This window comes from Hemibagrus wyckioides, linkage group LG11, assembly GCF_019097595.1.
Source record: "Hemibagrus wyckioides isolate EC202008001 linkage group LG11, SWU_Hwy_1.0, whole genome shotgun sequence".
NCBI classification, from domain to species: Eukaryota; Metazoa; Chordata; class Actinopteri; order Siluriformes; family Bagridae; genus Hemibagrus; species Hemibagrus wyckioides.
The window spans coordinates 13,318,721-13,377,697 of NC_080720.1; the positions used below are offsets into that span (position 1 = coordinate 13,318,721).

Here is a 58,977-nt window from a genome sequence, read left to right on the forward strand (position 1 = left end):
CATAGGGTTCAATATGACGTCGGTCCACCCTTTGCAGCTATAACAGCTTCAACTCTTCTGGGAAGGCTGTCCACAAGGTTTAGGAGTGTGTTTATGGGAATTTTTGACCATTCTTCCAGAAGCGCATTTGTGAGGTCACACACTGATGTTGGACGAGAAGGCCTGGCTCTCAGTCTCCGCTCTAATTCATCCCAAAGGTGTTCTATCGGGTTGAGGTCAGGACTCTGTGCAGGCCAGTCAAGTTCATCCACACCAGACTCTGTCATCCATGTCTTTATGGACCTTGCTTTGTGCACTGGTGCACAGTCATGTTGGAAGAGGAAGGGGCCAGCTCCAAACTGTTCCCACAAAGTTGGGAGCATGGAATTGTCCAAAATGTCTTGGTATGCTGAAGCATTCAGAGTTCCTTTCACTGGAACTAAGGGGCCAAGCCCAGCTCCTGAAAAACAACCCCACACCATAATCCCCCCTCCACCAAACTTTACACTTGGCACAATGCAGTCAGACAAGTACCGTTCTCCTGGCAACCGCCAAACCCAGACTCATCCATCAGATTGCCAGATGGAGAAGCGCGATTCGTCACTCCAGAGAACGCGTCTCCACTGCTCTAGAGTCCAGTGGCGGCGTGCTTTACACCACTGCATCCGACGCTTTGCATTGCACTTGGTGATGTGTGGCTTGGTATGCAGCTGCTCGGCCATGGAAACCCATTCCATGAAGCTGTTCTTGATCTAATCTGAAGGCCACATGAAGTTTGGAGGTCTGTAGCGATTGACTCTGCAGAAAGTTGGCGACCTCTTCGCACTATGCGCCTCAGCATCTGCTGACCCCGCTCCGTCAGTTTACGTGGCCTACCACTTCGTGGCTGAGTTGCTGTCATTCCCAAACACTTCCACGTTCTTATAATACAGCTGACAGTTGACTGTGGAATATTTAGGAGCGAGGAAATTTCACGACTGGATTTGTTGCACAGGTGGCATCCTATCACAGTTCCACGCTGGAATTCACTGAGCTCCTGAGAGCGACCCATTCTTTCACAAATGTTTGTAAAAACAGTCTGCATGCCTAGGTGCTTGATTTTATACACCTGTGGCCAAGGAAGTGATTGGAACACCTGATTCTGATTATTTGGATGGGTGAGAGAATACTTTTGGCAATATAGTGTGTGTGTATGTATGTGTAATATATATATATATATATATATATATATATATATATATATATATATATATATATATATATATATACATACACATACATATATATACATATATTTGCATATACATATATATATATATATATATATATATATATATATATATATATATATATATACATACATATACACACACACACACACACATAACCAGTCAAAAGTTTGGACACACCTTTTAATTCAATGTTTTTTGCTTAGAGATTTATTGTCTACATTCTAGAACAATACTGGAGATTTCAAAACTATGAAATAACACACATGGACTTAAGTAATCCATATGTAATGACAACAAAAAACAGTTAGTTGTTATTTTAAGACACGAAGGTCAGGTGTTCTGGAATAGTTCTTGCAAGAACAGTATTGTCAAGTGCATTTGCAAAACCCTTCAAGCACCATGAAGAAACTGTCTCACATGAAGACCATCCCAGTAAAGCAAGACCAAAACTTACCTCTGCTGCAGAGGAGAAGTTCATTTAGAGTTACCAGCCTCAGAAATCTCCAATGAACAGCACCTCAGATTAGAGCCGTTATGAAGGCTTTACAGAGCATAAGTAGCAGACATATCTCAATATCAACTGTTCAAAGGACATTATTGGAAGATGTGTCCAAACTTTTGACTGGTAGTGTGTGTATGTATGTATATGTATATGTATATATATAATATATATATATATATATATATATATATATATATATATATATATATATATATATATATATATATATATATATATATATATATATAAGACCGGTGCTTTTCAAAATAATAGCAAACAAACTGGTAGGCTACTCGTAAATTTATTAAAACAAAAGATTTTACAAAGAACAACAACATAGTTTCAACAGAAAGTGTGTACAATGTGAAAAGCTGAGATTTGTTTGTAAAGCAAATGGTTAATGAATATACCAATATGAACTCTTTCTTCAGTTATCCTATACCCCAGGTCATAAACAGAACCATGTGTTTCCGCCCAAAACTCTGATGAGGAGTTCTGATGAAGGGTCACGCTGGCCTGCTGTATTGTTTATCATCCTATTCGCATCAAACCATGACTTCAATGTTAAATACTTTAAATTACAAAACATGATCCTCAGCGAGGCTGCTCTTTATTAGTGGCATCAGCGTCTGTTCAGAAATACATTTTTTCCGAAGCCTACCATTAGATACAGTTTTACATTATATACAAATTTCACTCTCACACAGACCGCTCCTCTTATCACTGACTTCTGCTTTAAGGCTGCGAGCACAGACCATGAGGAATGACTCACATATGAGTTAATTATATTTACGAGATCTGTTATTTGAGCGACATACATGGGCACTGAAGACACTGAAGAGTGCATGTGTTAAATGTTGCATGATGGCATCCATCATCTGTGCATCGGGTTTGTGCTCCTCTACGTCCCACAACAGTTTCAAATATAAATACGGCATCGATTCGGGCGCTCTTAACTTGCATGGATAAATACTGCTCGGATAAATATGCACAGGAGTCGTAAGTGTACTGCAGTGACTAAATGAACGAGTGAATGAGGAGAATATCCATAAATTAAACAAGACAAATGAAACACTGAGCGTTTCAAGGCTTGAGTCCTTCATCTCACCGCAGGCTCTGCCTTCGAGTCGCTCTCATAAAAAAAAAACAAAAAAAAAACAGCGGATTAGCAACAGGATTAAGGCTTGACAGACATCCAGACTGAGGCGACAAGTCCGACTTTACACCTAAAGGGTTAGATTTTCTTGACAGGAACAAGAAGAAAATGCCAAAGGCTAAACAGAACGACAGCTTATGTTGAAGTCTTGAATGTCTCCCATTGATGTAATCGGCAATACTGAATGTCAGTACTATCCCAGGAGACCATTTAGAGAGAGAGAGAGAGAGAGAGAGATGGGATTAAAGGAAAGAAAGACTTTTCCTTTGCCTCTGCACGGGTGTGCTGACTTGTGTTAGTCGTGGCAGTCTCACTGCATACAGCGGGGTAAAGCCTCAGAGCAACAGCAACTCTATGAGCTCTCCAGAGCATCCAAAACCTTCATGATCTGCTGCTTGATGGCTTTAGTGGCATCACCAGCGTCCGGAATCAAATACCTGCAGATCAGAAAGCACGGAACGTGTTAAAAATAAATACATAATTTACGTGTGAGAGTGCACCATTTAGTAGGTGATGTACATCTTGAATAAAACAGGATACGAAAAAGTCATCGTAAAGCATTTTAGACCATTCCATCAACACATCTGACAAAAAATCCAGTCAAAACATCCAAATCCACACAATTATGGGGTCACAGCACATTTTAAACTTTCTTCTATCTGACCTGGGCATCTCTCTTTCTCTCTCTCTCTCTCGTTTTTATCCAAATATCTCTCTCAGTGGAGGGTCTATGACTGGTTCTACTCAACGCTTTTGCTCTAAATGTAGTGTAACGTAATGAGGTCTGCTTGGACAAAAGATCATATCATCTACAGACTACAATATCCCTCCTATCTCGTTTTATATAACAATAACACTGTCATTGTTCATGAGACAGCTCGCTTTGACCTTTTTATACAGATGTGCACCAAGCAACAATGCAAAACAGAGCGAGGTGAAATTACAGTGTTCATAATTATCAACAAAATTTTTTAGCCCAAAACAACACCACAGTCCTACTTTTTTGTTTTCTACTGGCTCACAAGAACAAAGCTTTCACCGGTGAACCTTCACCCAGAATCAAATGGGTGTTGTTCATCTCCTGTCTTCAGTGAATTAGTTTCCCCATTAGATGCATTTTGCTTGGGTTTGGTTTTCAGATGCCTTCTTTATAACTGTAGCAAGAGAAAACTCATATATGCTACAAGTAAATCATAGATGTGGATACCTCTGCAGCAGTCACAGGGAGCTTACAAGGCAGGAAGGCACTTTACTGTTACTCACACAAGACTGAAATACATAGTCATGCTATACATCAGGGATGTCCAATCTTATCAGCAAAGAGCTGGTGTGGGTTTCATTCCAATCAAGCAGAAGTCACACCCGAGTCTACTGATATCAGGAGTTATTGGAATAAAAAGCTGCACCCATATCAGCCCTTTGAAAATAAGATTCTACACCCCTGCTATGGACTGTATTAATAATGTCATGCTGTACCACACTGTCTGATGTCCCATCAGAGGACATCTTATGCATTAATGTTAAAAAGTTGCCTGTATATTGATTTTCTACTCCAGAACAACTTCCTTTGTCATATACTGAAAAGTTAACATGACCGTGTTTGTGTAAATACCGTTCAACAGCCATAATTTCCACTCCGGCAGAGTTGTTGTTGCCAAACTTAAAGGTGATCAGCTCCGGATGTTTCTTTTTCGATGTGATCTTCACCACAGAGCTTAACGCCTGTCTGGACTGGATGTAGGCGAATCCTTTCCGTGAGGCGATCTCTCTCAGACAGTACATGTGTGTCGCTGTGATCAGCAGGTGGCTGTGGAAGATCAAACAATAAAGCTTTCAGACAATATAACTACTGAGTGTCACGTGTGTGTGTAAAATTTTTGGCACCCTTGCTGGGGGAGACTAGTTTAAAAACCAACAACCTTTTCATTTTATCATTTATTAAAAGGAGCACATACTTGTGCTATTACACTTTTCTGACATCATTACATCTGTGTTTATTAATAAAAGGCTGCGTTTATTGACTGAAAGCAATGTAAAACTACATTTCTACCTTGTCATCTGAATTCTTTTAACAGAGTGGAATTGTGTAACATGATATTGATCCAATCTTTCATCTTCAGTACCAATTGTGATTATGAGGCGGAAATACACTCAAGATGTTACTCCAGTTTGTACATGGACACACACATTCACATTTATATGCAATTTAGAGTAACCAATCCACCTACATGGAAAACATGAGTACAGCGAGAACAGTAACCCAAGCTCAGGATTGAACTACAGACCCTGGAGCTGTGAGACAAAGCTAGAGTGTCTTCAGGAAGTCTCACCTAGGAAACATGTGTCCAGTCTCTTTCACTTCATTACACGGGAAGTGGTGTTTCACATCTGGCTTGTTAATCCATGTCTGTATGTTCACTATCTCTTTGCGATCATCATCTGATATTGAAGAGCTGTCAATTTCATCTGAAAAGAAGCAAACAGGACGGACGATGAAGATGAAGAAAACAGGAGGATATCTTAATAGATGTTTTCTTCTTCATCTACTTTAACAGCACTCACCTGTGTCGTATTCCTCCTCATCGCCGATGCTGAAGACGGGCTTCACACCTCTGTAGGGTTTACCCACTCGGTCACTGCTGCTCACATGCCTGTGGTGAAAACCACAGAGCTAGAGTTAAACCGAATGCATACACAAAGACATGCACACACCCTGGAGCTACAAATAAAAAGCACCTCATCATAAAATTCAGCGTTTGTGCACATTTCCAAATGGCAGCAGCACAAAACCATATCTAGGATTGTAAAAGATAAGTAATGTTAGTTGGAAGAGGCGGGTTAAAAAAAGAAGCTGCAATATCTAAGATGATAACCAAAGCGTGCAGGAGACAGACACGACAAAACACGTCTGTTTCAACAGATCACAGTTAAAGATGTTCACTCGGTCCCAAGAGGGTTAAAACACATGAGCACCCCACAGCTCTGGTCATCATCCAGTCAGCGATGAAGAATGCCTGAAAACACTGAATGGGACACACTGTAGGAGCCTCTTGCATTAAACGCACACAGAGAGACACAAGATGTGTGTTAGTATTAGCACAGCCACACTGACGGACATGGTGATGCTTCAGCCTGTGTCCTGCGTAAACAGAAATGTGTGCAAGCTTTAACAATTCTACATCATGAAACAAGGAAAATCTCCATGAAAGAGAGGAGGAAAATGTAAGAAACCTCAAAAAGAAACCCCTGCGGGTAGATGGAGGTTGAACAACGGGATAGCAACTACAGATGTAATTAACAGCAGTCTAGAAGGAATAAAGTCCATGATCATAAGCCAGACCTGGAGCAGAAACATGAAAATGACTCTAGTGCTAGAGAAAAAAATCTACTTTAATGATCGAACATGAGTGAATGTTAGTCGGCTACAGTGCATGCGCAAGTAGAACTTTGCCCTTTGCCCCTCTGCAGTGAGTCGGACAGGGCAGGGCCACTTTGCATGGGCATGTCGAGGGCACTGGGGCACTCATGCTGGCAGACAGACAGGAACAGACTCTTACCGATCAGGTATCCCCTTCTCGGGCCAGGGCAGAGTGAAAGACAGTCTAGTGTGGAATAACAGAGGTATGGGTGAAGAGGAAGCAAATTAACAAAGATATTGCAGCAACTTAAGCATTAACACCACACAGATGATTACTGATTCATGCAGCAACATTATTTGAAATCAATTTATTACACTGTCGGATTGCTAGAAAGCAATAATTACATAGAGGACATTACATGTAAAGGAAAAATGATTGTTTTCTTTAGAAAGAAGAAAGAGTACAAAAACACAGCATTAAGAGTTAATATACACCTGAACGTTTCATAACTGGTATGCCCATCAATGAGATCTAATATTCACCAGATTGCTTGCAATCAGCAATCTTTGGTCATTCTTGTTAACATTTGTCTCATACATCGTCTAGAGCATGTGTCTTCAATCTTATTCACAAATGGCTGGTGTGCCTGCAGGTTTCATACAAGCCAATTACGAGGTGCACACGATAGTTGATTAATAATGAGCTGGTACATTTTCCACCCAGTAATCAGGGGGATACAAACCTTTGGAGTAAAATATATCCATATATACCCACACTATACTGGCAAACGTATGTGAACGCCTAACCATCAAACTCGTATGTGCTTTCTGAGCATCCAATAGCAGATTTTGTCTCCTAACCCTGTTCTATTCTTCTGAGAAGACTTTACACTAGCACCGTTGTGGATATTTGTGTTCATTCAGCTACAAGAGTGTCAGTGAGGTCAGGCAGTGATGTCAGACGAGGAAGCCTGGAGTGCAGTCAGTGTTCCAGTTCATCCCATAAGTGTTCAGTAGGGTTGAAGTCAGGGCTCTGAGGCAAACCATGTCTTTATGTCTTTCTAGTACATATTCATATATCTCATGCATTTTAATGAGTCTAGTGATATATACAGATGTATTAAATACTTGTATATTCAAATATATTAAATATTCTAATATATAAAATAGCAACAGATCTGATGTATAATTTTAACAGTTTTGAATGAGATGTTCAGGGCTACTTTAAGGCACTGAGATGTGAAACAGTTTCTCACCTGTCCACTGGAGTTGAGGTGTTTTCAATGAAGCTGATCACCTTCTCCTTCACATTAACTGATTTGGATTTGAGGGCAAAGGTCATTTTGTTGACAAGAGATTTGACGCCTGTGCTGTTCAGCTCCCCCTGTTTGACAGACAGATTGCATTTAAACAGTAAATGCACTGTAGTAATCAATGCAGAGAATAAAAAGCAAAGGGACTGCTATTATTATAAGATCCACAAGATGGCGGTAAAGCACTTAGTTTGTGATTTTTGCCTTCTCAAATTAGAAGACTGATGGATAGATTTTAGTCTAATTATGGTCATTAAATTACTCAAGCAGAAGACACAACAGCATGCAGATTGTGCCCACAAGAACAAAACGGAAAATGCACAACTCTGCACTCCCTCTCTCTCTCTCCCTCCCTCTCTCTCTCTCTCTCTCTCTCTCTCACACACACACTAAACTCACGTCTGCTGAGCTGAGGCTGCTGTGGGATCCTGAAGTGCTGACTATCCAATGGACATACACGTTGTCTGGCCCTTCCACGTTAATGTCTGCCAGGTGCTGCTGCAGCGCTGAATGCACACAAAAAGAGCAGAAAGCCCTCATTAGTCAACAGCCTTACTAAAAGATCTCTATTTACTATTGTGATGACATTTATTTACCCATAAATCCACCTTTAGCGATGCTGACATACTCCTTGTTTTTCTACCAGAGAAAAAAGAAATGATTTTTTCTTTGGTTCCTTTAAGTTTTTTTTTTTATATAAAGCAGCAAATGAATACAACACTGAACAGCTCATCATCATCATCATCATCATCATCATCATCACCACTAAACAACACACTAATTAGTTGATTAATTAATTAACTTGATTATGGTAGGTGTAGCAATGTCTCAAATGAATAACTGCATAGGAGAACAAATCACTGAATTAAACAACCTTCATATCGTTAGTTAATAAAAAGAAAACAAAACATTTACAGTCTTGGCTTATGAATAAATAAACAAAAAAACACTTTTGAGACGGACCTGCAGGAAGTGAGCGAGCACCATGTTCATGTACATGTCTTCTTCCTCTCGGCCGCTGCCCATGAAGCACAGATGCTCACCGCTGGCCACTGAACCCGACTCCAGAGACTGCTTTTGCGTCTCTAGCAGAGACTTCACAGACAGAGCGAACTCGGATGGATTGTGCAACATCTGAGGAAGGCAGGGAAATGATGTGAGGTAAGACAGTGCAGCTGGAGCAAAGTAAAAAGCCTTAAGAAGAAGAAGACGAAGATGAAAAACACTAAGATGAAGAAGACTAAGATGAAGAGGACAAAGAAGACAAAGATGAAGGCAAAGAAAATGAAGATGAAGGAGGAGGAGGAGGAGGGGGAGGAGGACAAGGAGAATGAGGAAAGGAATAAAAAGGAGAAAGAGGAAAAGAAGACAGTGGGTAAAATGAAGAGAAGAAAAAGGAAAAAAGGAGGAGGAGAAAAAGAAAGAGGAGGAAGAGAAGGAGAGCTGAAAAGAAAAAGAGAAGGAGGAAAAGGAGAAAGATGAAAGGGATTAGGAGAAGGGGGACAGTGAATGAGAGGAGAAGAAGAATGCAAATGATATGGTAAACAATGAAGAATGTGGATGTGAAGAAGGAGTAAGAGAAGGAGAACAATGAGAAGGAAGAATGAGAAAAAGAAAAAGAAGAAAAAGTAGGGAAGTAGGAAACAGGAAGAAAAAGGACAAGAACAAGAAAATCTATGAAGATGAACCTATAACAGCAAAAAGCAGGTTACCAGATCAGAATCCAGGTGAAAGGCGGTGGACAAGTGTCCAGCATTGTACTGCTCTGCTGGCCGACAGTCCACTACAAAAAAGCGTACTCCCTCCTGAAAGAGCACACGCGCGTGCACACACACACACACACACACACACACACACACACACACCATCTTCAGCCTTCCCTGAGACTGACAAGAGTGGAAAGATTTGAGGCTTACTGCAGCAAGATGTCTCTCATGCACTGGAATGTGGATGTTGCAGAAAGCTTTAATAATGGAGAGAACTGACTGTCACAATCTGAACTACTCACAGACTGGAGCTGATTGGCCTGCAGGATCTCGGGTACAGAGACAGGGAGACATAGCGCCTGACTGAGGTCCATGTCCTCCTCCTTCAGAGCCACCAGACTGCTCCCAAACAGGTTCTGGTTCTCCTAAACACAGACAAGATTCATGTATATTTTACATCCTTGCTTTTTCTATATTGTGTCTATGTAGCTTCTTGAGTCCTTTTGGAGTGCCCTGTTTCATACTCTGAAATTGATATTCAAAAACAGCTTAATTTATTATTTAAATCAATAACGTAAAGGTATAATAGGACCATAATTCTGCTAATGTCATGTGTAACTCACCTTTCGGAGAGAGACGGGTGTCTTGCTTTGGTAATACTGTGCCAGTGAAAACAGATCCTCGATGTCCTCAGCCTCCAAAAGGCTAGGTGACTGTTCCAACATTTCTAAACACACACACACACACACATACATATGCAGCTCTGTGAGACAAAAAGGCACTATATGTGTTCAATTAGGCATCTGATGATCATCAAGAGCAGAAATGCTTATAAACATGATATTCTATTGAGCTTTTAAAAAAAAAAAATCCATGTTGTATAAGAGAACAGAAATGATTTATTTCTACTTATTTTTATTCAGGACCACCTTCAAAAGGTTTACTTGTCATCTTCATCATGACTCTTGCTAAACAAAATACATGCTCCCCGAAGGACACTGGCATGTAGCAGCATGGATGCTGAGTATTTTATAACTAATTTCATAACCTTTAAAAGTCCATTTCTAACTTGTGAGAACTTGTCTGATCTCTTCTATAATTCACAGCAGGATGTTTGTTCTGCCAAACCCTGATGGAATTGGGCAAAGCACATGATCAATGCCCTAACAGTTTTGTACCCGAACTTCTTTGATGAGCCTTTACAGAGCCTTGCCCTAATTGAAACATGCAATGCCATTACTGACGGGCAAGCCATCCCTCTCAGGCTATGAAAGTACTGCTGGCTATTCATCACTTTCCTCTGACACCGCAAGGGCACAACTGAGGAGTGAAACACGCACAGCTCATTTTTAAGATATATGAATTGTACCTGCTAAATTGTAATGGAAACTTAAATCTACACTGACTCTTCCGAACAGAGACTATAGAATATAGAAAAATAATATAGAAAAAGAAAAAGTACACAAGACAAATGAATCATATGTTATGATATACATTATGCATGTTCCAAATCACATATTTATGCCCTATTCTATGCCTCTGTGTCATATAAATAGTGACACTGAAAATTCACTTATTCAAGTGAAAAAAACATGTTTTGGACACTTCATGCACTTAACACCTGAAGGCATTTATGGCATTAGGCAGATCCCCTTATCCAGAGCATCTTACATTTTATCTCATTTATACAACAATTAAGGAAGAAGGACCTTGCTCAGGAGACCAGCAGTTTTAGCTTGGTGGTCCTGGATTCACACTCACAACCTTCAGTAGTCCAATGCCTTAACCTCTGAGCTACCACTACCCTACTGATGACCGATGAAACTCCTAGTGACGAGAATTCTTAAAAATGTCTTATAAATTAGGGCACATTGTGTGATGGTGATTTTTTATTTAAAAAAAAATAAATGTGTAAAGCTATACACGTGTTTGATGTCATATGCCATCATCTGGGAAACACCTTAGATGTCCAGTTAGTAAAAATGTTTTCATTTGACAGAACTACCCTTCTAACATTCATCCACTAGACGCTAGAGTACACAGTGCATGATGTATAGTAAGTCATTTGGGACTCGGCTATTGATCAAACATAAAAGTATGGTCATAAAGTGAATATTATTAGACCATCAACTCACTTATTAGCTCCTCTTTACTGTCTCCTTCTTGGGATAGAATCATGTCTCTAGATAAAAAAGGAAAAAAACATTTACACAACAGAACAGAATCATTATACTGAATTAAAATAAATGCAAAAAAAAAAAAAAAACAGTGCAGTGAAGAGACACATACTTGGCATTGACAAGAATGACAAGCATAAAAAAGAAGATGAGGAAGGGGTCAGCCTGCTGGAAGTAGATGTGCCACAAGGCCTGAGTGACCTCAGGAACACAGTGGCTAGAGAAGAGACTGCCCAACTGTAGAGACACAGAGACAACATGACCCATACACTGCAGAGTTTCATTAAATGTTCTTTAGTGCTTTCATGCCATACAAATTTTTTTTTACAGAAAACTGTAAATCACGATAGTCCATAATATCCACTGTGAGTATGTAATATACTGACCCAGTTTATGGCGTATGAGTCTGGTGTGATCTTTTTGGTATCGAGGAATGAGCAGAGTTCAGGCTCGTGGTACTGCAGCAGTAGTCTGTACAGGTGAAACGGTCGTCCCTTCGGCACACAGTCCCTACAGAGAGAAGTGCACTCGATAAGGAAAGTGTAAATGGAGCATGGCCGCCGTCATAGATATACCTGAACACTATTTCTCTTTTGGACAAAACTAAGTAGATTGTGATTGCCCGCCAAATTTTGGCAACTGAAGGACAAAGGATTCCATAGGTTTAGCATAAAATTCACAAACCTGGGAATGTACTTATTCATGATGGCGTAGAAGCAGTTGTAGAGGTCACTGCGGGCTAACTGGAGGCCCAGCAGAGGTTTGAGCAGGTTGGGCCAGCAGAGTTCAGCTGTGAACGTCACATTTCGTGACTTACAATAGAAAGTGATCACTGCCTCCACGTCCCCCACCAGGTCCCGGCCCTCCTCTGCAGGAAGCCCCAGCTGATCTAAACACACAAAGGATCACGGGTCAAGATCTCAGGCATGGAAATTCTTTGAGACACCAAACAAAAGAGACACAATGGTCCTTAACTGCCTTTTGAGTGCATGTGAGTGTGTGTGTGTGTGTTTCAATGTCATTTTGGGCCTGGACTTGAAGCCTGGGACTTGCTATTTTTGGAATTGTTTTTCTGGGTCAACTAACTGATGCAGCCAGATGCAGTGCTGCATGGATGGAGGCTTTAAAGAAGATCATTTTAGGATCAAGTACATGCCTACAATTCCACAGTGTTAAAAATGACTACCAATCACCAATGCAGTGTCACTATTTAAAGTAATGTATAAATCATTCTACAATGCTTTCAATTTACTTTTTTCTTTAAAAGATGATTAGACAAGGAGGCACAGTCGATTAAAACTTGCTAGCTAAGTGTGAATTTCTTTCACAGTGAATGTCATGGAACACAATTCTAGGCAGATAAATTAAAAACAAATGCAAAGGAAATATGGCACATGTGTGTCAGTCAGGAGCAGTGGTAATTCATTAACAAATCTCAACAGTAAGACCACAAGCGCATGATATAAAGATGAAGTGATGGAGGTTATTCACCAATGAGCTGCTGGCTTCGGTTGTGTATGAGTGTCTGTTCTGGTAAATCCAAAACCCCGTCCCATGAGGACAAACTGTCTCCTTTACCTGCCACATTTAGAGCAATCTGAAACACAGGGAAAGAGAATCATGCAGCATCAATCTGGAGGACAAAGAGGGAGGACAGGATAAAGTGACAGGAGGAAAGAAAGAGAAACGTCGATGAGGGCTTTGATAGCGAGCTGCATTTGAAGAAGTCTCTATGGAGGAGACCAAAAAGCTGCTGATCACAGTATATCTCTGCTCTGCCCACAGTGACCATCTCAGGTTTCACTAATGAGCGTAAGATCAATAAAGGCAGCTCTCAGTGTCCTTCGGGGAGCAGCTGGAGCTGCTGTTAAGATCTCTCACACTCAGAGATTTAGCACATAGTGTTTATCTGCTCGTGCTCTCACTACGCTCATATTCATACATTTTATTTCTTTTACACAAGCTACCTGTAATAGCTGGCAATACTGTGACTAGCTATACCGTTAGCAGATCATAAGTGAGACCAGAGTAGCATATATACACAGACACACACACAATCACACACAAACACACACAGACTTACCATCCAAAGCTTGGCTCTCTGAGCAGGCGTCAGGTTTTGGACCTGAATGACTCCATCCTTCTCAGCATCCTGATCTCCACCTGCAGAGTCACAAGTCTCTGCTAGGTCCTCATCCCTGCAACACACACACACACACACAAAATTAGGAAAAGTATATAATAAGTGTATTACAGCTAATGTTTTAGTGAGAATGAGCAAGATGACAGAACTAGTGATCATCTCAATATATAAATATCAAGTCATCCACGTACACCAACCAAGTACACAAAGTCATCTCAATACACAAATATTAGACCACTCAACAACCAGGAATAACAGGATAAATTAAGCTTTCACACTAGCACAGATGATTACTTTGGTAAGTATTTTAGTGAACATCCTTAAAGTCTTTTAGTCTTAAAGTCTTTTAAAATCATTAAAAAAAAAAAAAAAATTATATATATATATATATATAAAATAAATATTGTAAAAAGGTTACAGATACCATTTAACATATTTTTTTACTTTGTTACTTTGTTAAACTCTGTTTACTTTGTTTTTTTACTTTGTTAAATATTGTTATTTTCAAGTATTAAAATAAAATACATTATTGAAATATTTTTAAACCTTAAAAATAAACGCCAAATTAAATTTTTCACAATGTTCCTGTTTTGTTTAAAGTTAAATCGTAATAAATATTCTGTATCACAGAAATGACTAAGTATCATGATATGGTATTTTTTGTCCTTTCACTCATCCCTAAACCACCTTATGCAAGTAAAAACAGTCAAAATTCATTATTTGTGATGGAAAGCACCAGAGTCCATTTCACAAACCCCACAATACCAAAAATGAACAAGTGCCTCACTTTAATCTTGCCACTGTTTATCAACTGATAAAGTGAATAATCAAAATTAACACAACTAATATGTTGGTAGGGTTAGCGTTAAGAGATTTGCACAGGACTCGTTGAAAACACTCACTTTACCTGGATTTTGCACATTACCTTATTACCTTTAGCACCTTTAAATTTTTAGTATTTTTTAGTATTTATTACCATTGTTTGTGGATACTGCTGGAAGTTGTAAATTTCCCATTGGGATGAATAAAGAAATAAAGAAAGAAATAAAGAAAGTAAGTAAGTAAGTAAGTATCTATCCATCTATCTCTCTATCCATCCATCCATCCATCCATCTCTCTCTCCATCCACTCATCCATCTATCTATCTCTCCATCCATCCATCCATCCATCCATCCATCTATCGTCTATCTATCCATCTACCTATCTATCTACTCTGTCAAAGAAATAGCAGACCTCAGACAGCACCTATAATCCGTAGATCCTGACATGAGCTTACATCAACACCTGTGCATTCACGAGGACATTTTATTACAGAAAGTGAGAATCTGGTAAAGGGCAATACAGAGACTCTGCTAGCAATTTGTCTCAGTCTCCACAGGCCATAGACCACCTTATAGTCTGTCTTTTCTAGCCACAAGTTTCAGGAGCTTAAAGGTTGCAGTCTGATAAAAAAAAAACAAAAAAAAACCCAAAACTTTCAATCGCTGTGACACAATGAGCTTTTTGGAGCGAGTTACAGCTACTACCCACAAAATATAAGAAGTAATCATTTTACAGAATCCCATCTTTAAAGGAAGAAATTTTTGTTTTGAAGCACTTGAAGCTCCAGGTCCATCGCATTTAGCGGAAATAAATTTCGCTCACAAGTTTGATGATAAGCAACAGGAAAATGTCTGTGGTTAGTCCCCTTCTATTTTAATCAGGCATGTGAAACTCAAGCGAATGCTAGAAATGTGATTTGTGAGACTAGTTAGAACTAAGTAGGTTCTACCAAGAGTCTTCTCTCTCTCTCTCTCTCTCTCTCACACACACACACTGTCACAATCACAGACACAGTTACATACACACACACACAGTTACAGTCAAGATCAGTCCTTACTACTTACTCATAATTAAGAGAAAGCAGTTGCAGGAGTGCTCTTCAGCAGATAAAGTGACAGTGATTGAGGTTAGTGGTGTTATATAGCACCTGAACAGCTTGAGATCAGAGACCTACTCGAGCTAAAAGGTCAAAGCGGAACTCCTGCCATACCCACAAGCAACAATGTGGGTTCAAACACAGCCATCAATCAAAGTGTATGACAAATGTGGGTTACTTTAATGTGTACTGAGCAATAATGTCTGATGTGCATATGTGAATGCAATTAATCATCAGAACAGCCTTAGGAAAATCAAACGGATCAGACAAAAAAATAAAAAATAAAAGTCGTGTGGGAGAGACACCAACATCTTACGAAAAGCCAGCACCAGCAACCACAGACGAAAAAGTAAATCTTAGAAAAAGTCAGACAGGATGAGCAGGGCCTCTGTCTCTGTGTATGTAAGCCCTGTGAATGTCTGTATGACACAAGAACACAAGGTCTAATGTTGAGCAGCAAATAAAGAGATCAGCTAGATTCAGTTAGTGATGTACAGGCTGCACTGGGGTCATGTTCCTCCACATGCAGCTGCGAGATTAATAAATCAACATTACACTCACACACCATTCAACCAGTTTCATTTAGTATGAAATAAAAATACCGCACACATTTGACCACATCAGAATGTGTGGCAGAGCCTGGAATAAGATAAAACAAAAAACATAAAAAAAAAAAAAGTATAAAAATGCGACAGGAAAGTGAAAGAAAACTCAAGATATAAATAAATCATCAGGATTTTAGCCAGAGCAAGACTACACACATGCATATACACCGATCAGGCATAACATTATGAGCAGTGAATAACACTGATGATCTCATCATGGCACCTGTTAGTAGGTGGGATATATTAGGCAGCAAGTGAACATTTTCCTCAAAGTTGATGTGTTAGAAGCAGGAAAAATGGACAAGCGTAAGGATTTGAGGAAGTTTGAAAAGGGCCAAATTGTGATGGCTGGATCAGAGCATCTCCAAAACCGCAGCCGTTGTGGAGTGTTCCCGGCCTGCAGTGGTCAGTATCTATCAAAGTGGTCCAAGGAAGAAACAGTGGTGAATCGGCGACAGGGTCATGGGTGGCCAAGGCTCACTGATGCATGTGGGGATCAATCGGACAGATGAGCTACTGTTGTTCAAATTGCTGAAGAAGCTAATCCTGGTTCTGATAAAAAGGTGTCAGAACACACAGAACATCTCAGTTCTCCCTGTCGCTGGTTCACCACTGTTCCTTTCTTGGACCACTTTTGATAGATACTGACCACTGCAGACCGGGAACACCCCACAAGAGCTACACTTTTGGAGATGCTCTGATCCAGTCATCTAGCCATCACAATTTGGCCCTTGTCAAACTCGCTCAAATCCTTACGTTTGACCATTTTTCCTGCTTCTAACACATCAACTTTGAGGACAAAATGTTCACTTGCTGCCTAATATATCCCACCCACTAACAGGTGCCATGATGAGGAGATAATCAGTGTTCTTCACTTCACCTGTCAGTGTTCATAATGATATGCCTGATCAGTGTATATGTGCTATTACAAAGAGTGCACTTTGTAAGCACAAATATTGAACTTGAATATAGTTTCTAATGGTGTAACTAGCTGCAGGAGTTTAATTTGTTGTTATGTAAAAAATCAGTGACAGGTTCTAAGCCCAATGGTCCTCTGCCAAGTCTATAATTAAGTGGTGTCACTGAGTACAAACAATCCAAATAAAATTAAAGCATTTTGGACAGACGCAAGGCTACCTAGGATGTTGCTGTAGTGATAGAGTGATATTTAGAAATCATCGTCTTTCATATTCACTTTCTCTGTCACAATTTTTTATCAGAACCTCAAAAAAGACAAACAGATAGAGATATTAACACTCATATATAATACATATAGCACATAAAGCTGTAGAGATGCAGACAGTCTCTGGGTTGAGAATGATTTGCCATCTGCCAGACAGCCGCTGGGCTAAACAAAACTGCCCAAACAAAGCGCCGCCTTCCCACACACCTTCTGGCTCTCTGTCATACACAAACATACAGAATCTCTCCTTCTGTTGTGAAAACAATGCCCATCACTCACAGTCCACAAACTGGTTCCACCATCATAGCTTGGCTGAAAGATGGCAAAATAGATGCTGTCATGGCTTTCCGAAGGCACAGACGCTGTTGCACGCCAATCAGGGCTACAGTGAAAACTCAGCTTTTTTTTTATTCAAAGCTAGAAATCCAGAAGTTGTTGCTGTGCCATCTGTATTTCTTCTCGTGTCTGAAGAGCATGGATGTGAGTACGCCGTGATGGCACGTGGTCTGGTGATGTGAAAAATATGGCAGTTTTTCCCCTCCATATGTTGATTAGCGCTGGTACATTTTTTCTCTTATTGGAAACAATAGCAGCTTGATTTTTTTTTTTTTTTTTACTTTTTTGATAAATGTTAATAGCACTATGCTATTTGGGATGGCAAAAGTCTGAGCTGATACCTTCTAGAGAACATTTTTACACCTTTTAAATGTTTTAGAGTACATCATTTGACCTAAAGAACCATTGTACCAAGTACCTACATTTGTGGACATCTGACCATCACACCTATATGTGTTTTTTCCCCTTAACTGTTGCTACAAAGTTGGAAGCACACAGTTGTATATGATATCTTTGTATGTTGTAGCTTAACAGTTTCTCTTCACTGGAACTCAAAAGCCTAAAAATTTTCCCTCATGATAATGTCCCTGTGCACAAAGCGATGTCCATAAAGGAAAGACTTGCCAAGGTTAGAGCAGAAGAAATGAAGTCTTCAAAGAGCTCTGAACTCATCCCCACTGAACAGCTTTCGGATGAACTGGAACACCAATGATACACTGAGCCTTCTCATCCAACATCAGTACCTCAGCTCACTAAAGCACTGACATGAATGAGCACAAATCCCCACAACTACGCTCCAAAATCTAATGGACAGCCCTCTCCGAATTGTAGGAATTATTTTTATAGCAAAAAAGGGGAATACATTTTGAATGGGAATGTTAAAAAAAAATGCAGGTGACCTCAAACTCCTATAAAAGATTGTGGTCAATTGCAGCTGAGAAGCTTAATCCCTTTAGTCAAGATAAACAGCCAGAGTGGCCTCGTCGGTGAGTCAGTAAGTGTGGTCATGCAAACATGTAAAACATAAAGAGCTTCTTGAGGAAAGAATAGGTCTGGCTATATAATCCAGCAGAATCATTTGAATGAATCCAGCTGTTTTTAAAAAGCCTTCTCACTGGGCTTCAGTGTTAGATGTTCAGTGCTTTGAGTAATGTGCAAGCCAGAGGATATAGTGGCAAAGAAAAACTCCCTGAGAAACCCTGAGAGGAAGTCATGCTTTTTATGAGTGACACTAGATAGTAGGATGAGAAATCAATTCTATCCTAAAATTGTATAGGATAAAGTCAGACAGTAGTAAATCAGTTGAAAGTATGTACAATATAAACGTCACAGTCTACAGTATCTGACTAACATTGTCCATGACAGAGTACAATTTGGGCCTAAAATGTTTTTGGGAAGTTCAATCTATCCAATACACACTGTAATATAAAATTAATAAAAGGTATGGTGAATACTGAGTACTGTCCTGTCATGAAGAGCTACTGAAATGAACATCTATAGCTGTCATTATGAACAAGATGGATGCAGAAAGGCAGTATATCACTATGTCAGCAGCAGAGGCTTTTTGAAATAAATTTAACACAATGCATTTGTCTGTTTTTTTTATGATATGGCTACATATCAAATGTCACACACTATACGCTATATAACCAAAGGTATGTGGACACCTGACCATCACAGCCTTGAACATTCAGCTTTGAACATCCCGTTCCACAGGTAGTCCTCCTTTGCTACTGTAATAACTTCCAGGCTTTTTAGAAGGCTTCCACTAGATTTTGGAGCGTGGCTTTGGAGATTGGCGCTTCAAGAGCATTACTGAGCTCAGGCACTGATGTCAGGTGATGAGGTCTGGAGTGCAGTCAGCATTCCAGTTCATCCCAAAGCAGTTGAGGTCAGGGCTCTGTGTAGAACACTCAAGCTCTTCCACACCAACCTGGGCGAAAGTCTTCATGGACCTCGCTTTGTCATGCTGGAGCAGGTTTGGGCCTCTCAGTTACCCATGGAGGGAAACTGGTAAGACTACAGCATACAGCTGTCTGCTTCCAGCTTTTTGGCTGCAGTTTCAAAAAGGCCCACAGATGTAGTAGTGTCTGCAATCTTTTGGCTTTATTGAGTATATAGCGCATTATGTAGCACATGAGTGCAGGTCTAAATAGTCAAATAATTTAATGGATAATGTACTGTAACTCTTACAGAAATGTTACAGAAACCCCCTTAAGAAAACCAGTCATTTTTTAACACATGGTAATGAGCATTATTTCTCACTGGATGAGATGGTATGAGACAAGTAAGAAAACACAATGTGGCCTTGGTCCAATCTAACTGATGACACCTGCCATAGTCTGTCTGATCCCACTGGTGTCTATATCAGCATGGGAATATCAGAAGATATCCTAACTCTACATTCACACAAGAAGTCAAGCGACAACTTGCTCCTGTCAGTCCAAGTTGATGTCCAGTTTCCTATAAGAAATTGAAAAATTTTAATATTGCGTAAACCCAGTAGCGAATAACAGTAGGAGTAGCGAGAGTAGGAGTAGCGAATAACAGTAACGTTCACCAATTATCGGAAGAATGTGAGTTTGGAGAGGCCAGGGGCCAGAGGGGAAAAAAAATTTTTTTTAATTTTTATAAATATAAAATATTTTAATATGATAATCATAGGTGTGTGCTGGGTGTGAAGAAAAATAATAGCTGTGGGACTGGTCAGAATTCTTTCAGGGTGAACAAAAACTAATTACAACAGCATGTGTGATGTCATGTAAGAGAGCACCGAGTCCTGTGACGTATAATGAGCAGCAATTAGAAAAAAATGTACCGGCTTTACACACGCTAGCCTTCAGACACCATTGTAGATTGCTGCCATGAGAGAGAGGAAATAAACCAGGAGAGCTCTTTTCACATCTGAGTTACAAATGAGCTTTTATTGCTTATTCTGAAGTCAAAAGGCTAGGCAGGATATGCACTGGGTTATCTCACCAAAAACACCACTCAGGGGCAGGTCTAAACTTGAATCAGATCAAACATTCAGAAGTGAGTTTCAGCTGAGATCTATACAAAGCAGAACTATTAACCCATCCCTGGAAAAGAGTCATGTTGTCATACACACCAACCCTGAAGAAACGTGTTTAAAAGCTTACAATCCATCTTAACTACAAAAAAAAGTTGACGAGAGACATTCAAAACAGTACAAGTGAAACAGAAATTGTCTGTTCTGTCGATGGTAAAGCTCTTGTTTAGCACGTCACTTGACAACATTCCAACCATTAACAATTTTTAAAAAAAAAATGCAAATTGAAACACACATTTCATCACCCTACATTCAAACTTCCAGCTTTAAAGAGACACAACTGAGGTGAGACGAACATCTATCTTTTACACAAGCCTTAGAACGATTAGATACAAGATCAACAAGCCATTGTGCTAAAATACCATTCACTTACATTTCTGGTATTTATCCAAAGCAACTGTGTATACAACTGAGCAACTGAGGGTTAAAGGCCTTGCTCAGGGGCACAACAGTTGCAGCTTGGTAGTCCCAGGATTCGAACACACAACCTTCCGATCAGTAGTCCAAAACCTTAACCACCTAAATAACCGCTAGCTACAATTAGATGACAATTACACTAATGCCCATCTCATGTATCAGAATGTCTTTGAGTCTTTGTGACTGGTGACTGTGTACAACAAAAAAAATCTCCTGGGTTTGTATTCAGCAGAACAGGAAAAGGAAACGATGAGTCTATGGGTTGCGGTGCAGAGATCAGCACTTCCTACAGCTTGGCCAACAAAAACGCCAATTCTCCGATCTCAGCTACTCACTGATTTTATACTAACTACTGTGAGAAAAAATAGCAGCAATGACGCAGCGTGGTGTTTATTCTCTTACAGGTGTGGCTCCTAATTGAGTGTAATGAAAGCATGCAGGAACATTGTAGCTTTTCTCAATATCTTTCCATCAGTTAAGTTATACGAAACGTGATGGTGATGGACTTGGAGACGAGAAAGTTCACAAGCATGATTAATGTCATGTCAGTCAACATTTTATAATACACAATATGGTTGGATTGATTGTGGCATGTCTGATCCGATCCTGTCCCAGAGATTCAGACCTGGTGCTTATATGCAGTATTGCTATCATTATCACTCATGGAAAGCTGTCCATTTGGGTCAGTTTAAACAGAATTCCTCAGTATCTCCTCCACGATAAAGGATTAATCAAGTATTATATGTGAGTTCAGAGTGTGATCTTTCCAAACAAGCTGCAAGATACACTATATTGCCAAAAGTATTCGCTCACCTGCCTTGACTCGCATATGAATTTAAGTGACATCCCATTCCTAATCCATAGGGTTCAATATGACGTCGGTCCACCCTTTGCAGCTATAACAGCTTCAACTCTTCTGGGAAGGCTGTCCACAAGGTTTAGGAGTGTGTTTATGGGAATTTTTGACCATTCTTCCAGAAGCGCATTTGTGAGGTCACACACTGATGTTGGACGAGAAGGCCTGGCTCTCAGTCTCCGCTCTAATTCATCCCAAAGGTGTTCTATCGGGTTGAGGTCAGGACTCTGTGCAGGCCAGTCAAGTTCATCCACACCAGACTCTGTCATCCATGTCTTTATGGACCTTGCTTTGTGCACTGGTGCACAGTCATGTTGGAAGAGGAAGGGGCCAGCTCCAAACTGTTCCCACAAAGTTGGGAGCATGGAATTGTCCAAAATGTCTTGGTATGCTGAAGCATTCAGAGTTCCTTTCACTGGGACTAAGGGGCCAAGCCCAGCTCCTGAAAAACAACCCCACACCATAATCCCCCCTCCACCAAACTTTACACTTGGCACAATGCAGTCAGACAAGTACCGTTCTCCTGGCAACCGCCAAACCCAGACTCGTCCATCAGATTGCCAGATGGAGAAGCGCGATTCGTCACTCCACTGCTCTAGAGTCCAGTGGCAGTGTGCTTTACACCACTGCATCCGATGCTTTGCATTGCACTTGGTGATGTATGGCTTGGATGCAGCTGCTCGGCCATGGAAACCCATTCCATGAAGCTCTCTGCGCACTGTTCTTGAGCTAATCTGAAGGCCACATGAAGTTTGGAGGTCTGTAGTGATTGACTCTGCAGAAAGTTGGCGACCTCTTCGCACTATGCGCCTCAGCATCCGCTGACCCCGCTCCGTCAGTTTACGTGGCCTACCACTTCGTGGCTGAGTTGCTGTCGTTCCCAAACACTTCCACATTCTTATAATACAGCTGACAGTTGACTGTGGAATATTTAGGAGCGAGGAAATTTCACGACTGGATTTGTTGCACAGGTGGCATCCTATCACAGTTCCACGCTGGAATTCACTGAGCTCCTGAGAGCGACCCATTCTTTCACAAATGTTTGTAAAAACAGTCTGCATGCCTTGGTGCTTGATTTTATACACCTGTATACTGAACACCTGATTCTGATTATTTGGATGGGTGAGAGAATATTTTGGCATTATAGTGTATATTGACTATTTCAGCCACAGAACCTGCATGTGAAACTAGTTAGTTGATGTTAGTGTGCTAGAATACTTTGAAAGGGTTAGGCTATGTTGGAATATTAAGATGTAAATTGACACCTGACAGCATAAGATATGACAGTTCTATGACAGGTACAGAGCGGTGAATGACACATAATAAGTATATCTGACTTTAAATAACCTGTCCAGAGGTTCTGGGTAACATTATCAACATTATGAACCTCCCTCATGTATCACTATAGAAATTAATTTTATTAGAGCTCCTAATAGAAATGCTGGAGAAAGTAAAGATAAAAGCAGAGACATCTCAATAGCAGGGACTATAACGTTCATGGTGGACTTTCCGTTAATGTCGGTCATTTATACTATATCAAGCTTAGCTGTCAAACTGATTCCATATGGACCTTTCCACAGTAGCCAAGCGAATATTTGTAGCTTCTGTTGTTAATTATGTGAAACATTAGCAACAGGTTTTGACGAGACAATTTCTGTTTACACAGCCTTTGGCATGTTTATCACAACATAAAATACATCAGTGAATCAAACCTGTACAATTTGAGTATTCAGACTGAATACTGACTGCAGTACTCGTTACTACCAATACCAAAATGATTAACCTACTTGGTATTAAGCCAGCAAGGTCATCATGAAACATGATGATTATCTGATCATGATGATTTGAAACATAATATATCTGATGCCCTACTTCTAGTTAGAGATCCCATCGCTTGGAAACCAGACACTTCTGCTGAGGATGGCTTCACACGGTCAACCTAAAGATTACTGCGGCTTTCTTCTGCAATTGATACAAACAGTTTTGCTCAAGTCTCCATCAATGAACGGTAAAGAGATAAGTTCAACAAAGGTGACGTGATGTTAAAACTTAAATGAATTGCCTGAATGCACAATTGCACTATATAGTAGTTCAGTGATTAAGGTCGTGAGTTGAAATCCCAGGACTGCCAAGCTGCCACTGTTGGGCTCTTAATCAAGGCTCTTAACCCTCAACTGCTTAGATGTATAAATGAGATAAACGTAAATCGTAAATGTAAGTTGTTAATGTATCTGGTGTCATTCAGATGAGACTGGATTCCCTTTTGAGTCCTTGGTTCCTTTTAAGGTTTCTACCACATGCGGTCTCAAAAGGTTTTACTTTGCCACCCCTCTGGCTGGCTCATTAGGGTTAAATATATACATTTAAAAATTATATACATTATCTGTAAAGCTGCTTTGTGGCAATGTCCAAAGTGTAACTGATTGTTTATTGTGCTGAGTTTTATGTTTAAGATGGTGTAGTGTTTAGACAGTGTGAAGAACACTGTGGTCATTAAACAGGATGTAATGTTGACATGCGAGCATGCATGTCTCAGTGCTCATTGAACTGAAGTGGTCTAATGCGATTCCCAACCTGTTTCTCTGCATGCACACGTCACTGCTCCACACTCACCGTGTGTGTGTGTGTAATTTTTAAGAATCAGGCTCTTTCCATCATGTGTCTTTCCATCAGCTATACTTTTTATATATTTGATGAGTTTGTATTTTAGGTAGATGGATGGTAGACCTCCTGCTGAGGATCCTGATAACACTGTCAGTATCAATGCATCCCTAATAGTTAGTGATAGTTAATAAGGCTAGGCAAGGTATGACAGTATGAAGCTAGTATAGCTGGAAAGGCCAGGCCAAGTCCATATTATATTCATGTGCATGTAAAGGCAGACATCCCAGTTTTGTCCTGGCTCGCAGACTGCGCTCTAATTCATCCCAAAGGTGTTCTATCGGGTTGAGGTCAGGAGACCAAACTCACTCATCCATGTCTTTATGGACCTTGCTTTGTGCACTGGTGTGCAGTCATGTTGGAACAGGAAGGGGTCATCCCCAAACTCTTCCCACAAAGTTGGTAGCATGAAATTGTCCAAAATGTCTTGGTATGCTGAAGCATTAAGAATTCCTTTATACTGGAACTAAGGTCCCGAGCCCAACCCCTGAATTCAATGATTTGGAGGGGTGTCCCAAAACTTTTGGCAATACAGTGTATATATCATGATATGTATTATGTATTGTAGAAATATCTACATAGAATTGTGATATTATTTTTGTCAAAAAAAAATATGTTTCAGATCTGCAGCAACTGCTGATAAGGACTTTCATCCAAAACATCTGGTTTGTCAATAGACTTGTCACTCATCATCGTCCCTTTCTTCCTATAAAGGTATTTCTGTTGAATAAATTACAAATGCTATTAAGCAGCATTTTCAGAGTATAAGCTGCTCCTTGTGTACGATCAATAGATCATACCTTAAAAAAGCAAGATAGTAAAACACAACGCTTTAATCATTAGAGATAAGAAACAAGACCTTTGACTGGTTGTATTTCTTATTTTTTTCTCCCTCATGTCTCAAAGACGAGTATAATAATATCACACACATAATCAGAGGCGGCACCCGGAAATATTTAGCATCTGTTTAAAAAATAAAAACCCAGATTATTACAGGAAATATAAGATCATTACAACCACTGATTCCCTTTGTCTTTAATATTACACTGGGGGGGACACACTCGACTAAGTGAAATAAATCAAAATATTTATCGATTACTTAAAATAGTACAAGACAGCGTATTAGCTTCACAGCTGTATAAATGTATGACTAAATTCGAACAGGTTTAGTTTCCTTATGATGTGTAGCAGTAAACGTGACTGCTGTTAAAAAGCGACGCGTCAAAAAATAATGCTGTTAAGTGAGAAATGTCTGTCAGACCGCCGAGTTACTGAAGCCTCTTAACAATACAACGGCTCTATCCCAAACGACGCAATGCTCCCTATACAAGTGCACTACTGAAAACCGGGATTTTACACTTTTTAGTGCACTACATGTTCACTAGGCAGCCGTTTGGGATTCGAGCGGTAGCTCCTCCGAAAAAAGCCAGGCTAGCAGCTTAAGCATAATACCGCTGCTCTTTTTTTTCACACGTTCAGTCCTGCGTGATGTGCCGATTGGTTTGAAGACAACTAAACTATCCCCATACATATTTTATCCGCTCTAGTCTCGCTTTTATATTGTTTTCTTGAACTAAAATGAATAGACCATCGCTCGCTTACCAGCTGCTTTGAAGCACTTCCTCTACAGCGTCCGCCATTGCTGTGGTGACGTCCACGTCACACAGAGCCGAAAAGTAGCCCAGCGGTGTCGTAATAAGCACAGGCATAGACTGGAGTGTTTTCATACTTGAGGTTTGTCCTCTGTCAATAACAACAAAAATCAAATAAATGACTAAAATGGGGCAGTGAAAATATGCCATAATGGCATGCTTCCCACATAAAGGTATACATATAATTTTATCTGGGATATTTAACTTTGTCTTTATATCTGGACTGTCACCTTAATTATGTATGAATGGAATGCCATGGCTGCAGTGTAATTGTATAATGAAGGTAAATGTGTTAAAGTCTAAACAAAGACACTGTTTCTAGGGAAACAGGATGTTTGGTGTGTCCTCCATCAGCTGTGCAAGTTTGTCTAAAATGCCTTGTTTCTCTGGAAACTTTGTTCAGAGTCTATCTTCGGCAATAGATGTTAGACCAGGTTCAGGAAATCAAGCAGATGTGCGTTCAACACAGACAATCCTCCTACTAACATCTTTGAGAGATGGGAAGAAACCAGAGAACCCTGAGGAAACCCACATAAACACAACCTGCCAGAAATGCGTCAGATTATAGTGCAAAGTTTAGTCAAAACAACAAATAATGATACTTCTATCTAAACTATACCAACATCTTACATTAGAAACACGATCCACAACTTCAATACTTCTTTATTGTTTATGTTACATTAGGATTACACATATCAACATTACCATTTCTTTTAACATCTGTTTCCAACTGAGAAATTTCACCTCGAAGAGCACAGCTTGTGTACAGCAGTACAGGTTTCATTTAGGGCTTCACACACTGGGTGCAGCACCTTAATGCAACATGTTCAAATAAAGCAGGTACAGTTAATAACCCGAGTTATTAAAATGATTTGCAAACATGCAGCAGTCTGGAATGACTTTGTTTCTTTTTAACTTTTGACTTGCTTGGCAATTTAACGCCACTCCAGGCTCATCCCAGAGCAAACAAACTCAACACAGGCAAAGCTGCTAAGACATACATGCAGAGGGATCTTTCATATTCCATCTTTTTAATGCAAACATTACTTATGAGCATATGAATTTCCCATTCCCCCAAAATCATATCATCCTGAGACCAGAAAATTAGCTACCACCATACAGCATTCGACTCCCCCACCCTTTAAAACTTCAGCAGTATTCAAATATGCACAGCAGAGAGAGGAGGGGTTTTTCTTTGGCAGAATGTGGAATATCAGGCCCTTGATATTAAACAACCTAATCATAGTTACAGAAATAAATGACAGTAATAATTCTAAACCAACATAAATGCTTAAAGCTAAATCACAAGTAGCATAGTAGCTTGTATCTCTATTACTCCTTAGCATCGTTTACAGCTGTAAAATACAATAAGTTGGGCATCAAATATTAGACACTGTTGTTTTGAAAATGCAGATCTTTACAGGTCAAAAGAAATCTGTGAAAGCCCTTCAGATGCTGCAACATGTAGCATCATCTCAGGACATGGTTTCTCATCCAGCTTGAGAAAGGTTGTTGAGTTCAGGATTTTGCACATTAAAGAGGATGTTTACAAAGAAATTAACACACTGAAGCCAACAAGACAGTAATTATTAGCTGTGAATAGTGAAATAAATATTCCAGTTGACCAGGAAGCAGGAATTTATTTTGCAATAAAAAAGAAAACTGGATGTTGCAAACTGGGGAATGTACATTTACATTTTCGTCGACATTGTTGCAGCTCAATAAATGGACAAATTACTGAATTTAATATTTTAGGTGCACAGGTTAGGTTAGAGATTCTTCAACTGTTTGGACCGGTTTAGTGGAAATATACCGGTTTGGGTTTTTTTTTTTTTCTCCTTGTGACATGAAACAGCATATACATCACATCTACTGAAACAAGCTGATCCTATGACATTCATCTCAATAAACCAACTAACTGGACGGCATTATTACTGCAAGAGAGCCTTCATATTTATTTATAGAGAAATTACACTCATGCTGTACAGGATATAAAAAGAAAAAAATTCCCTAGTTTTAAAAAAGAAAAAGAAATCAGGATGTTTATTGAAAAATAAAAGGAAATTGTTGTATGGCCCAATTATTTCCCCAAGACAAAGAACTGCAATGTGTTAATATCAGTGGTGACACACCAAGTAACAGGCATGTTACACATGGCTTAGAAAACTTAACTGAAACACTGCATCCTAAACTTTTCATGAAACAATGACGAGCAAAAAGCTCAGAAAACACAGACTTTCTCCAACAGTGTGCACACAGATATCCATGAAATACATGTTGGTGACTTGATTAAAAAAAAACAAACAAAGCATTTAGCCTTTATGGGGAATTTGTTTGAAATTAATAACACTATTTGTTTTTACATAGCTTGATATTAAGATACTTGCAATTACTTAGTGATTTCAAAAGGACGCATAACGAGTGACATTAAGTGCAGTGTTGTGTGCATGCTGTATGAAGGGTGGTACTAGATTTCACTACCGAGTACCAAGCAGTTGAGAACTGTTTTTCTTTTGCCCCGTCTTTTATTCCCCCGCCCTTGGCTCACTCCCGCTTGGATTCCCCTTCACCTTTCGATCACCCTAATGTTTACAATGAGGTAAACATAACTGCAGAGCGAACTCTGCCCATCTCTCTTGTGAAAATGGATTAACACCTTGCACAAAAATAAAAACTTAAATGTTCGTGGATATAAGATGTGTACTCAGGCTCAGCAGTAGACGTTGGGATAGGTGATGGAGAGTTACAATGTTGGGGGCTTGAGCCCGTACTTCCTGGCCACCTCGGTTTGTGCATAGGCAGCGTCACAGAGTGAATACAGATGGGCCATCTCCATCTCAGACTTGGCAAGGTTAATGGCCTTGTTGAACATATCTATGGCCTTGTCCAGGTTGCCTCTGTAAAAAAAAACATTACCAATATTAGTCTATTCCACGAGCTTATGTCTAAATATGCAAAGTTTTTATAAACAAGGTAATATGATATAGTCTCTAGAAAACAAGATAAAACAAGTTAAATATGTAAATAGATCTTTAGGAACAAACCTCTGGACTTCAATGGTTCCCATTGTTTCATAGGCAAAGTCACATTTGTTGTCAATCTCAATGGCTTTGCTAATCAGATCCAAGCCCATGTCCAGATCCTGCTTCCACTGGAGCTGCAGCAGCCTGATCACACACACACAAATACACACAGAGACATTGAAGTGCTGTTCAAAACTATACAACAGCTTCATCACCATCTTGTATCCGTCATCTCATAAGACTCTCACAGTAACTGCTGCTATATAATAGCTACTTTTGGCAACAAGCCCCAAAAAGGGCCAATTGCTGCCTTTTCACTTTAATGCAATGTGAATTTACCATTAGGTTTCTGCTATTAATTAATCTATAGATGTGAAATTCATGTCCACGGTAATCATGCCATTCAATGTGTTACAAGTATGTCCACGGTAATCACATACACTATATTGCCAAACGTTTTGGGACATCCCTAAATACCAATTCAGGTGTTGTTTTTCAGGGCTTATGTTCGGCCCCTTAGTTTCAGTGAAAGGAACTCTTAATTCTTCAGCATACCAAGACATTTTGGACAATTTCATGCTCCCAACTTTGTGGGAACAGTTTGGGGATGACCCCTTCCTGTTCCATCATGACTGCACACCAGTGCACAAAGCAAGGTCCATAAAGACATGGGTGAGAGAGTTTGGTGTGGAGGAACTTGACTGACCCGCACCTCAACCTGATAGAACACCTTTGGGATGAATTACAGCAGAGACTGCGAGCCAGACCTTCTTGTCCAACATCAGTGCCTGACCTCACAAATGAACTTTTAGTCAAAAATTCCCATAAACACTCTCCTAAACCTTGTGGAAAGCTTTCCCAGAAGAACTGAAGCTGGTATGGCTGCAAAGGGCGCACCAACTCCATATTATATTCATGTGCATGTAAAGGCAGACGTCCTAAAATTTTTGGCAATATGCTGTTTGTTATTCAGCGTGTTACAGAAGGATTAGTTTTAACACTGGACTATTCCTTTAAAAACAAATTAAATGCTCCTGCATGAACCAGGCAAGCCGTAATTAAGTTGTGTGGCTGAACACTGACCCTTTATGGACATAGGTCGTGGCATTATCAGGCTCCAGTTCAATACATTTGTCATACATCTCATCTGCCTTCCCGAACTGCTGCTGGTCAGTCAGTGCCTACCCCAACAGAGAGAAAGGAAAAACAACAAAAATTAAGTACAGTGTGATTTGTCAGTGCAGTATGGCGCTGAATAGAACAGTAATGACCATACCTGTGCATACAGGGCATAGCCTTCTGCACACTTTGGGAACCTTCTGATGACGTCCTCAAAGCCATCCATGGCTGTCTGCACTTGAGATGGGCTGTTCCCAGTGTACGCCTGTCTATACTAAAGCATAGAAGAGATAGAAATAGAGGAAATTATTCTATTTACAGGCAAAAAAATTAAACAGATAAAAAGCGTTTTTGTTATTTCTGTGTGTCTTTCCTCTAACTCACAATATTTCATCTAGGGCTTTTGTATAACAGTCAGGGTGTATGATCTGATGATCTGGCCATTTACCTCTTTAAAATACTGATAAAAATGCACTGTTATCTATTATTGCTTACTAATTCTCTAAAAAAAAAAAAAAAAAAAGGAACGGAGTTAGAGGAACTGATTTTTTACCTTACAGTTTTACTGCATGATGTGTTTTTTAAATGGTAATAATCATACAGTAAAACTGGTACTACAAATCTCTTATTTACAACAAATCAACCTGACAGCATCTTATAGTACCAAGGTATGATTTGACTGAAGCTGAGGGCATGTTTCCGAAGTCAACAGTCAAAAGATTTGAATGCCCATGAGCGCCCCCTACTGCTACTCACCAGAGCGAAGCACTTCTGCGCCTGTGCCAGTGCAGAGTCAGGTCTGAGCAGAATACACTCATCAAAATCTGCCACTGCTTCTTCAACCTGGTCCAACAGGATCTTCAGCTGATGGAGGACAGGGGAGTAAAATGTCAAACATTCCATTCAAACTGTGAAAGCACTGTTAACTAGGTCACCGCTCAAAAGCCAAATTTCTAGGTTTATTCTGAATTATAATCGGCCTAACCCCGCTAAATTCTGTTTTAAAAAAAAAAGAACAAATGTTAAATAAACCATTAAACTGGATATGAAAAGCACAAACTATATAAAAATCAAAAAGTGTTTAAGATAAAGTGACAAAGTAACCCCTTTTTACAGTATAAAAAAAGCACAGTACTATAATGCAAAATTACAAGAAGGCTCTCATAAAACACACAGCCAGGTAAGAACAGGAAATGATGTCAGATGTATGAGACATATACCTGTCCCCTATGGTGATAGACATCTGCATTCCGAGGATCTATTTCGGCTGCCATGTTGAAGTCTTGGGTAGACAGCTGTGGCTGCTGCTGCTGCATGTACATGCTGCCACGTTTTATCAGAGCATTCGCTCGCAACTGCAAAATGATCACCGATCACCAGCTTTAGTGAACACTTCAGTCTAGACACTGCATAGTGTACATGTGAGTACAAAAACAGAACATGCTCGCAGTACCTTGACGTTGGCATCCTGCATGTTGATGACTCGGTCCAGGTCGGGCTGGGCGGCTGTGGCATTGCCGATGAGCAGGTAGAACGTGGCTCTTAGCAGCAGAGCTTCGGCAGTGTGTCTGCCCTTGGATTCAATCTCCTTAGTGCACTCACTGATGATTTTATCATAATTCTCCTCTTCCATGTACTGCTTGGCCTTCAGATAGCCGGAGCTGCATGAACAGAAGATATTCAATACTGTTTTTAGTACCACTTGCCACAATCCATGCCAAGAACACTGAATTATAAGGAGTACTTAAATCCAATACTGATTTTGGTCTGAAATGTTATACTGGTATCCAGTTGGATTTTCCACATTTTCCGCTTTGATTCAGTGTGTGGTGTTGATCATCATGATGCAGGTCATGTTTGCACAGGAACATAGAACACAATAAATCCAAGCTCCATCACACCTTTGATGTATAAGATAACTTAGCGACAGAAGCTATCCAAAACATATTGGCTATTGTGAGGAGCAAGCCAAGCAATAATGTGAGCAGTATTAGGCATCAGCCAGGAATCAAGAATTGTACTGAAATGAAAAAAATGGTACTACTGTCTCTCTAATTATGACTAACAGTACAGCCCTTCGAAAGGACAGATCCAATTAATTAGGGATGCATGATATTCTGATATCAATATGCTCTGTTAGCATGTAACATCAACTTAAAACATTATAAAGAGTTGACTTACTGTGCCAGGATTTGGATCACTATAACCCATGGACAAGTAACATACTGAAATCTCTGATATATAGGAAAAGTGAGGCTGATGCATCCGTAAACTTCATCATGCATACTGAATTCAATAACCTCAGTGTTTAGAAAATGAAACACAACCTCCACATCAAACAGATAAAGAAAAAAAAAAGAAAACTCTACCGATTTGACAAACATCACTCTATAGTACATGAATTCTGACCTCTCTGTGACCTCAGCAGCTTCACCCTCCTTATCCTTGTCCTCGTCTTTCTTCTCGCCTTTCTGAAGGGGTTGCGATATGATGTCATCAGTGAAGGAGCTGAAGTAGGACTTGATAAACTGGGGTGATGGCATTAGAGGCTCACGGTTCTAGATATAAAGATTCAGTTTAAGAGTGAGTCTACTGAAATTTAGCATCAGAGTAATGGGTCAAAAAAATCATGAACGCTACAGATGTTGACACCAAAAACAAACTCAAAGCTGCATACCACTCTTGTGACTCTTCTCACCTTGTATTTTTCCTTGGCTTTCTCTTTTCCCAGTTGTTTCAGCACTCTGTCTGCCACTAGCATGCTTTGCTGGTTCTGGAAGGCCTCGAGTATACATACAGCGGTCACATCTGGAAGAACACAGTGGCACATCTTAAAAGGGCACAGCTGCCTGAAATGTGTCCTGATTTTAAGCACTGCGCTCTATAACATTTTACATTAGATTCAACATTGTTACACCTCTTACTATTTGTTTTACTTTTCTTCAAAGGGGACAGTTTGCAAAAAGTATTGACTCCCACCTTCCAGACACTCCTTTTTGTTGTCTAGTTTTTCCAGGGCTCTGGCACGCCTAAAGAGAGCTTTGACGTAGCGCGGATTCATTTCCACAGCCTGAGAACAGTCTTCCACCACTTCAGTCCATTTTGACTGCAATCATAAACATTTAGTCAAAACTGCAATATACCTGGGAGCCATTTTTAACAGCTGCAGTGTACAGGTTTGGGCAACTGAAACAAACCTGCTGTTCATATGCTGCAGCTCTGTTCTGGTAGAAGGTGGACAGGTCACTCTTCTGTTCTTTGGGGCACAGGCTGATTGCCTCGGTGTAGCACTGGATGGCCTGCTCAAACTTACCAGCCTTGAAATACTTGTTGCCCCTGTTTTTAGCAACCTGTGCCTTATCCAGAGGGCTCTACACAAGGAGAAAAAAAAACATGCATTCCATGTTTAATAATAATAATAATAATAATAATAATAATAATAATAATAATAATAATAATAATAAACACCACCATCTCTTATTTTGTGTTTGAAATCATTATATTTACACCATAACATTACATCTGTTACAGATTTAATAATACAGACATAGGTAACGTAAGACCAGTGTATGCCTAGACTTCATTTTGGATACTGAATATTAGAATCTCAGGGTTTAGAAAATGGCACAAAACCTACAAAACAAACTAAATGGATAAAATAATAATAATAATAATAAAACTCTACCAATTTGAAATACATCACTCTATAGTACATCTCAGACCGACAGCCTCTAGTTGAGGCTCTGGGTTTGTGATCAGAAGGTTGCGGTTCAAGCCAAGCTGCCACTGTTGGGCCCCTGAGCAAGGCACTTAACCCTCTCTGGTCCAGGGGCACTGTATCATGGCTGCCCCTGCGCTCTGAGCCCAACTTCCAAAGCTGAGATATTTGAAGAAAAGCATTTCACTGTGCTATATTGTAAATGTGACAAAAATAAAGGCTTCTTCTTCAACGATGTGTTTTGTTCAATAACGTGTTTTGAAGATTTGTTGTTTTGGAGGTACAAGACAACTGCTTATCTTGGACCATAACTTTTCCGACAGCGTAGAACCCAAAATACTTCTACACGCTGCTTTTTAGATGATTTAGGGTCGTAATTGTCTGCTCTGCTGCTTGCTGTTATCTTCCATTTTTGGATCATTAGCTTAATTTACTGATGGGTCAGGAGGGCATTCAAAACTTTTAGCGCAGCCAATGCTGGATCAGATGCTAAACAACAAAATCAAAAGCTGTCTAATGTGCTGCACATTAACATTCATATGGGAAAATTATAGTTCGAAAATAAATTTTTTACATCAGGTTTGAATGTATGTTTGAATATCGGATAAAGAGTGACAGCCCTAGTGTATTTAGTCTGTTTATAAATTTGACTAAATAACTGTGATCATTTCACCTTAACCAGGACATCCACATAAAAAGCTACCATTGACAGAAAAGTGTGAACTAATGAGGAAAATGTACACATGTTCAAAACTCTCATGTCTGCTGTAGCGAATGAATAATTACTATTGCATGAGTGAACTGCTTCCATTTAAATCAGTCAGAACAAATCTTGAGAAAATATTAAGTCATCAGATAAACCGTGCCAGTGCAATAATCAGGAACCAGTTACAGTATCACTGAACACTTCGGTTGCATTTGTGTGTAAGGAGAGTGGAGTTAAATGCACTCCGTCACCACTTAAGCTTTCTTTCTCCGGTAGCAGACAGGCTGTCTCAGTAAAATCCCACTTAGTCTAAGCTCACAGCTAATGCCAAAGACTACCGCATCACAGACGAGTTAAAACGCTCTGCATGAACGTGAGGTAACATTAAAACATGCAAAATGCAGTAGTGTCACAACAAACCATTTCCGAGCACTGACAGGTTCATGAAGACAGCAGTTAGCTGGAGCTGGTGTGGCAGAGGAGCATGGGAACCAAATTATAATATACAAGCAGCACCAAAAACACTGAGCCTAAACTGCAGTGAGGGGAAAGCTTACACAAGCTTCACCAAAAATGAATGAATGAATGATACCACAACACTAACATAGTATGAGCTCCTTGTTCTAAACATTACCACCTGCTGCAATACACACTTCAGCTGAGACGCAGTCTGCCAGGATGTAGAAACACTGATAAAGCAGAGCAAAATCCAGTGATATACTGTTGCAAAATCCAATGTGATACTGTTTAATGCCTCTCTTGCTATCACAACACATTCACCATAATTACACACCAGGAAGAAACAAATATGTTAGCTAGACTCAAATATCATCTGTGCGTGTGATGCAAGGACAGAACATCACAGTTTATTAAACACAATAACCTGTTTTTTGAGCGTTTTTTTGCACAAAAGGATGTACTTAGTGATAATATACTGATTTGTTTCTCTTACTCTGTATTACTAAACTTAACTAACCAGCTCATCATATCTTATCACATTATGTTATCGAGCACTTTTTATGTTCCTGAATTATAGTTGCGTCCCAAATCGCAAACACTTCTTGTTGATCTTTCGGCTGCTCCCTACGTGTGTAAGGACCAACTGGTCCGCTCAACAGCCTGGCACAGATTTTACGCTGGATGCCCTTCCTGACACAACCCTCCCATTTTATCCAGGCTTGGGTCCGGCACCACATCCAGTGACTGGGGTTTGGGCACTGGCTGGGAATCGAACCCGGGCTTTCTGCATGGTAGGCGAGAAACCTACCACTGAGCCACCATTCTACACAATTTTGCATTAGCAATAAAGTGAACAGTGTGTTGAAAACTGCAACAAGAACTGCATCAAGTACCCAGATAATACACTTATTCATCTGAAAAAATGAAGTGTGGAATGTTTTTCTGTACACTTCATGCACTCAACGGTTGCAGATTTGTTTACAAAGCGGAAGAAGGGCGGGGCTGCCAGGTTCTGAGGACAAGAAATCTTAGCATTTAAAAAAAAAAAAATCAGCTTATTCTATTACAACTAGCGATGTCGCAAAAAACCCTTCAAAAATGTATACACTAGATGATTCTGTATGTAAACCAATCAGGCATAAGATTATGATACCTGCCTGATATTGTGTTGTTCCCCATTTTGCTGCCAAAACAGCCCTGACCTGTCAAGGCATGGGCTCCACTAGATCCCTAAATGTGTGCTGTGGCACCATCTGGCACCAAGATGTTAACAGCAGATTCTTTAAATCCTGTAAGTTGCTGATAATGACTGACCACTGCAGACCTCCATGGGCCGCACCTCTCAACTTACAGGACTTAAAGGATACTTTTGATAGATACTGACCACTGCAGACCGGGAACACTCCACAAGAGCTGCAGTTTTGGAGATGCTCTGATCCAGTGGTCTAGCCATCACAATCTGGCCCTTGTCAAACTCGCTCAAATCCTTACACGACCATTTTTCCTGCTTCTAACACATCAACTTTGAGGACAAAATGTTCACTTGCTGCCTAATATATCCCACCCACTAACAGGTGCCATGATGAGGAGATAATCAGTGTTATTCAATTCACCTCTCACTGCTCAATCACTGTGTATTTTATACAGAATGTAATATCTACTTCTTTAAAATGCTCAAAAACGCAAAAAAAAAATGCATGCAAACATGGAGAAATTTACATTATGCAGAAAAGTTCACTACTTATTTACTTTATAATCAATGATGAGAGACCAAAGTGTTACTAACCCTTGGACCACTGAGTAACTTGAGATTAAACATTTACCTGCAGATTGCTAAAGAAACACTTTTTTGTGCTGGACCTTACTGAGTTCACCTGCACCACAACCTACTAGTGTAACATAGTGATGATGTTCCTCATGGTATTTGTGTATCACCTCAGTACCATGATTTGTAACTTAATATTTAAAACAACTGTCACATTAAACAACTTATTTCTAGCACGGTTACATTTGTCTTGCAAATAAGCAGACAGAGGCGGTACCATGCACACGTTAACCTTGAACCTTGTCATGGTACAAAGACACACAAGGTGCCATTCATGTGCTTATTATAACATGTTCAAATGTGAAACTTGTTCTACCTTTTTCAACAGTATCATAATATACATAACAGTGAAATGATCAGAAAAGAGTAAGCGGAAACATGTATTGTTAATAAATGCTTGACATCTTTGTGTCAGTAATGTGAGAAGCAGTCGATTAATGGATGTGATGAATCGTTCACATTGAACTTTGAACACATTTTTCAGATCGTTATATTCTCCCGCCAACTCAGGGTTAGCTTATTTTAGATGTAAAATAAATGCATCATTAAACTCACAAGGTTTTAGTAAACCTACTATATATTGTGATCAATGCTATGTTTAATTGAACTGTTTGATAAGATATATTCATCTCTTAGCTGCAAGCATAGAAAATAGTTGACTTGTATGGGACAGTTATCGAAAATGACTATCCTGACTGACTCTGTGACATGGCATGACGTGATACACAGTTCCACAGTGACCGACAGGAAAGCCCTGTAAAGTGTGGTGAAAATCGCACAAAATACCTACTACTAATTACTAGACATTGAACATCTGCACCAAAATCTGTAAAGAGTATGTATCATCATTGTCATCATCACAAACTCCTCCTATCCCAATCATATACAGGAACAGTCACACCAGGACCAGCAGGGTCGGGTCCAGTTTATTACCCAAAACCATTACCCTGCTGAACTCTGCACTACACCACCACAGAGGGGTTATCATTCAGCAGCTCTAAACTATAGCAGCTTCAGCAGCTCTAGTACATTCTGTACTATCCTACTCAATAGCTACTGCGCATATACTTGTTTTTTTATTTTGTATGTATGTGTGTGTGTGTGTGTGTGTGTGTGTGTGTGTATATATATGTATATATATATATATATATATATATATATATATATATATATATATATATGTATGATAGATAGATAGATAGATAGATAGATAGATAGATAGATAGATAGATAGATAGATATAGACAGTGTCATAGATAGACAGTGTATTCTGACACCTTTCTATCAGAACCAGCATTAACTTCTTCAGCAATTTGAGTAACAGTAGCTCGTCTGTTGGATTGGATCACACAGGCCAGCCTTCACTCTCCATGTAAGTCTTGGCCACCCATGACCCTGTCACCGGTTCACCAGTGTTTCTTCCTTGGTCCACTTTTGATAGATACTGACCACTGCAGACCGGGAACACCCCACAAGAGCTGCAGTTTTGGAGATGCTCTTATCCAGTTGTCTAGCCATCACAATTTGACAATTTTTCAAACTCGCTCAAATCCTTACGCCTGCCCAATTTTCCTGCGTCTAACATCAACTTTGAGGACAAAATATTCACTTGCTGCCTAATATATCCCACCCACCAACAGGTGCCATGATGAGGAGATCATCAGTGTTATTCACTTCACCTGTCACTGCTCATAATGTTATGCCTGATCGGTGCAGTGCATAATGTAAGTGAGTAGTTTAGGACAGAAGTTATGTATGTGGGCAACCAAATCATGGACTTGGGTGGTACACTTGAAACATTTACCTACTTGGTGGGCAAGTTGTTTAATTTCTTCACTCGTGTAATCACGGTGTATTTTATACAACACAAACTATGTTCTTACACATTCGGGAATGTAATATGTAATATCTACTTCTTTAAAATGCTCAATAATGCAACAAAAAAAATGCATGCAAACACAGAAATTTACATTATGCAGCAAAAAATAATAAAATTTGTATATATATATATATATATACACTAGATACTAAATTGTCAAGTACCTTGACAAAGAAAAATCAAGGTAGATGAAGAAAATAACTTTTTTTTTTATTAAAGGCAGTTTTACACTGTGCTGTTGGTTGCATGAGCATTAAATCTAATACTGGTGAACATATGACATTGTGCATTATATAAGACTGCCAAATAATTATTTTACAATGAGTGATGTTTGTCTCTAATAGCAGCTCATTTAACTTTTATATATCTGGTTTGACTCAATGCCAAAGCCTGACTTCTGTATAAATCGTCCACTGCATACCAAAGTAATTAGTTCAAAACTTATGTAATGCACTTGTATGGAAATGAGGTGTCTATTTGGGATTGATTGTGGAAATTAAAGTAGGAGAGAATAAAAGTGGAAATTCTCAGCTATAAAAATCGCACACACTTGTACATATATAGAATATATTCAGGACCCACCATGGTCTCTGATCCGACTTTATGGACAAGAATGAACAAACACTTTGCCTTACATTATCGCACACAACTCAGGATGGATAGATGGACAAACAGACGGAAAGATAGACAGACAGAAAGACAGACATATAGACAGATAAACAGATAGATAGACAGACACATAAATAAAAGACAGACAGATAGATAAATAGTGAAATACGGTGCTGAACAGAGGCTTTATTACTCTATACTATACAAGGAGTAAAAAAACACGCAAGTTCTCCGCAGTGTAATGAATGTCACTTTCACTTTTTAATGAGCTAGCTAGCTAACCTACATAAAGCCCCATTTGTAAGACAGGGTCGGTTAAAAAAACGCCTTTTTGTCATTATAAAGGTGCAGAAATAATCTACTGAAGGCTGTTTGCTGAAATATATAGCTATTCTAAAACAAAATTAGGACTAAATAACACCAAAGTGAGCGAGTATCGATAGGAATAAAACAGTTAGCCATAGCAGCACGCTTGGGGGTTGGACTGGCCTGACGGCGTGCCTCTGGGCGGATTCCAAATCCCTCATCTACTCCCTATACATGTGCACTACACTCTCTACCAGACCAGAGCTTCTACAGCCTAAGTAGGGTACTACGTATAAACAAGGGGACCATCTGGGATGTGACCCATAACAGTTTAGGTAAGCTAAGACACGACCCTGGTGGATTTGTCAGTTAAGACGATCAATCTGAAAGGGACGTGTTACAGTGTCAGGTACAAGTTTAGCTAGAGCACGCGCACAGTTTATAACCGTACAAGTGTACATGTCTATAAAGTGGTTACCATGTTGTCCTGTTCGCTGCCTTCGGGAGTTTTCCTCTCCTCATTGCGCTCACTCGGCTGCTCTTTGCCGCGGCTTTGGCCCTGACCCCGGCTCCGGCTCCTGCTCCACAGGTACACGGCTCCGACCCCGAGCACGATAGGAGTCCCGACCAGCAGCGCCAGCTGCCACCGGGGCAGTCCAGACCCGGCCCCCGGTTCGATGGGCTTTGAAGCGGCCATCGGTCCCACCATGCAACACACACACACCGACTTTAGCAGGCAGCGGAAATCGCTGAGAGGTCAGAGAAGGAACGAAGGCATTGTGGGATACTGGCGGACTCTCCAGGAACTAGGGAGAAACGTAACTTCCGGAAACAAAATAAGAATAAATAATAAGTTCCTTTCCATCTATTATTATTTTTACATAGTAAAAAAACATGTTATAAAACATTATGTTTTATGTTTAAACACATATCTAATATAACAAGTATGTTTTATACAATAGTATTAGTTTTGAGTGTGTAGCAGAAGAGTATGCAAGTACTAAGACATACTAGCTCGTCGTGTATCGGAAGAGAACGTTGTTGCCTAGTTACGCACACTGTCACTGTAAACCATTTTTATATTTAACCATTTTTATATTTAAGGCTCTACGAATTCAATGCATTGATTTATTTTTCTACATTTAATTGACACCTTTGTCTAAAATGCGAACGCAGACTGTCACACATTTCCTCCCAACTCGTGCAAGGAGGAGTTTAGGCAATATTCGGTGAAAATATGTTCACGTGCCCACATGTATCCCACTCTTCCGGAAATAATAGACCATCCGGGAACTTTTGGGATTTTCATTGAATACGATTTGGGACACACGCTTCTGATCGCATACTTTGTAAGCCGGATATTTAGCAAATTGGGACGCACGATTGGTGTATTCGATAAGCGGTAACGGGACTTATGGATAACATTATATTTAATCATTATTGCCAATACAATTCTAGCGTACAATATGCTTAAAAGAATTATTAAATAATAAAGAAATCACACGAGTTACCCTTTTCACCGCCAGATGGCGCCATTGTTCTGTGTGAGGAGAAGCACTCACGCGATCTGATCAACAACAGCATTCACATCGCCTCAGCTTTACTGACTGTCTGGATTTTTAAAATGTCAAATCATTTATAAAATACTACTGAATTAAGCGCTAAATAAATCAAATTGACAGATTTATTAAGGGTACAAAAAGAATAAACATAGGCAAATGCAAAGACGAATGAAATCTGACAGCTCTCTGATTGAAGTGGAGGCTCCATTAAACCGCTAGTCACGGTCACGTGCTCTGAGCTGTAATTCATTATTAAGTTAATAAGTTCGTTCCTGAAATATTGTCTTATCTCCGTATACTTTTAGCAGTTAAAATGGCAAATAACGACACAGATACTTCGTGGAAAACAACTGTTATTGTCAGCACTTCCCTTCAGGTGGAGAGCATGAACTTTTTCATTAGCTCGTTAGCTAACGAGCTAGCTATTCCTCGAGTCTTTATCCAATAGTTTTCATTTTAGCCTCTATTTAAGATTAACGTTATACTTAATTTTAATTATTTATGTTGTCTTGACAGAATAATGAAATTACAGGGCTGCTTTTAGCACAAGAACACCTACTTCGTTATTCAGACAGTATTGAACCCGGGACACTGGTCTTTCCTCTCTCAGGTAAAATTAAAGCCAAGATGGAGAACATCCGCGGTGTTTATTTAATATATGTTTCCCTGCTCTAACATACAGTATATTGCCAAATGTTTTGGGACACCCCTCCAAATCATTGAATTCAGGTGTAGTTTTTCAGGGGTTGGGCTTGGTCCCTTAGTTCCAGTGAAAGGAACTCTTAATGCTTCAGCATACCAAGACATTTTGGACAATTTCATGCTCCCAACTTTGTGGGAACAGTTTGGGGATGACCCCTTCCTGTTCCAACATGACTGCACACCAGTGCACAAAGCAAGGTCCATAAAGACATGGATGAGCAAATTTGGTGTGGAGGAACTTCACAGAGTCCTGATCTCAACCTGATAGAACACCACTGGGATGAATTAAAGCGGAGTCTGCGAGCCAGGACAAAACTGGGACATCTGCCTTTACATGCACATGAATGTAATATGGAGTTAGCCTGCCCTTTGCAGCTATAACAGCTTCAACTCTTCTGGGAAGGCTTTCCATAAGGTTTAGGAGTGTGTTTATGGGAATTTTTGACCATTCCACTAGAAGCGTATTTGTGAGGTCAGGCACTGATGCTGGACGAGAAGGTCTGGCTCATAGTCTCTGCTCTAATAATTCCACAAAGTTGGGAGCAGGAAATTGTCCAAAATGTCTTGGTATATTGAAGCATTAAGAGTTCCTTTCACCAGAATTAAGGGGCCAAGCCCAAGCCCTGAAAACAACACCTGAATCCAATGATTTGGAGGGGTGTCCGAAAACTTATCATCACACACACACACACACACACACTCAGGACTGAACTGTACATAACTCTCTGTCTCTAACACACATACACCCCCCCCCCTCTCTCTCTCTCTCACCTGTGTGGACACACACTCACACACACATAACTTATATTGTTCGATACTTATTGCACTACCTCAGCCCCTGTGTTTTTCATCTGCTCCTATATTTATATTTATGTTTATTTCTATTTTTTATCTCAACTGCTGCTATATTGTATTTTTGCACAATACATGTTGTCAGGCCCCAAAGTTCATCATCATCTCATTTTATTACATTTCATTTACATTTCATTGCACGTTCTTTTTCTTCTTTTTCGGTGCTAAGTGTCCTGTGTTTTTGTGTTGTCTTTTTTTTGTTTTTTTTGGTATTTATTATTTTTGCACTGTCTTGTTGCTGCTTTGTTTGCACCTAGCTGCACACTGTGCACTTTATGTGGCTTGGATGAACTTTCGGTCCTAGCTCTGTGTTGTTTTTGTGTTTGAGCTTATGTTGTATGTTTATGTAGCACCAGGTCCTGGAGAAACGTTGTTTCATTTCACTATGTACTGCGTCAGCTATATGTGGTTGAAATGACAATAAAGCTTCTTGAATCTTGAATCTTGAAGGGATGAATAAGATTGTCCAAGGAACAACCCTAAACCAGTGGCTTTCGATGTGAAGTCCAGGGAGTCAAACTTAATATTGTTAAAGTGCTGGAAAGCGCAATATATATATATATATATATATATATATATATATATATATATATATATATATATATATATATAGTACTTCTTTGTTATTAATCATGAATTTAAAGGGTTTAGTCCAAACACCCTTATAACTGGTCTATAAATAAATAAATGTAATTCTTTGTGGAAAGTTCAGGAATGGAAAAAAGTTCTACTGTTCAAATAAACATACTATACTAAACAAATAAAAATACTATACACATTTATATTCATTCCTTTATCTTCAGTAACTGCTTAACCCCAGTCATGGTAGGTCAGAACCCTATTCCAGTATTACACCGATCAGGCAGAACATTATGAGGTGTTGTGTACAGGTGAAGTGAATAACACTGATTATCTTCTCATCATGGCACCTGTTAGTGGGTTGGATATATTAGGCAGCAAGTGAACATTTTCCTCAAAGTTGATGTGTAAGAAGCAGGAAAAATGGGCAAGCATAAGGATTTGAGCAAGTTTGACAAGGGCCAAATTGTGATGGCTGGATCAGAGCATCTCCAAAACCGCAGCCGTTGTGGAGTGTTCCCGGCCTGCAGTGGTCAGTATCTATCAAAGTGGTCCAAGGAAGAAACAGTGGTGAATCGGCAACAGGGTCATGGGTGGCCAAGGCTCATTGATGCACATGGGTAGTGAAGGCTGGCCCGTGTGATCCGATCCAACAGACGAGCTACTGTTGCTCAAAACTGCTGAAGAGATAATGCTGGTTCTGATAAAAAGCTGTCAGAATACACAGTGCATCGCAGTTTGTTGCGTTTTGGCAGCAAATGGGGGACCAACACAATATTAGGCAGGTGATCATAATGTGATCCCTGGTCTGTGTATACCATGGGTTGAACTTCAGTCCATAACAGGGCATCTCACATACATTCATTTTAAAGAGTCATTGCACCAATACTCACTCAAGTGTTTTTCGAATGTTGGAGAGAGTCCGAGAACGATAAGGGAAACCCATGTAGACACAGGGAGAACATGTCAAACGACACACAGCCCCGAGCTCAGGCTTGAAACGGGGATATATTTCACTAAAGGAAGAGGGTTGAGAAATACTGACCTTTGCAACCAGTGCAAGCGTTTTACACTTAGTGCACATTTTCTGCTCGTCACTGTGCTGAATCATCTCTGCTAAACCTGTTTTTCAGCAGGATCTCTATCCTACACGTATGTGCAATAACCACAGAGAAGTTCCTATTCTTTTCTCAGTTTAGTAAAATTTCTTACAATTGATAAACAGAGATAAAGTTTAAATGTTTAGAGATTAGGTTGAAATAATACTTTCTGACATGCAGAGGTCTCAAAGTGGGGTCTGGGAACCGAAGATATGTATGTGAAGCTTGTTTTATTTTATTTTATTTTATTTTATTTTATTTTATTTTTTTATTTATTTATTTATTTATGTATGTATGTATGTATGTATGTATGTATGTATGTATGTATGTTTTGTTCCAATGGTTGCAATCACAACCCACTATTAAGTTATTGTACTTGAATCTAATAACACTTAACAAAATACATTCTCAGAGAGAAAAATAAATAGCAAAAATATTGTTGTGCATATTTAAATGATCTACCTAATATTTGAACAGTTGTGTTTGTAAAATAAATCTGTTTTGTTTTTGTTTTGTTTTTTTAATTAAGAAGTTCCTGGCTGCATAAAGTTTGAGAATTTGCCAGATATAACTTTCTGTACTTCTCAAACTGCTGTTTTCTCTTTTCTGTTCCTTTACTTCATATCAGTGTGATTTTAATCTCATGTGCAGGTGTGGCTTTTATGCTGATCACCACAGAGGAGTTTCCTGAAACGGGGTGTGAAGAATTCTTTAACAAGATTGAAAAGTTCATCCAGGTCCACAGGAACAGCTTTCTTTTGCTCCAGGCACCAGCGTATGGCGCAAGAGAATTGAAAATTGTGTCTGAACTTCAGAACAGGTGAATAAAGAGAAAGCTGTGCTCAAGAATATGGAGCTCCGCTGGACCGATGCACTACTGAGTTTTTTTAAACATAAAGAAATGGGTTCCTAATAATATTGAACATACTCCTCATAGGCTATATTTTGATTTCTCTACCAGGTTCTTTGGCAGTAACCTCAAAATCTTACCTGTGCATAGTAATGGAGAGACTGTCAAGGGAGTGGTGACCATCGCTAAAGTGAGTAACGGGACCTATTATTCTATTTACTTGCATCTTTTCTGACTTTATTATACTTGTAATTATACTATACACCTGTCAGCCATAACATTATGACCACCTCTCTAATATTGTGTTGGTCCCCCTTTTGCTGCCAAAACAGCCCTGACCCGTCAAGGCATGGACTCTGCTAGATCCCTGAAGGTGTGTTGTGGAATCTGAAACCAAGATGTTAGCAGCAGATTCTTTAAGTCCTGTAAGTTTTGAGGTGGGGCCTCAATGTATTGGACTTGTTTGTCCAGCACATGCCACAGATGCTCAATTTGATTGAGATCTGGGGAATAATTGGAGGCCAAGTCAACACCTCAAACTCATTGTTGTGCTCATCAAACCATTCCTGGCCCATTTTTGCTTTGTGGTACAACGCATTATCCTGCTGAAAGAGGCCACAGCCATCAGGGAATACCGTTTCCATGGAAGGGTGTACATGGTCTGTAATAATGCTTAGGTAGGTGGTACGTGTCAAAGTAACATCCACATGGATGGCAGGACCCAAGGTTTCCCAGCAGAACATTGCCCAAAGCATGACACTGCCTCCGCCAGCTTGCCTTCTTCCCATAGTGCATCCTGGTGTCATGTGTTCCCCGGGTGAGCGACGCACACTCACCCGGCCATCCACGTGATGTAAAAGAAAACGTGATTCATCAGATCAGGCCACCTTCTTCCATTGCTCTGTGGTCCAGTTCTGATGCTCACGTGCCCATTGTTGGTGCTTTCGGTGACCATGCGTAGGCATGGGCACCCTGACTTGTCTGCGGGCTATGCAGCCCATACACAACAAACTGTGATGCACTGTGTACTCTAACACCTTTCTATCAGAAACAGTAGCTCGTCTGTTTGATTGGATCACACGGGCCAGCCTTCACTCCCCACGTGCATCAATGAGCCTTGGCCACCCATGACCCTGTCCCCATCAACACATCAACTTTGAGGAAAATGTTCACTTGCTGCCTAATATATGCCACCCACTAACAGGTGCCATGATGAGGAGACCATCAGTGTTATTCACTTCACCTGTCAGTGCTCATAATGTTATGGCAAGATCGGTGTATAATGCTTAAAGTTGTTAGGATATTTCAGTATTATGTTTGTACAGAGCTCTGTTCAGTTCACAGATATATAGTTGCTTGAACAAGTTTGCAAACATTTTTGGAATAATCTGGATTAATGAATTCAGCACCATAAAACGTACAGCTATTTTTGTATTAATAGTTATTAGATTGCTTGATTTTATGATCAGTAATTAATTCAAAGAGGGAGAAAAAACGTATTTATTGCAACTATAGGTATGTTTGCCATGTAATCATACGAGTTTTATTATAAGGTCAAAAGTCACAGTGCAGTTGTATATTTCAGGCCACAAGTAAACCACACATGGATAGACTGCAGGAGCGGATGCATTCAGCTCGAGCTGACATCATCAAACGAAGCCATGAAACTTTCTTAAAGAACTTGGACATTTTTAAGGGTAAATAATTTCCATCAACTTTATTTGAGTCTTACATTCAGAGTCCTGAGTCATATTTAAATATAAAAGCACAAACACCAGTCATGCAGCCACACTTCAACATTTACCTTTTACCATCTAACTTTTATGAATTTAACCTAAAAAAAGTTGTATTCCAGAATAACTGCTGCCTCCAGACTGTTTTCTATTACAGCATCTACAAAGACTTTCTATTAACAGTACACTGAATGTATTCTGCAATATGTATAATATGGCATGTGTTTTCATTGGTCTAAGTAAACAATCCATTCTTGGCATCTCCTGAATAAAAGGTTTTTTTTTTTCTCCCTAGCAGGTTTAATTTACTTTTGAATGAGCTTAACACATACAGTACCAATTGCTCACACCTCATATTGTTATTAATATTACAAGTCAACTTTGCATAGGAAAAAGGATAATGTTATACTCTGTCCTCTAGGATCTCCTCTATCCGGATGACAAGACTCTCCATCAGATCATATGTAACAAGTGCACACTGTAGTACCTGTAATTACAAAATATGTCCATTTTTATCTACACACTCACTATATTAAGGCTTAAATCACAATAACTCACTGTACTAAGGATATTAGGAGGACGATGATTTACCTTCTCCTGTGCCTCACTTGGCATTCCACCTAGCACTTTGTTTTTCACATATTGAACTGATTTTTTTCCTGAGGCCTCTTTCAGTTCTAGAGATAAAAAGGTTAAGAAGATGTTGTTCTTTACTATAAAAAGCTACACTTATCATAAAAACAGTTACTAGCTGAAAATAAAGTAGAATAATAATAACTGGATATGAGTTTTATAATAGATGGAAATTGCCAATAGTTAAAATGTTAAAAATGAAACTCTCTTACCTCTCACTTTGACCTTTTTGTCCTCATGAAGTCTCTTTAGTTCTGACCCATAGTATGATTTTGACATGGTGAGACACACACGCAGGATTTCTATGTAGCTCTCAGCAATGTCACAAAGGTCTGTCCAAATACCTGTCTAAAAAAAATACACCTGGACATCCCATTCATAGAGCTGAATTTGTTCTATTATAAAATAAAAGTCTTTTTTTTATATATTTGTGCATTACAGACTTACAGATTTGTTTCTTTCTCTGATGAGTAGATATCTCAAAAGATTTAGAGACACCATGACTCTACAGTATAGCAAAAGTGGAAATATAAATATACACCTATCAGTCACTTTAATAGAAACACCAGTATAAATGCTCATTTATGCAATCAGCAATCATGTGGCAGCAGCACAATGCATACAGTCATGCAGATACAGGTCAAGAGCTTCATATAATGCTCACATCAACATCAGAATGGGGAAACGCATGGTGTCTGTGACTTTAACCGTAGTGTGAAGGTTGGTGCCAGATGGGCTGGTTTGAGTATTTCAGAAACTGCTAATTTCTTGGGAAAATCACCTACAACAGTTTCTAGAATTTACCCAGAATGGTGTGACAAAAAAAAACAACTTTGTTGATGATGCGAGAGAGAATGACCATACTGGTGTGAGCTGACAGGAAACCTTGTATAACACGTCAAATTGTGAGGTAGATGAGCTACAACAGCAGAAGACCACATCAGGTCCGACTCCTGTCAGCCATGATCAAGAATCGGAGGCAAACTACATAGCTGAAGACTGGAAAAAGACCAGCTGATTTTATTTTCTAATCATTATTAATATGGGGGGATGTCAGGAATAATTCATTTTAAATCACATGTTGTATCACACTGGTCAAAGGTTACACTAATTAATCAAAGACAGACTATCCAGAGCAGTTCATGCCAATCAATCATTCTGGTCTTATTTAGGAAGGACACAGGATCTGCCCTACAGCATCCACCTGCCTGCCATATGGTCTGTGCTGCGGGATCATGGCTATTTTCCTAGAATCATCAATAAATAATTGACAGGGCTGAATGATATCATTTGAATAAAACATCTCTCAAGGCAGAGGCAGGTGGCATACATGGATTATGTGTTCCAATTCAGGTCAATGTTTCTACAGATCAGCTTATCAACTCAGATATTTTACATTACAGTAGTCAAGCTTACTCTTCAGATCTATTCAGTTAATATAACTACAGCCTAATTCGCCTCCTTTTAGGGAACAGTGAAAGTGATTAGCTACAAGCCCCTATGACATGTCAGAAGACAGTATTTCCTAGCACCACACTACTTTTGACATGAACATGACTCATGGTTGCATATTCATAACAGTTCATATGAATTTACTTGTAAGAAAAGAGCAAAAGGATAATGGGAAAGGGGCGGGGTGAGCATTCTTTGCTGATAATTCATCAATGTTAGGTTGAAGGAATTGACTTTACTTGTTGAAATTCATACAGATGTCTGAAAAGAGGTTTTATTTTTGTTGTTTTATCAGAAAGAGGTCCATCTAGCTTTGTTGCATTCCACTAAATTGACTAATTATTGGAAAAGGACAGACAACTGATGTGTGAAAAAAAAAAAATTAAAATGATGTGTGAATAATTCAACAGGCTAGTATCTCTGATGCTTAAAGTAATTCTTCTTAACGCTAGGTCTACCCCAGAATCAGAACAAAGTCTGTCAGATAACAACCAGAGCCTGAAGTGAATTGTTTTGTGTTATATTGTATCCTAGCAGATTTGGTGGTATTGTCAAATAAACTGAATCATATCATACGGAAGCCTGAGGTTTACAGCGTCAGTGCACCAGATCATATCCTCATAAGATAAATGCGTATTTGTAGTAGAGAGTAGATTGTGTGGAATGAATGAAACAAATATTTAGGACACTAGCAGTAACTTGCCTACCTGTCCATCCCATGCAATAAGTCTGTCTCTGGGCCTTGAGGTAATGTCAGAGTGTCCCTCAGGAGCGCTAGAAGTAATGTTCCCTTAAACCAGCTGTCCATCTGTCCATCTGACTACAGATACAATTCAGATCATGGTAGAGAAAGAGCAGAAACAATATGACTTTCTCCTGTCAAAAAGTAATCTGAGTAACAGGAACCCAAATCATGCAATGAATCTGATATTGTTTGGTTTTTGTTTTAAAACAAAACAGTGATCTATAATCTGTGTTAATGTGCATAGCAGCAGGACTAGCAGTTTCTGTGAGGGCTTTAGCTTGCTGGTATCTGCAACATGAGGACGTGTTTCTCAAGTAGACAGCTAAGCCTGCAGATATGAAGATATCAGACAAAACGCAATGTATATGCTAAGTATATATAATGTAATAAATAAAATTATTTCTATAAATATATAGAGAGAAGAGAGAGAGAGAGAGAGAGAGAGATTATAAAATAATGAAATTATATATATATATATATATATAAATCTGTGCAATCTGTGATTTATAATCTTTAATCTTTTTTGCAGTCACTACAATAAGCATTAAAGTGTTGACTACTTCAGCAAGTTTCACTTTTATAATTGTAGTTACAACTGTGGCTTCCGAAGGTGAATCATCGAACATAACCTGAATCTGACCTTGCTTGAATTCTCCACTTGATTTTTGATGTTTGTGAGAATGACACTTTCCACTCCTGCGTGCTGACTGGTTTTCATTATGCACCTGGGAGTGTACGAAGTGCATTATATTAAAACGCGTCGTGTCATATGTTATCTTATTCTATGTCAATATACATATATGGAGAAAGTTGCATGACAGAGATACCTGAAGTATTTATGCTTCGCTTCCCAATTGAGTTTCTCTATAAAAAGCTGAAACACCACAAGAGCTTTTACTCGCTGAAAAAGACATGAAAGGAATTATCATACGGTTGTATTACTCAGACACGTTTATTGAAATACGTACTAACTAGTGATTACACCACACTTACCAAATGCTGGATAGGACAGTCAGTCATGATTTGAATTAGGTTCTGTATCATGAAAAGCAAAAAATACATAATTAAACAGACCATTGAAAAAAAATACTTATTACTTATTTAAGGTGACTTGAAACATCTCATTGTCACTGTTGGATTCCGGAAACAAGCAAAAATATACAGTGCTGAGGCCTTTTTAAAGACGTATAACCGTTGAAAAGGTGAAGCCGTCTCTAAGGAGAGGTTTATCTAATATTTATAGTAAGAAGGAATGTTGGGTGTCAGCACTTTGTATTCGTCAGTGAGTTTTCCACCATGGGAAAGTTTTCAGACCAGATCTTTGCACCTTCTGGTTTCTCATTTACATGAGATTTACATTTATAAAAAAAATTTTTTTAAATATTTTTGTTATTGCAGTCGTCCTTGTTGGTCTTTTTAAAAAAGAGAAACTGATGAGGGAACAACTGTTATAGCTGCCAAGTTATAACAGGAACGAACTCTTGTGTATGGTGTACATTCAACATTAAATGTATGACGTCATTTAGTAAGAAGTTCAGAATTGTATTTGTTGACCCGTTGCTGTGGAATAAGCGGAATACACATTTTGGCACTTCCTGTTACTGGAAAATATTAAACTTTGGTCTGGTAATGAGAAGAGAAGAGATGAGATGAGATGAGATGAGATGAGATGTACATTTATTAATCCCTGTAGGGGAAATGTAAAATGAATAGTCCTGTGCTTTGTGTTAATTATTAAGCAGTGATGCTGAGCTGAACAATTTCATCAAGCAAAATGATTTAGCCGAAAACATTTACACTGAATATGAGAATTGAGTCAGATTTATTCAAATTGAGCATGGAAAAACTGACATTTACAATGTAAGCACTAAAATCCCCACCAGCACTGTTCTGCCTGATAAACACATACTACACTGCACTAAAAATAGTCCATCACCTAATGATATCAGGTCAGCCGTTGTCTGACACAACAATCAGTAATCATATACCCCGCAAAGTGCACTTAGATACTGTGTGTACCCGGCAACTCGGTGTAACACTTCAAAACTCTTTTAATATATTGTGTATTGATCGGCAGTGCAGTGAGACTTACTTGTGTAACTGTATGAAAAATCTTCAGCTCTAGCAGCTCTACTGGAAGGCTGTTGTCCAGAATTCTCTCCAAGCTTTTAACATACAAGTCCTTAAGAGACAGAATCAGTCCCAGTAAGATGCATAATCAACTCATTATCACTGATTCCTCAGCATTATACACTGGATCATGACCTCAACTTACCAAACCTTTCAAGATCCATGGTTCATCTTTTCTATGAGGAAAAAAAGGCACATTCATGTTATTTTAATGTAATATCGGACAGGCCACCGTTACTTATACGGAAACATATTTTGTTAAATTACCTGCCCAATAAAATGTTGATGTACTCCATGTTACACTGCAGGATAAACACCGGGCTAAAGTTGTGAAATAAAAAGTGATATTAGAATTGACTTTTTCAAAACGTTTTATGCAATATGTTATGATTATCCATTCTGCCTGATGATTTGTGTCCTATGCCAGCAGGTTTGGTAAAGACAAATATACAAAAGTACAATCTTGGTCAAAAAGTAGACCTTAGGAAATCTTAGTTAATGCCTCCTACCTGAAGACAGCAGGGAAAAGTTCAATGGCAATAAGCTGGACGAAGAGCAAGTAGGCCAGGCAAGCCCTTGATTCATGCAGGAGACTGTCATCTTGCACAACTCTCTTGTCTTCTTTCCCTCTCAAGGGATAGTAGAGCAGGAGATTGGGCAAAGGCTCCTGGATAGCTGATAGAGTGGTCTAAAATGAAGCATAAATGATAAACTGGAAAGCATTTTGTTAATATATTTTTTTAATGTGGAAAGGTGCTTGCGTGGCTCACCATGATCTCTGTGGCAAAGTTCCAGAGGGGAGAATTTTGGGACTTGTGAGTCTCTCTATCAAGTTGCGCTTCAAGGAGAGGTTCCCTTAGACTCTCCATGCAGCTACAAGCAAAACGTCACAATTAAGACTTTGAATAAGAATACTTTAACCCTGTGTCATTCGGCGTGGATGAAATAGGAGAAAGAAGGAAGGGCAAGGTAGCAAACAACATTCTCTATAATGTCTTTATCACTACTGTGAATAATGGCAAAGTTCTAAAAACCTACAATTTGTAAAGCACAGTCCTCATTCTCGCATGATACGTGCTTGCCACTGGACTCTTTGCATCTTGACTTTTGACTTCCTGCACGAATGGCTGCACAAAGGTCAGCAGCGCAGTGCAGCAGAGACCGAGCCCGTGCACGTCTTCCTCTTCCTGTTTGTGTGTGTATGGTACCGGCAGCTTCGACATCTGTTTGTGCAGAGAATCCAGGGCCAGGCTCAACGAGGCAGGCTTTGAATCATCAAGCCTCATCAGCACTGTGTGGAGGGTTAGTATTAGACAAATCAGTACTGTAATTACATTAGGAGACTGCAGGGGGAGGCACATTCTACGATTTCCTGTGTTCCTGTGTTTGGAAATGGTGAAGTTCATGCTCTTTTGGCTAGTCATTGTAAGACGGTTATCACTAACAGGTTTGCTGTTAATAGTTCAAAGACCTTTAGATCTTACTGTGGTTTTGAGAAACCTGCCTGCAGTTGTGTTCGTAAAAGACGTAATGTTTGTAATAAAGGTTAAAATGATCAGCTCCATTTGTCTCATATTTGAACTGTAAGTGCTGACAATTAGCTACAGCAGGTGCTTATTTACCTGGTTGAATATGTTGCATGAGGATAGTGATGGTGTCTGCTATCGCACCAGGATCAGTTTCCTCCACTTGCTTGAGCAAGACGTCCAGGAGTTCATTTGCATTGCAGATCTACAGAAGGCAAACGTTGTTTTCCAACCTGAACAGCACTTTGACTCAGTCATATTTGATTGCATGTTTATTACTTACCTGTACAAGGTGTGTGATCACAGCGTGACAGTGTACAGAATTCCTCTCTTTCTCCATCACTTCCTTAATCAGTGGCCTAATGAGACCACTACCCATTGATTTCACTATGTCCTGAATACAAAATAAGCCACTTTCTAAGTACATCATATTGACATTATAAAACACAGCACTCTCCTATCTTATCAGAAACTGGAGCTTGCACTGTATTGCCTGCTGTGATTCAAATAATAAGTTAGTTAATGTATTAATAGTAAAATGCTTGTTCTAATACATTATTGTTTTTATAGTATTAGTGTAGTATACAGGATAGTATCGTCAGCTTGTTATTTAACAATGAAAAATATCTCGTCGTGGTGCAACTTTCTGTAAGCAGACGTTTAACATTAATGGAAGGGGTCTCCAGTGTCAGTTTTAACAGTCACAACAATTTCCACCACAGACTGAAAGTCTTCAGAGTAGCTAACGCCTTCTGGTTTCTTGGTATCAAGACAACATTTTTTGCCTTCTTGACTTAGAAGAGTGACAGAGAAAAGAGAGAGGCGTGCGAGGCACTTTTAATAACTGGTACGACATAAATAATTGCGACTCGACGTTCACCCTGATGTTCCAAGAAATTAAATGTATGCTAACTCTAAACGAAAAAGGTTAAAATTGCAATCACTGGCACGTTGTTCTGGTACAAGAGAAAGAAAATACTTCACTTTGGTTGAAAAGTGAGTGTTGTCGTATTGTAGCATGACGCTTAATGACATGCTACACTACAACAACATTTGCAGTTCTAACAGTGTATGCCTGAGGTGTTTTATTTCTTACTGAACCTTAGGTGAAGTAGATCAATGCACCTTGTGCAGAGATTTTCGCTTTCTGTAGAAGACATTTCAAATTTCACTTCCCTTTATACATGCATTAGAAACGTAACAGAAGCCATGTTTCCTGTTTATTATTATACCTAAACATCTGACACTGATTTTATTTTCAAATGTACACAGACTCTGATCTGTTGAATGGACTTTTGAGTTCTGGTTTAAAACACACATGCTCCTGAGACGCTGCAGGAAATAAGGGAACAGTGAAAGGAACAGGAGAAGCAGGGGCACTTAATGGAGCACTGCGTCTAAGGGCTACCAGTGGAGCGAGAAATCTGACTGATTTTTCCACCAAACTACATTTTTACACCCCAGGGGTGAGGAGGCAAGTCAGTTAGGAATTACAGCAAAGTGATGGTTTTGTAGGAGCAGCTACTTCCTGGGGTTCACCGCCCTCAGTGGGACAGAATGATGGCAGAGTTGTGACTGTTGTAGTAACTGCTTCAGTCTTGGGGATTTTAAAATGGGAAAGCTTCCTTATTGTTTGTTTTTTCGCTATTGTCAATTGAATGTGGGGCAGCAGAGTGAGCATTTATAAAATTTGTTGATTGTAAGAACAGAAAATGCAGGATTTGCAGCCTGTACATGGAACATAATTAGAAATCTTTTTGAGCAAGACTTTTGCAGAAGCATGTCAGCATTGCAATTACTAGAACTACTTCCACATTCACCTGATTTTTCTCATCGCTGATAAAATCCAGCAGTTGTGCACTGTCACCCTGAGCAATGCACATTTGACCAACGTTCACGAAGAGTTGATGATCTTCTGGTTTCAAACCTTTCCCCTGGGTATTTCGCTGAAACAGAATTATTTGTGCATTCTTATTATTCAGTTGATTTCATTGACGCAAGGTTTTGCTCAAAGAGATGCGCTTTTAAACAATGCATATCCGGTTACATCGACTGGTACATTTCTGGGTATTTTCCACTTTGTACTCATAGCATACCCTAACACTGTATTATTCTCCATTATAATTCTAACGCCATTTATAATTCTAATGTGAATGTGGTATACTAATTCTAGTAATAGCACTTTATTTTACAGTACAGTAAGTAATGAGTAATTAATAATAAAACATAAAGATTAGCCATTAATAATATGAAATGATGTGGCAAGCAGCTAGTATGTCATAGGGACATTTGTTTTAAGTCATATGTAAGCATGGGGTAAATACATGAATTTTCACAATGTTTTCTGACTTTGTTTTAGGACCAGCGCATCACTCAACTGGGTGGCCTTAAAAGTGCTTGGTGCCATAAGACATGAAAAACATTTCTGGTCCCAGAAAAGACATCATGTATAATATACACTACATTTTACAATCCCATTTTCATTATATTACAAAAGATTTACTAGCATATGTTCCTAGCAGTTCCTGGCTATGTTTTACTTATGACAACAACCGTCCTTCCTGCTGTATTACAAATAAACTTGTATATGTATATGTATATATAAATTTCTTTAACTTGAATATCATTTAGAGTGTTTTTGGTTTGTAGCAGAAGACACTGTTTACTATTACAATCTAAGCAGAAAACATCATAAGCTAACATACAGAATTACTTACTAATAATTCCCCAATTAATTGCCTATTAATTACCAGTGTCATACTGTAGAGCAAAGTGTAATTCTAACACCATTTAGTTCTAATTTGAACAGTTTTTCATACATCTACTAATGAATACATATACTTTTAATTCATAAGTATTTGCCGTTCACGCACCCATCTCTGAATGACGTCATCCATTTGATTCGCTGCCATGGTCGAGTGTCCTGCCACGGTCTGCCCCTTACAAATGGCCTCAATCAGCTCTGGATTAGTTACTATCCCTCTCTGCTCTTTGATCACAGAGATTTTTTGGAACGATACATACACAAAAGAGTCTAGCAAGCCATGATGTCGAGGCTGAAGTGTATGAAAGGACAGCAGCATGGAGTGGTCTCTTTGTAAAGCTCGTATTAAGCACAGTGCCTGAGCATGGGCTAATAGGATTACAAGATACAAGATTAGCAATCTGACATGCAGTCAAGCAGGACACATTTCTCGAAAGCTCTAGAGAGGAATCACCCAAACCCAGATATTCTTGTTAATCATTTTTTCTGGCCTCTCTTGGGTCCACAGGTTTATGTATTTATTAATGATTGGATTATGTCGTTTTTTTTTGACATTCAATATTCAATACCTGTTAGCATTATAGATCACACAGAGCACACTGACTCACAATAGTTCTCCCAGACAGTGGTTATTTAAACATGTCATGCCATGGAAATATTGAAAAGACATCCGTGATTGCTTGGGTTGAGTCTTTTTTTTTCACAAAGCCTTAATCCAACATTTCTCCAATGTATGAAACCCGATATGGGCCATGTGTTTGACTTCCTGCTCTGTGTATGGATAGAAGACCCTGATTTTAGCTCAATGGATGAGGACAAGGTTTGAGCACTAGGATTTAACCTGCAGCTGGTTCGATGGTTTGCTCTGTCTATTGCTGTGTGATGAAAGGCCAAACACAAAAGGCATAGTGCAAATAGAGCGTATGGAAGAGCACGCCTGTCGCGTGTCTGCCTCAGATTTGCTCCTGCTTAATTGGAGACTGCTGATTCAGTGTTTTGACAGCAGACAGTGATGTTTATTGGGAGTAAGGAAAGAAGTGTCTCTCTGCTAGACTATGCTGACAGATCTATAGGGCTGGTGATGTCAGATGTTTGACATTTCTCTTGTTGTTTCCTCATTGTTTATTTGAGACACAGCGGAAATGAATTTGAAAAGGATATACAGACTTCACAGGGCAGATTCACTGAACCTGTGCTTATTAAACCTGCGTGCTTTTGTGAGTACACAGATTAAATAGTTTTTGCATGTATATGTGTGTATAATATGAAACACACTTTAGGTAATGCAACTGCTCATTGTTCAGTATGGGCTTTGCTAAAGGCATGTGTTAAGTAGCAGACCTCCATCAGGTCACTGCTATCATATAACCATGTATTTTTTAATAGGCGCCAGCAACAAGACAACACCTCCGTAACCTGATTACCTGACACGCACACTGACCTTTCAGGCTTAGATCTCAGAGCACTGTGGAATCTGTATGGTAATCAGCACATATTTATTAACATGATAGTCGCCTTGATTTCATCATTCATGATCATAAAATGAGCTGAAACTGTAGTTTCTTTTAATATCTCCCTAATAGTTTTAAGCACTGTGGTCTTCAGAGAATTTGTCAGGGATTGAAGTTGTCTGCCAAAAATTGTCCCCCGGTGCCCAGTGGGCATGTCTGAAAAAAAGTGTTCTCTTTAAAGCTCTCTCCCCTGTGTACTCTGTGTTAGCTTCACATGCAATACCTATTGCTAGACTCATGCATTTTCAGTCTTTACAATATAAAGTGTGTAAGAAAATTTCCAGATCTAAACATGCTTAAGCATGCTTAATAGACTCATATCCATAAATGACTGAATGTTGTGTTACAAGCAAAAGATCCTGATCATTGTTAAATTAGAATGTTTTACTATGATGTGAACAGGAAAATACTGAACAGTGTGGTTTAAGTGTAATAAAACGGGGGTGGTTAGTGTTATCCACAAAGGGAGATGCTGCAGCCATTTATTTTGGTTCCTGTTTAGCTGATACTAAAACCTGCAGCCATGCTGGCCTTTTGTAGATAACATTGAAAACCCAAGTGTTATGGGAAACAAGCTCCTTTAATATAGTATATGTAGAGGTCCATCATTATCAATATATTTCTCTGCATCACAGGATAAGGAGAAATGTGAGATGGATTTGTTTCTGGTGATGTCTGTACAGTTTTTTATCTGATCTTATTGCATGGTTGAAGCTGGATGTCCCTACATATTATTCTAGTGTAAATTATTCTGTCACCCCAACAGAATATTATTATATTATTATTGGTATGAAGGTTATGATGTTAGAAGAGTAAGTTTAAAGAATTAAAAAAATTCAGTGTCATGCTCTGAAATCACACGTGATCCACAGGTTGGTCTTCATCAAACTGGAGTCCTACCACTTGACCTTGAATTAATATCTTGTGTTC

At 39.3% G+C, this 58,977-nt stretch overlaps 4 protein-coding genes across 6 annotated transcripts; 1 reads left to right on the forward strand and 3 right to left on the reverse strand.

Moving 5' to 3' along the window:
- Positions 1-1,998: 1,998 nt before the first annotated feature.
- tbc1d23 (TBC1 domain family, member 23) lies at positions 1,999-26,371 on the reverse strand. Of its 3 annotated transcripts, none has more exons than XM_058402517.1 (19): positions 26,215-26,371; positions 13,507-13,621; positions 12,915-13,020; positions 12,108-12,312; positions 11,810-11,933; positions 11,536-11,660; positions 11,382-11,428; positions 9,870-9,973; positions 9,549-9,671; positions 9,253-9,345; positions 8,504-8,674; positions 8,137-8,179; positions 7,940-8,046; positions 7,484-7,611; positions 6,427-6,471; positions 5,432-5,520; positions 5,200-5,335; positions 4,482-4,676; positions 1,999-3,306 (listed from the first exon to the last, which is right to left on the reverse strand). In XM_058402517.1, the coding sequence occupies exons 1-19, from the start codon at positions 26,337-26,339 to the stop codon at positions 3,222-3,224; spliced, it is 2,166 nt and encodes a 721-aa protein (XP_058258500.1). In that variant the 5' UTR covers positions 26,340-26,371; the 3' UTR covers positions 1,999-3,221. The 3 variants fall into 3 exon arrangements, with proteins under 3 accessions (XP_058258500.1, XP_058258502.1, XP_058258501.1); XM_058402519.1 differs by lacking the exon at positions 26,215-26,371 and adding an exon at positions 21,052-21,189; XM_058402518.1 differs by lacking the exon at positions 6,427-6,471.
- A 538-nt stretch (positions 26,372-26,909) lies between these two features.
- tomm70a (translocase of outer mitochondrial membrane 70 homolog A (S. cerevisiae)) lies at positions 26,910-40,687 on the reverse strand. Its single transcript, XM_058402520.1, has 12 exons — positions 40,387-40,687; positions 33,604-33,777; positions 33,386-33,512; positions 33,105-33,214; positions 32,816-32,964; positions 31,860-32,067; positions 31,627-31,761; positions 31,163-31,270; positions 30,564-30,680; positions 30,371-30,468; positions 29,309-29,431; positions 26,910-29,161 (listed from the first exon to the last, which is right to left on the reverse strand). The coding sequence occupies exons 1-12, from the start codon at positions 40,615-40,617 to the stop codon at positions 29,008-29,010; spliced, it is 1,734 nt and encodes a 577-aa protein (XP_058258503.1). The 5' UTR covers positions 40,618-40,687; the 3' UTR covers positions 26,910-29,007.
- An 877-nt stretch (positions 40,688-41,564) lies between these two features.
- On the forward strand, positions 41,565-48,295 carry LOC131361439 (protein SPO16 homolog). Its single transcript, XM_058402522.1, has 6 exons — positions 41,565-41,846; positions 41,987-42,080; positions 45,355-45,523; positions 45,665-45,743; positions 47,139-47,250; positions 47,708-48,295. Exons 1-6 carry the CDS (start codon positions 41,784-41,786, stop codon positions 47,725-47,727), a joined length of 537 nt encoding a protein of 178 aa, XP_058258505.1. The 5' UTR covers positions 41,565-41,783; the 3' UTR covers positions 47,728-48,295.
- Positions 47,387-56,684, reverse strand: glmnb (glomulin, FKBP associated protein b). The gene is made up of 18 exons (XM_058402521.1): positions 56,646-56,684; positions 55,593-55,718; positions 54,056-54,166; positions 53,869-53,977; positions 53,285-53,537; positions 53,017-53,119; positions 52,756-52,934; positions 52,514-52,567; positions 52,392-52,422; positions 52,209-52,298; positions 51,110-51,151; positions 50,944-51,017; positions 50,757-50,841; positions 50,079-50,191; positions 48,367-48,424; positions 48,132-48,267; positions 47,878-47,963; positions 47,387-47,773 (listed from the first exon to the last, which is right to left on the reverse strand). Exons 1-18 carry the CDS (start codon positions 56,682-56,684, stop codon positions 47,690-47,692), a joined length of 1,773 nt encoding a protein of 590 aa, XP_058258504.1. The 3' UTR covers positions 47,387-47,689.
- Between the last annotated feature and the right edge of the window lie 2,293 nt (positions 56,685-58,977).

What these genes read in the sequence shown, in the direction of transcription:
- tomm70a (XM_058402520.1), bottom strand. Translation starts at nt 40,617, where the DNA reads ATGGTGGGACCGATGGCCGCTTCAAAGCCCATCGAACCGGGGGCCGGG. An exon ending in GCTGCTGAGGTCACAGAGAG is followed by an intron (nt 32,068 to 32,815) that starts GTCAGAATTCAT and finishes CTGTTCATGCAG; the next exon opens with CTCCGGCTATCTGAAGGCCA. An exon ending in ACGACCTATGTCCATAAAGG is followed by an intron (nt 29,432 to 30,370) that starts GTCAGTGTTCAG and finishes GTGTGTGATCAG; the next exon opens with GCTGCTGCAGCTCCAGTGGA.
- tbc1d23 (XM_058402517.1), bottom strand. Translation starts at nt 26,339, where the DNA reads ATGAAAACACTCCAGTCTATGCCTGTGCTTATTACGACACCGCTGGGC. An exon ending in GTCATTCTTGTCAATGCCAA is followed by an intron (nt 11,429 to 11,535) that starts GTATGTGTCTCT and finishes TTTTTTATCTAG; the next exon opens with AGACATGATTCTATCCCAAG. An exon ending in TGCTCGCTCACTTCCTGCAG is followed by an intron (nt 8,180 to 8,503) that starts GTCCGTCTCAAA and finishes TTTCTCTGGTAG; the next exon opens with AAAAACAAGGAGTATGTCAG.
- LOC131361439 (XM_058402522.1), top strand. Translation starts at nt 41,784, where the DNA reads ATGGCAAATAACGACACAGATACTTCGTGGAAAACAACTGTTATTGTC. An exon ending in TTGTCAGCACTTCCCTTCAG is followed by an intron (nt 41,847 to 41,986) that starts GTGGAGAGCATG and finishes TTGTCTTGACAG; the next exon opens with AATAATGAAATTACAGGGCT. An exon ending in GAGTGGTGACCATCGCTAAA is followed by an intron (nt 45,744 to 47,138) that starts GTGAGTAACGGG and finishes TGTATATTTCAG; the next exon opens with GCCACAAGTAAACCACACAT.
- glmnb (XM_058402521.1), bottom strand. Translation starts at nt 56,684, where the DNA reads ATGGCAGCGAATCAAATGGATGACGTCATTCAGAGATGG. An exon ending in CATGCAACATATTCAACCAG is followed by an intron (nt 53,538 to 53,868) that starts GTAAATAAGCAC and finishes CCCTCCACACAG; the next exon opens with TGCTGATGAGGCTTGATGAT. An exon ending in CAAGTGAGGCACAGGAGAAG is followed by an intron (nt 47,774 to 47,877) that starts GTAAATCATCGT and finishes TTGTAATTACAG; the next exon opens with GTACTACAGTGTGCACTTGT.